This window comes from Quercus suber, unplaced genomic scaffold (genome assembly GCF_002906115.3).
Source record: "Quercus suber isolate HL8 unplaced genomic scaffold, Cork oak 2.0 scaffold_141, whole genome shotgun sequence".
Classification (NCBI taxonomy): domain Eukaryota; kingdom Viridiplantae; phylum Streptophyta; class Magnoliopsida; order Fagales; family Fagaceae; genus Quercus; species Quercus suber.
The window spans coordinates 362298-433878 of NW_027069602.1; the positions used below are offsets into that span (position 1 = coordinate 362298).

The 71581-nt window shown below is 37.0% G+C and overlaps 5 protein-coding genes across 6 annotated transcripts; 3 read left to right on the forward strand and 2 right to left on the reverse strand.

Annotated features, from left to right (window-relative positions):
• Nucleotides 1–4898: 4898 nt before the first annotated feature.
• Nucleotides 4899–11052, forward strand: LOC112027346 (probable mitochondrial-processing peptidase subunit beta, mitochondrial). The gene is made up of 9 exons (XM_024060027.2): nt 4899–5686; nt 6503–6667; nt 6837–6974; nt 7074–7225; nt 7352–7460; nt 8055–8153; nt 9807–9872; nt 10334–10441; nt 10568–11052. The coding sequence occupies exons 1-9, from the start codon at nt 5018–5020 to the stop codon at nt 10652–10654; spliced, it is 1593 nt and encodes a 530-aa protein (XP_023915795.1). The 5' UTR covers nt 4899–5017; the 3' UTR covers nt 10655–11052.
• Nucleotides 11053–24923: 13871 nt separating this feature from the next.
• LOC112027359 (biotin carboxyl carrier protein of acetyl-CoA carboxylase 2, chloroplastic) lies at nt 24924–27998 on the forward strand. Its single transcript, XM_024060042.2, has 7 exons — nt 24924–25279; nt 26392–26445; nt 26536–26696; nt 26807–27125; nt 27317–27388; nt 27519–27584; nt 27712–27998. Exons 1-7 carry the CDS (start codon nt 25115–25117, stop codon nt 27733–27735), a joined length of 861 nt encoding a protein of 286 aa, XP_023915810.2. The 5' UTR covers nt 24924–25114; the 3' UTR covers nt 27736–27998.
• Nucleotides 27999–30835: 2837 nt separating this feature from the next.
• On the reverse strand, nt 30836–50937 carry LOC112027342 (sister chromatid cohesion protein SCC2). Of its 2 annotated transcripts, XM_024060019.2 has the most exons (28): nt 50298–50933; nt 49424–49533; nt 46765–46901; nt 46594–46690; nt 46240–46496; nt 44958–45065; nt 44575–44686; nt 44230–44326; nt 43942–44128; nt 43404–43835; nt 42797–43329; nt 42500–42710; nt 42374–42424; nt 42085–42243; nt 41833–42000; nt 37324–37623; nt 37095–37247; nt 36196–36365; nt 35327–35435; nt 33853–34014; nt 33664–33768; nt 33363–33596; nt 32847–32980; nt 32471–32761; nt 31956–32385; nt 31606–31698; nt 31383–31508; nt 30836–31285 (listed from the first exon to the last, which is right to left on the reverse strand). In XM_024060019.2, exons 1-28 carry the CDS (start codon nt 50555–50557, stop codon nt 31070–31072), a joined length of 5442 nt encoding a protein of 1813 aa, XP_023915787.2. In that variant the 5' UTR covers nt 50558–50933; the 3' UTR covers nt 30836–31069. The 2 variants fall into 2 exon arrangements, with proteins under 2 accessions (XP_023915787.2, XP_065632831.1); XM_065776759.1 differs by lacking the exon at nt 33363–33596 and having other exon boundaries at nt 50298–50937.
• A 724-nt stretch (nt 50938–51661) lies between these two features.
• On the forward strand, nt 51662–52546 carry LOC112027336 (uncharacterized). Its single transcript, XM_065776736.1, has 2 exons — nt 51662–51806; nt 51852–52546. The coding sequence occupies exons 1-2, from the start codon at nt 51662–51664 to the stop codon at nt 52544–52546; spliced, it is 840 nt and encodes a 279-aa protein (XP_065632808.1).
• Nucleotides 52547–68466: 15920 nt separating this feature from the next.
• On the reverse strand, nt 68467–68982 carry LOC136068907 (uncharacterized). Its single transcript, XM_065776738.1, has one exon. The coding sequence runs from the start codon at nt 68980–68982 to the stop codon at nt 68467–68469; it is 516 nt and encodes a 171-aa protein (XP_065632810.1).
• Nucleotides 68983–71581: the final 2599 nt, after the last annotated feature.

A 71581-nucleotide genomic window follows, 5' to 3' on the forward strand; every position in this document is an offset into this window, starting at 1 on the left:
TAAACCAAAACTCAATCATGCCTGAAGTCCTCGGACCAGATGATGTGGGAAGGTTAACACTCAATTTCAACTTTTATAAGTGTTTAAATTAAATCACCATCATACCTGAAGTCCTCGGACCAGATGATGTGGGGAGATTAACACAATGACAACTTTTACAAGTGTTTAAACCGAAACTCAATCATGCTTGAAGTCCTCGAACCAGATGATGTGAGAAGGTTAACACTCAATTTCAACTTTTATAAGTATTTAAACCAAAACTCAATCATGCCTGAAGTCCTCGAACCAAATAATGTGGGGAGATTAACATATTATGACAACTTTTATAAGTGTTTAAACCAAAACTCAGTCATGCTTGAAGTCCTCGAACCATATGATGTGAGAAGGTTAACACTCAACCACAATTTTTCTAAGTGTTTGAACTGCAATCATGCTGCGAGGAAGTTAGCACATTTTGACATCTGTTCTAAGTGTTCGAATAGCCTATGATACCTATTTGTTTCTCACTAAGTCATAGCCAAACCCTCAAATTGATAGCTCTGGGTAGGCTACAATTTTTGAATTATTTGTCCAAGTGTAAATTCTTGAATTACTTATCCAAGTACAAGTTACTATTAGTATTTGCTATGGCTAGACCGGTCACAAGATAAATTTATTTGAGACAACGATGATCCAGAGAATATGAAAAACGAAAACACAAGAAATTAAAAGAGAATTCCATCCATTGATCAAAAGTAGTATCATTACATATGGTGGTGGAAACCACAATAAAACTCCATCCATTGGTCACTATCACAAAAAAAAAATAAATATATATATATATATATATACACAACAAAATAAAACAAAAAGCTACTTCTGTGCAGGAAGAGGTCCCTTCTTGGAATCAGCGGGAGAGGTCTAAGTCTATAGACAGTAGGGACGACACTGAGATGCGCCAATAGTAGCGTTCGTGGGCTCTTGTGATGGAGTTGGATGGGGCCCCTATCCCTTATGATTCTACAATAAAGGAATCCAGCAGGGGGCATGCCACCCATCTAGCTCAAGCCTTGGAGCAGCCTCTCCTCATTCCAAGGGACATAGAGGCCCTCAGGCTAATAAGGCAGCCTGACCTATTCATGTCTCTGAAGAGAGACCTTGTTGTGGTAAGTGAACTTCTTACAATACCTTGATTCATTTATACATATGTCTTTCATGTATATTCTTTAACCGTTTTGCCACTTTATGTAGGTTACTCAGCAGGTCTATGTAGCCGAAGAGTGGTTGAAGCGCCCATCACAAGCTTGAGGCTAAGTCCCACTCTCGACGTAAGGTCGAGAAAGCACTTGGGCCGAAAAGGAGGACAAGGCATAACTAGCCAAGAAGCTGAAGGAGTCCGAGCACAAGCGTTCTAGTGCCGTGGTGGGGCTGAAAACTGCTGAGGCTCAGGTCGAAGACCAGCTGAAGCTACTGTTTACAACAGAGATTAACTTGGCCACCTAGAAACAGCTGGTCTTGAACCTCAGGGCCGAGCTGCAGAGGGTCGGGGATGTAATAAAGGAGCAGCCCGGGTGGCCAAGGAAAATACTGAAGTCGCAGTGACTGCAGCCTATGAGCGTAGGATGGAGGAGACAGAAAAAAGGCTGGCCAAGGAGGTGGCTGAAGTGTGCAGGGACTACTGCACTATGTCTTGAACAAAGGCGCTCAATAGTGCAGGGGTCCCTACTGACTCCGACCTGAGAAAGGCTGAGAATGTATACTTCCTCGAGCACATTCAAGGAGTTCCAACCGATCTCCCTCCGACCTCTGCTCTCCATCTTTCACTTCATGAGCAAGCCCTGATGCCCAAGCCCTTACTGTGGGTACTAAGGTTCCCTTGGTGGAGGTTGGAAAGGGTAAGGAGGTTCTACCCTCGGCCAGAGGTACCCCTTCTGAAGACAACATTCCCTCAGGGACATGGTCTCCCAAGCTCGGGTAGTCGAGTCCAAGACTAATGCTAGTGATGCCAAGCCCAAGGCCGCTGATTCCAAGAAGGGACCTCTTCCTGCACAGAAGTAGCTTTTTGTTTTATTTTGTTGTGTGTATATATATATATATATATATATTTTTTTTTTGTGATAGTGACCAATGGATGGAGTTTTATTGTGGCTTCCACCACCATATGTAATGATACTANAAAATCCAACCACGAGTAAATAGACATTTTGCTAGTTTTTTTTTTTTTTTTTTTTTAAATAATAAATATTTAACTTCTATATTTTTTCATGGTTTAGAAGTATTGTCTAATATTGAACGCTATTGAGTTGCAAGCGTATAGTTAACCAAACTTACAAAGTAATTTACAATTCTTAAATTAATAAAGCAAAACTCTCAATGTAAGGGCACGGTTTGCAGCCCAAGTCCAATATGTATGGAATTGTGGGTTAATGAGTCCAGCACAATGAATTTATAGAGAGTGGGTTCAAGAACTAGGATCTTGAGAATCTAACAACAGCTAGGAAATGTTTGAAAGACGACCATGCAAGAAAAAAGCACGTAAAATGGTGTCAACATATTGCAAACAATATTTGCATAAATCAATGAAACTAGTTACAAGTGTAATTCTCCTCCCCCCACCCCTCTAAAGGGGTTTCTTTATTATATAGTCCCTCTTAGGCAATCCTTATCCTACACTTATCAATAATTTGGGTTGCTACTTGAGTACTTGTCCTATCAGACATCTCCTCTGGCCCCTCTGTGAGTTATGGTGACTAAGGAAACACTATTCATGGGTCTTCTCTACATAAATGCGGCCAGAAAAGCAGCTGTAATGCATTTAATGCAGTGGCAGCAACTTTTCCTTAGATATTTTCGAGTCCCCTTCGTTCTTGTGTGTATCTGAGGCATACTTCCATCACTAAAGCTTTTATGGAGGTCATTCTTACAGCGGGAATTCAGGCTTGAGGCGTATCAACCATAGCCGAGGAAGAGTTGCTCATCAGACCACCTTCTATTCATTTCTTACTTGTGAGACTTCAAACTAGAATTTCTCAACTCTATTTGTCTCTCCTCTGACATGTTAGCACCTTCGGATAAGGCCTAAGGCCCAATATATGAATTTTTGGGCCCTTATCCCTACAATAGCCTGCAAAACTCCAGTTTTTCCCTCTCATCCGAGGAGAAAAATGGGGTTTTGATCTTAAAGAGATAAGTCCATTAATTTCTCCGGCTTACATGTGCAAAAGCACCATTTTTCGCGCTTCATAATTGCTTGACGCTTCGGGGTCCGCAAATTGTCATTTATGGCTCTAGGCAGCGCCTTGTTCCCTTAAATCCAACAGTGGGGCGCAGATCCAACGGCTGAGTTTTTCTTTTGGAATTTTGAGCGGGATAATTCCCACTTACTTTTCTCCCTATATATAAAGCCTCAAGGGGACTTATTTCCTTCTTTACTTCATGAATTTTCAAAAACTCCAGAGAACCCCAGCATTCTAACTCACAAAACATTCTAACTTCCTAAGCTTTCACAACTTTCTCTCTCTTTAAGAAAATTCTAAAGGGTCCTGTCCAAATGATCAAGGTCAGCACACTTACTTTCATAAGTTTCCACCTCCCTAGACTCCCTTTCCCTCCTCGGCCAGTCTCTTCGACCCTTTTAGTTGTTGTTTCTTCGTTTACATATTTTAGTCGCTTTTTTTGGAGTTGTCCAAATGGATAGATTTGAGAGTTTGGTAGACTCCCCTGCCAAAATAGAGGCTTTTAAATAGAGATTCCATATTCCCTAAGATGTCGGTCTGTGGTATTGTTCTCCAGAACAAATCGCTACACATAGAGAGGTAGGGGAGGTCATCATCCCCATAATAACCTTCTTAAAAGGAGGGATAACCCGGAACTACCTCATTAATCATAGGCTATGTCCCCATTAGTGTGCGCCCAATATGTTTAGGGTCTTAGGCTGCGTCAATGCTCTCAACGAGTATTTCAGATTGGGTCTTACTTGGCACGACGTGGTCTATATGTACGAGTGCCACTCCCAAGCTGACGGTAGGTTTTACCTTAAGTCTAGGTTCTCATTGTTAGGCTCATTTCGTGCCTCCCCAAATCTAACAAAGGGACGAAAGATGACTTTCTCATCGCTTGGGGGCATGGCATGACGGTCTCCACTACTTGACCCGAGAGAGAGAGCTAGGTGGGGTACCTTAGAGTTAGGTCCCTTAGTAAAAGACTTAGATTGTTAACCCTGCCCATGTCATTTATTTTACTTCTTTCTGATAACGTCCTTCAACTATCTGATCGTGTTTGATTTTCCAGTTATTTTTGCAAATAGGAGGCAAGTCACTCCTCGACTCAATCTTACTAGTGTTGCGGCCCTCAATTATTTGCTCCAGTCAGAGATCTTTGTCAATGAGGACTGACAGTTGTGGGTTGTCCATCTGATCCTCGATTTTGACCCAATTTTGAAGATCTTCCAAGAGGTTGGCCACGCCATCCGAGCTGGTGATCCTCGGATAAATCGCATCTATATGTCAAAGCCAAATTTCTTGGCTCCACATGACCTCCCCCCCGTCATATTACCAACCCATTAAGTCCTTCCTTCGCTCATAGTTCCACTTCAACAAGTTCCTCTCAAAGCAGCAGCTACTTTGGAAGAAGGAGTAGCCTCCTCATGGTTGTCATTGGATGAGGAGATAGACTAGTTTTGCTTTGAGGGGAAGGAGTACTAGAAAGACCTGTGGAGCTCTCAGATTCCAAAACTGAGTTTGACAAGCTCTCTTCTGCTCATCCTTCAAAACTAGCCGTTACCTGAATTGACTCGAGCCCCGAGGGAGAGGAAGGGATGGAACAGCATTTTTTTTTTTTTTCAAAGTCAATAGTTAGCAACTAGTTCACAAGCCATCGACTAAGGGAAAAAAGCCTCATAAACCCAAAACGACGTCGTACTTTTCATAATCTGGCACCCCATCCCTCTTGAAAATCTCAAATCTTTCTTCCCAATTCTTCACAAGACTCTTCTCCACTCAAACCCTAGAGAGAGAGAGAGAGTCTCAGTGAGTCAGTCATGGCGATGAAGCACCTCTTGTCTCTATCTCGCCGGTCCCACCGGGCGGTAACATCAGCTCTATCCCAGACCGTCCGATCATCCTCAACCTCACCCACGATCGCCACACCTTCATCAGCTCCAGCCGCCTCCCCTCCTCCGCCAACTGCCATGATCTACGACCGCCTAGCCGAAGCCGTCAAAGCCAAGATCAAGCAGCTCGACAACCCGGATCCCCGGTTCCTCAAATACGGGTCGCCCCACCCGGAGCTAGCGGACCACACTCGGATCCTCTCGGCTCCGGAGACCCGCGTAACCACCTTGCCTAACGGTCTCCGCGTCGCCACCGAATCGAACCTGGCTGCGAAGACCGCCACCGTCGGGGTATGGATCGACGCCGGGTCGAGATTCGAGACCGATGAGACCAACGGCACGGCGCATTTCTTGGAGCATATGATATTTAAAGGGACGGAGAAGCGGACCGCGAGGCAGTTGGAAGAGGAGATCGAGAATATGGGAGGTCATCTCAATGCCTACACTTCCAGAGAGCAGACTACATACTATGCGAGAGTCATGGACAAGGACGTGCCTCGGGCGCTGGATATCTTGGCCGATATCTTGCAGAATTCTAAGTTTGATGATAACCGCATCAACCGCGAGCGCGACGTGATTCTCAGGGAAATGGAGGAGGTAAAAGTTCTAATGCCAATGTCTTGGATATGGGTTTTATAGCAAAAATATCATAACCTAAGTTTTGTTCAATTAAAGGTAAGTGGGTTTTTGCTTATAAATTGTACATGCACACATTCATATGATTTTGAGTCAAAGTATGGTACATTCAATGCTAAAACTTAGATACAGTTATTTAGGTGTAGTATATTAGGTTTCCTAATTATATTCAAACATATAAAGATGGATAAAAACTTTTATTTGCAAATAACTTGTACATACAAGCACACATGATTTTGAGTTATATAGGTTCCTCAATTAAATTCAAAAATCGAAAAAGATAATACCGTTTAATTATCCTTGGTAATGATAATACTGCTTGTGTTTCATTGGTCAGTGCAGTCACGTGTTTACATTTAACTGGGGAATCTAATGTACAGCACGTAACAAATTGTTTGTTTGTTCTTTTTTTTTTTTTCTTTTTTTTTCGCAATTACATTGCACTTTTTGATATTATTCATGAGTTCCACTTTACTATTCAGCTAACTTTTAGTTTTTTTTTTTTTTTTTTTACCGTACTTTCAGCAAAAAAGTTTCAGTTTTAGCTAAATAAGTTGTTCCCAACTGGACATCGAATTTTTCATATACTATTTAACTGATATTTGGAAGATTAATATCCAATACCTTACTGCAATTTAATTAGTTTGCTAAATGCTAACACAAATTCTGTACATTTATGGTGTTTGATTACTTGTTAAGATCATAGTGAATTGGCTGGTGCTTTTTTTCTATATTGCTTCTTATGATTAAAGGTTTTATGTCATGTAACTGTTGCAGGTTGAGGGGCAAACTGAGGAAGTTATTTTCGATCATTTGCATGCAACTGCGTTTCAGTACACTCCTTTGGGTAGAACTATTCTTGGACCTGCTCAAAATATTAAGACAATCACTAAAGATCATCTCCAGAGCTATATACAAACACACTATACAGCTCCCAGAATGGTATGCAAAAAACTATTGACTTTCTTCATCAGTTTTCTGCTCGTATATAGTGGATCCTTAGGATTGGTGAAGATGTTGTCTTCGGTTTAGTTCTATTGGATTTTGCATTGATTTGCAAGGCATGCTTTGGGAACTTATGCTAATGGGTGTTTTATTTGGGATCTATCAGGTCATTGCTGCTTCTGGAGCTGTGAAGCATGAGGAAATTGTTGAGCAAGTAAAAAAATTGTTCACAAAGTTGTCATCAGATCCCACCACAGCTACTCAGTTAGTTGCAAAAGAACCAACGGATTTTACTGGTTCCGAGGTGGGCGAGATATATCTTAAGTACACTGTAATCTCTTCTTATTCCCAATAACAATTATTTCTTTAATATATTAAACTTTATTAATGTTCTATAAACCAGGTTAGGATAATTGATGATGATATTCCTTTGGCACAATTCGCGGTTGCTTTTAGTGGAGCATCTTGGACGGATCCAGATTCCATTGCTCTGATGGTCATGCAGGCTATGTTGGGCTCATGGAACAAAAGTGCCAGTGGAGGAAAGCACATGGGGTGAGCTCTTTTTGAGAACTAAACACCTTTATGGCACATGGATTTCTAACTTGGGCTACTTGAATTCATCAACAAAATTTTCCTTTTTAAGCACATGCATTGATAATTTTGATAATCTTTAAACAGTTCTGAGCTTGCACAAAGGGTTGGCATTAATGAAATTGCAGAGAGCATGATGTCTTTTAACACCAATTATAAAGACACTGGTCTATTTGGTGTTTATGCTGTTGCTAAGGTGATGTTTGCTACCCTAGCTTTTAACAGAATATAATATGCATTCAGCTGCCTTTTGAATACTTATTATTCTCTTTGATGACAAGATGTGGACAAGAAAGTTTAGTGCCTATTGAGTTATTGTAACTTTTTAAACCTTGTAAAGTTTACTAGCCAGCCAGGACTTCTTCAGGCTTTGTCATTAGATTGTTTTTATATTCAGCTTTTTTTTAATTGATTCCTCTTTTGTCATATTTCTTTTTTGGGTCTTCTGTTATCAGTGGTTTTTCAATTTGTCCCTTGAAATTTTGCTTTTGTTTGTAACAAATATAGTGATTACTGATGTAAGATTCAGTTTGAGGTTGTGATGACTGCTCATCTGGTTGTTTTGTCCCTGGACGTGCCTTTGTGTATGTGTATATGTTAATATTTTAAGTGGTATTTAGAAGAGATTCTGCTATTGTCTGTATTCTGTACCTTTCAATCATCAACTGCAAGTTTGTTGGATAGTCATGTATATATGAGCCTTTCAATTTAAAAAAAAAAAAATGCATTGTCACAGATATCTGATTTTTATTATTATTATTTTTTTTGGTTTGCTATCTTTTTATTTCAGCCTGATTGCGTGGATGATTTAGCATATGCAATAATGTATGAGACAACCAAGTTATGTTATCGAGTTTCTGAAGCTGATGTAACTCGTGCACGTAATCAGGTAGCCACCAATGCTTTCATTTTATGTTGGTATAAGATATATATATATATATATAATCAAAATTGTTTTAGTGAATTTAAATAGTGATTGCTAGCTTTTTTCCATTCTCTGTAGAATGTTTATTCAAACTAATCATTGGTTGCAAGAGGCGCCATTTATTTATGATTGACCATTAAGCGGGACACATTCCTAAGACATGTCAGATTGTTATTCCTAATGACGATTGACCATAATGGCACTCAACCAATTTTCCATTCTTTTTTCAGATGTTAACAAATAGACTATAGTCTCCCATTGATGTCCTGTTACATGTCAGATTGTTACTCTTTTTTATGCATTTTCAGTTGTATCCTTTTGTTTATCATCCTGTTCCATAAAACTGTATGCTTCCCTTTTCAAAAAACATGAGAGAAAGGTCAGTTTAATGTGGTATACCTTTGGTCACTCAGTAATAGCTGTCTATATTATTTTGCCCTAGGGTAATCGTATAATCCAAACCTCTGTATTTTACTATTTGATGTTCGCACTAAAAGCTAGTGGAATACTGCTCAAAAGGGGAGGAAAAAAATAGTAAAAAATTATCTAATGACAAGTATGATAACTTTGATCAAGTGTTGTTTAATCCAGTGGTCAACTAAGAGAGAGACTTTTTCCAGGTTGATAGTGTACATGAAGTAACTAGCAAAGCAAGGCTGGATTTTTGTTGCCTTTTCTTAATCTTTCTACTTTAGACTTTAATATTACACTTGGCCATCTCATGACATGGAACATATGTGCTTTTCATGATCATTATGAAATATTTTAAGTCTATTTGATCATATATATTTTTTATAAATAATGAATTTTATTAAGACCAAAAAAGAGTCATCCAAGATTGGGACAAAACAATCAAGCAAATTACATACTTGGTAATATTAATTTGACCCTATTTGACTTTCAACTTTAGCAGCTTTGATTCCTTTTGGAGTGGAATTATTTACTTGAAGTTTACATGATTTAATGGGTTTTATGTTTGAATTGTAAAGTTGTAAGGAAGACTAAGAATTGCTGGACATATGGGATGGAAGTTCTAGATCTTGCATAATGAAGATATAGTCATATTCATGATTAATTTATGATAAGAATGTACATCACATTAATAGTAAAATGTGAGAGAACTGTATCTGAATTTGTAGTGTTTCTGGTCTTTCTGTTACTGCTGTGTTCTCCATGGCAATGACCTGAAAATTTTATTTGCCTTATGTTTAATAATTACTTTCATTGGGTTGTTAGATGATAATGTTAACAGATACTACCAAGCAAAACAAATAATAATAATAATAATAACAGATATTTCCTAAGAGTTAATTTATATTCCTCCACAATATAGTATTATTGATGCTAACAGTGGTAGGGAGAGTCAAATTCTAGACGTGTGCACATGAATTTTCTCAATCTCATTGTTGTTTTGGACCTTTTTACATCGGATCTAATATGTTCAGGTAGTATTCTTAGATATGGTTTTGCAGATCTCACTTAAATGGGGTTAAGAAAGGTCTTGATTATCATCTGTTAATTTGTTTCTGTATAAAAATTTGTTGAGGTTCATGTTCGTCCTCTATATAAGTTAGTATTCCTATAGCCACTGCTACTTACTGGTATCTTTTGTTGCAGTTAAAATCTTCTCTTCTGCTGCACATAGATGGGACAAGTCCTGTAGCTGAAGATATTGGGCGCCAGGTGTGACTCTTTTCTTATTAAAACAATAAATGAGAGAAGACAGTTATTCGTTTATGTTTTCGTTGTTGTATTCTAAGCCCAAGGACAATAGGTAATATGGAAACACTGCCAAGCAGAAAGAACTTAACTTTTTCATGCAGTCTTTGTGTTGTTTAATTTGATCTGAATCATATCATTTGAGGAACTGATTTGACCTCTTAGTTGGTCAGTTTGATTTCTTCACTGGGTGCTTCCTTAGTTCAACATGCATCTTGTATCTTGCTTGATGTATGTTCTCTTAAACCCCATTTTGGAACATCAATCCCCTATGATTTAGTGGCTATTTAGATAATTTGGAAAGGTGATGCGTGTGACTTTTATATGTTAGTGACCACTGTATATGTCATATATTACTGGAAATCTCTTCTGTGCTATACATATAATTGCTAATTATATCTTTGTTGATATGCCAATGTATGCAGCTACTTACATACGGCCGAAGAATACCATTCGCAGAGTTGTTTGCCAGAATTGATGCTGTTGATGCAAGCACCATCAAACGTGTTGCAAACCGATTTATTTGGGACAAGGTAAGGACTATAACCTACTAACTTACTGGCTAAATCAAACGCAGAATAATTAATGGAACTTTTTGGCCAGTCCAATGTTCAAATTTTGATTTCGAAGTTGTCTTCGTCCATTGTTTGGTTTGGCAGGAAATTGCAATTGCTGCCATGGGGCCCATCCAGAGTTTGCCTGACTACAACTGGTTCAGACGCAGGACCTACTGGAACCGCTACTAGTTTGCTTTTCATTTCTTGTTTATTTACTCATCATTATCCTTTCTGGGGTCTGGTCTTGGATAATTTGTTCCATTTTACAAATCGATGCCCATGGAGAGCAGTCAGGGCCCGGCATTTTGATTGATTTGTTTAGGTCTTGTTTTTGTAACATTTTATATTCTACAGAAATAAGTATGCCGCCATCAATGTTGCGATAGTGAATTAGAAGACACCGTCCCCCCACATGGCTCTAAGCTAAATTCAAAGTGGTTTAACCTGGCATTAATGTGTCAGCTGATATTATTTGATTTTCTTGTGAGTTCCGACAGTTTCTCAAAGCTTTTAGTGGTCTCTTAGAGCATAAAAGCAAATGTATTCTTCTGCCAAATGAATGCGTTATTCTCTTTCTTCCCTTTTTATTATAATATGTTTCAAATGATACAGTTTTATATTTGACTTTAAGTATTAATTTCAAATCTGCCTTTTGGGTTGTATGCATGATGGGTATAGGAGTTGTATTCTTTTTAGGAAACTATTATGATGATTTCAACTTTTCTTTCTAAGGTGAATGTGCTCTTAACATTTGAGTTTGATCGCAAGCAAATAATAGTTAAGACAAATAATTATCAAAAAACAAAAATTAAGACACTACATAAATCTGTATGACGATATCTATATCTGCACCTGTTAGTTCCCAGTAATAACTAATAAACAAAGATAAATCTTGGCCACTGCACAGTGATCTGATGAGAGAGAGAGAGAGAGAGAGAGGTGATCTGAGAGAATTGAAGAGAAGTGAGGATGAGAGAGATGAACTGCAGTTCGAATGGCTTTAAGCCATTTTGGCCCTCAATTCAGTAGCTTGTAAAAATTGAATTGGTAGTTTGTTCATGATTAACCGGGTTGATCAATCAGTTCGGCCTGATTTTAAAACCGCGGTTATATTTCTAGGAAGGCATGTGTGGTTGGCACAACGATTTTTAACCTGCAGGCCTAATTTTATGTACTAGAAGAAGAAGAAGAAAAAAAAGAAGAAAAAAAAGAGAGTTAAATTATATAATTTGGTCCTTCAAATGGGTCTGTTTGATTTTGTTCTTTCATAAATTTTTTAAAAAAAGTTATTTTTGCTCTCTCAATTTTTTTAAAATGTAACAATTTATTCTCTCCCTCTATTTTCCCTTCATATACACTAACGAAATGCTCCTCATATTAAAGGGATCAAAATTGAATTAACCCCATAATTTAAGAAATTAAAAATGAAAGTAAGAAATGGATGGAAAGTAGTTTGAGAGACGGAATTCTTTTCTTTTTAAAGTTTCAATGACAAATTAGAACTCTTTGATTAAGGAACCAACATTGCACAAACCCCATAGGTAAGAGAAAATATATATATATAATTTTCCCAAAATAAATAAAATTCTAGTGGCTAGTAGTTGAATATGTTTCATAAAAATTTAGTCGATAACAGAATAATTAAAATAAAATTTTAAATTTCTAACCGCCGTTACAAGGACAATATTATTTTAGTTGTACATACTAGTCGCATGTCTTTGACTTTGTGCGATGCACGGATACACGGTTTAATCAAAATTTTATCTAAAAAAAACATTTACAAATATTATCAAAATTATCAAAATAATTATTGAGTGGCTTAAAATCCTAAATTAACTTCCCATAAAAATTATTAAAAAAAAGCCCTAAATTAACTATGAAGATATACATTTATTGAGCCACTTAATGCAGGGACAATATATAGCTTGCAAGTTTTATTATATTAAAATATACAATATTGTAAACTGAGTTTCAAAATTAGAATAATATTTTTAAACTTCTCAGGACCTTTTATAGCAGAGTTTCACTTTAAGCACACGACATATCTCACTCAAGTGCATATGCAAATCATGGTACGCCCTTATCGAAAGCCATAGTTTCATCACTGATCACCATGTAAATAACAAAACAAATTTTGGAACTCATCTCCTTATTAGTGAATATGACAAAACTGTTCAATATAGCATCTTCTCTTCGCTCTCTGCTGAAACACTAGTTGACAGTGCTGCTGATGCCTCTGCTATTAAACACATAGAATTCACCGAAAAGATGGAAGCTGTAATGCGAGTTGTTGATTGTTGTAATGGTATCTTTTGTTTATATGAGTCATATGTCAAAACTTTTCTATGGATTCCTGCGACTAGAGAAGTGAAGGCTTTCCCAGAATTCAATATCACCAAGGGGAAAGGACTTCAAAGTCGTACTTCTATGCATGTAGAGAAAAAAAATATATATATATATATATATAATTTTCCCAAAATAAATAAAATTCTAGTGGCTAGTAGTTGAATATGTTTCATAAAAATTTAGTCGATAACAGAATAATTAAAATAAAATTTTAAATTTCTAACCGCCGTTACAAGGACAATATTATTTTAGTTGTACATACTAGTCGCATGTCTTTGACTTTGTGCGATGCACGGATACACGGTTTAATCAAAATTTTATCTAAAAAAAACATTTACAAATATTATCAAAATTATCAAAATAATTATTGAGTGGCTTAAAATCCTAAATTAACTTCCCATAAAAATTATTAAAAAAAAGCCCTAAATTAACTATGAAGATATACATTTATTGAGCCACTTAATGCAGGGACAATATATAGCTTGCAAGTTTTATTATATTAAAATATACAATATTGTAAACTGAGTTTCAAAATTAGAATAATATTTTTAAACTTCTCAGGACCTTTTATAGCAGAGTTTCACTTTAAGCACACGACATATCTCACTCAAGTGCATATGCAAATCATGGTACGCCCTTATCGAAAGCCATAGTTTCATCACTGATCACCATGTAAATAACAAAACAAATTTTGGAACTCATCTCCTTATTAGTGAATATGACAAAACTGTTCAATATAGCATCTTCTCTTCGCTCTCTGCTGAAACACTAGTTGACAGTGCTGCTGATGCCTCTGCTATTAAACACATAGAATTCACCGAAAAGATGGAAGCTGTAATGCGAGTTGTTGATTGTTGTAATGGTATCTTTTGTTTATATGAGTCATATGTCAAAACTTTTCTATGGATTCCTGCGACTAGAGAAGTGAAGGCTTTCCCAGAATTCAATATCACCAAGGGGAAAGGACTTCAAAGTCGTACTTCTATGCATGTAAGCATGTTGGAATTTGGTTTGATCCCAACACTAATGATATCAAGGTGATAAGAAATGTGGGAAGCAAATTTGGTGACAAATTTGAAATATACACCCTAAGTACTGATTCTTGGAGACAACTTCATGATGTTCCTGAAACTTTGAGCATGTGGCATTGCAAATATCCATTGATGGGCCAAAATGGGCATTTGCTCATTTCGCCCAAAACAATTAACAAAATGTCCATGTTCTGAAACTATTTAACTATAAGCCCCTAGTTTAAACTCGATTTTCTAAAAAAAAACTCAATTTTTAGAAAATTGAGTCATAGCTAAAAAACTTTTTAAAAAAAAAAATTACAAGGAACTCGAGTTCTATATAACATATTGCAAGTAACTCGATTTTCATTAAATCGAGTTTTTCATTGAAACTCGATTTTTAGAAAAATCGAGTTTCAAAACAGGAGCATTTTGTTAGATAATTTCAGAATAAGGGCATTTTGCTACTTATTTTGGGCGAAAGGGGCAAATGCCCATTTTGGCCTCCATTGATGAGCACATGCATAAATGGTCCGTGTCATTAGTTGGCAGGTGGGATGCCAAGGATGATGAAAACCGATTTGATTGTTTCATCCAAACAATTGTGATGACTATTTATTATTGGCATGGAACCCATGGTGTCTTGAATGAATGAATTAATTGTTTCCATATTTAATACATGGAAACAATCGAGTTTTGGAGTTTTGACTTATGGGTGATGCATGAATATGGTGTTAAGGAGTCTTGGAGTAAAACTCATAAGGTTGTACCCATTAGCGGTGTTGAGAAGCTTTGGGGGTTTTGGAAGAATTTTAGATTATTGCTGATGACCATGAAAGGGCGGTTGGTATTGTATCATCCTACTTCCCAAAAAGTTAAGGATGTTCAAATTGATAATGGACCTAATTGGTGGATACAGCTAAAAGGCTTTTACCTATACGTGAAGAGTCTTTTTACTTAAAGGGAAGACGGGGTTGCAGATAATTTGGAATGAACAACGCTTAATTTTCCTTTGCTTTTTTGTTTATGGTAGATCAATAGCTCTAGAGAACAGGTTTATATTTTTTCTAATTTCCTTTGGAGCTACATATATGTACTATATGTTTGTGTTGGAATTTGATTATTTTTTTGGATCATGCTAATGAGTGCCCTTAGGACATTAATTAACAATCCATTTTAGAAAAGTTTTGACACCATTTTATGGAAAATGAAAAAAGTTGTCAAAACATTAATTGCTTTTTTTTTTCTTTTTCCATAAAATTTTTCTTTAAATGGATTATTAACCAATACCCTAAGGACATTCGTTAGCATTTCCTTTTTTTTTTTTTTTTTTGTTATTTATTATGTGTTTCAAGATATTTAAGTTCACATGTTTTAGTGATACTAGCCTCACTAAAACAAAATCCACATTAACCAAAGCAAAATCCAGAATAACCATTGATTGCAAAAAAATAGTAGGCTTTCACGATTCCACCCAAATAGTAAAGGTGTATAGACGGAGTTCTTGAAAATGAAAGAAATTAATTCACCAAAACCAAATTAATATCTACCTAAATATAAATACAATAACATTGGTGGTAATGATTCATCTTCTACATTTGACTTTAGAACTATCAATGTAGAAGAGAAATGTACACTTTCAAACCAAAATCAACTAATAAAATGAAAATATAATATAAAAATGACAAAAAAGAACAAGAAGATAACAAGACATATCCCAAACCCTCACAGTCTCATCTTTACTCTTTATATGGGAAACATGCCTCTTTGAAAAGAAAGATTGTGATGAAGTGAGAAAAAAAATTGTGGAGATCAAAGGAACTATAGAGATAGACTTGAGAAAGAGATAAAAAAGAAAGATTAAAAAAAAGCGTAAGACTAGTAAAAACATTACCAAAAAAAAAAAACACAAATTAACCAATTAATAATTTCAGCAATATCAATGGAAACAAATCTTTCTAAAATTGGAGATGGTGATGAAGTGAGCAAAAAGTTGAGGCAATCCAAAAGCTTGTGCAAAAAAACTAAAAGGTACGTGTGGTTTTATTTAAATAGATATGGTGTGTGCTAATTTTTGGGAAAAAGGATGTGTCAAACTTTTAAAATTTATTATAACCGTTTAGGGGAAAAAAAAAAAAAAAAAAAAAAAAAATTTTTGGGAAAAAGGATGTGTCAAACTTTTAAAATTTATTATAACCGTTTAGGGGAAAAAAAAAAAAAAAAAAAAACAAGAGAAAAGTGAAAACATGGAAGGAATTCAAATATCTTAATACTGTATTTTATATATAAAAAAATATTTTAATACCTAGTTTGAAAACCAATAGAAGAGTAGTCTTATTTTGTTGGTAATGTTTTAGAAATGTATTTTTATCGGATTGTCCTTTAGTTTTATCTCTACTTAAATTTAGGATTTAAAAGTATTTTTAAACCATCATAATGTCCATCCCAAACTAAAAAAGTTCCTTAAATAGTAGTATAGATTAGCTAGAGATACTTCAAATCTTATTTTACATAAACTTCTATAAATTGATGTGTCAACATTTAAACACAATAAAAAAATAATTAAAGAATTTATTTTTCATGTTGTTGATGTAGCACCAATATATTTACTAGTCACAGACCCACGTGATGCGAGAAAAAAAATTGATGATTTGTTTTTTTGTTAAGTGAAAAATTAAAATATTATATAGGACTTATATGTGTAAATACCATACCCTTCTTAAAAATGGTGTGATTATTTTCTAACGAATTATAGTTTATACAATGTTTCTAAATTAAGCTATCTATATTTATTATTTGAAATTGTTTTAAATTTTGTAATTTTTTTTTAACGAAATATAATGCATTTTACTTTCAATTATTGTATAAGGTGAGATATATATATATATATATATTATACAAGATAAAATTTCTACTCTAACCTAATCTAAGTGTATATGTGTATGAAGCTCTCTCCTGAAAACTTGAACCTTAGCTCTTGCCTCTTACACCCCACAAACATTTATACTTGTGGAGTGACCACTGCACCAAGGGTGCGCGGTGATAGGATAAGATATTTTGAAATTATGTGATGTATGGTTAGAATTTGTGTGGTTAGAATTTTTTCTAATACTCACATACAATTCATTCTCTATACGTTCTAAATGGTCTAAAGATGAAGTAGATAATACAAGAATTTAATAATATAAGAAAAATGCAATTTTATCAAGAACCTACCAATATTACGCTGAGAATGTGACAAAATTGTCAATGAAGTAGCTCATCTTTCTAAACAAACTTCTAAAGCATCACCAAATTGGACAAAATGGATCAAAATGGAACAAAATGGACTGAAGTAGACCGAAGTGGACCAAATGGACTAAAGTGAACCAAACTAGACTGAAATGATACACTAATGTAGCTCAATAGAAGCATAAAATAATAGATGTCATGCTTAAGCTTTTGTTTCTTACAAATGGTTCATTCTCTATACCTTTTGAATGACCTAAAGATAAAGCAGATATAAGTAAAATCATCACTTATATTAGAAAAAAAAATACAAGACTTTAATAACATAAGAAAAATGTAATTTCATCAAGAACCTACCAAAATTATGTTAAGAAGGTGACACAAATGAAGCAGCTCCTACTTCCAAAGCATCACCATATTGGACCGAATTCACCAAACTGAAAGAAGTAGACTGAAATAGATTGAATGGACAATGGACTGCATTGGACCAAATTGGAACAATTTAATTAGTTGATTTTTTTGTACTTTCCTATTTTTTATTTTATTGAACTATATTTAAAATTTAAAAATCTATTGATTTTTTTTTTTTCAATTGGAAATTTTCAATTGGGAGAGAGAAAAAAAAAACATATTATTATAAGTGTAGGGTCTGATTTGGCAGCCCAGGCCCAAGAGGGATGGGTTATGAGCCCAATGAACCCAAGACAATGAATTTGTAGAGAGTGGGCGAAAGAGCTAGGCTAGGTGTGAGTCAAACAGAGGTTAATTATAGCGTTTGAGGATTCATTGACATAAGATTATATTCATCTTCCTTTACAAATGTCTGTCCGAAGAGGCTTATTATTGAAATATGAGGTGGTTACAATTCTTGGAACTACAATGAAATTTTCTAATTCCTCTCTCCTCCATCTTTTCTCGATCCCCATTATCAGAGATCTCTCTTGCTTATATAGCACCCATTTCTATCATCTCCATCGTCCATTTGTTCTTCATCTAAGCATCCACTTGAGTGCATGTCCCATCAAGTACTCTCTTTGCCCCTCCGTGAGTGGTAGTAGCTGAGATTACACTGTTCAGGGGTCTTCTCCACATTAATGCGGCCAGAAAAGCAGCTGCAGTGCATTTAATGCGGTGATGGCAGCTTTTCCTTAAGATATTTTCTCGTCATAATCATCCCCAGATACGCTCAGAGCTTATCTTTGTTGTTGGGATTGCCCGAGAGTCCATTCGGACCTTCTATTCGCTGGTTGGGTCAAGACTATTTATGTCCGAGGAGTGTAATCTCTTCGGAAAAAATGTGATCTCTTCGGACGTTACTCTTCCTCTACTTCTGGGTTGGCAGCGTTCAGATGAATTCTACCCCGACCCGCTATTACTCTTCGAACGTACAATATTCCTCAGGACAGGGCCCACAGCCCAATACGTATGTCTGGGCTTTCACCCCCCACAATAAGAATTAGGTGCCAGGTCTTATGTCATGTGGTTAGCCTTAATGTTTCTACCTCCTCTTTCTTTTCCTCGAGGGAAAGAAAATTACAAAATTGTATACTATATGAATCTCACATGATTATAATTGAAACCTCTCTCTCTCTCTCTCAGAACAAAACCTCAGTGTCACTTGCAAAGAAACGTGGCTTGGGGAGGGACATGAAAGTTTGTGTATAAATGAATACATTGCATTGCTCTCTACCGATCATTGTCAACTTTTTTCTTCACCAATTATTACACTGTAGTATTGTTTATACAAGTCAAAATTGTAGGAGTGAAAATCATCAAAAGAATAATAAAAAGAATTTTGACATCAAATTAGTAAGAGATTAGTCAATGTAGAGGTTGACAATGTCATGCCCATCTTTAAAGAAAGTATTCAACATCTTGAACTATTTGCAATCCCATCACAACTTCAACCAAAAAGTTATTAATTAAGAGCACTCACAGCAGTGGTGCCATATTGCTATATTGCTATATTTTAGCTCCTCAAACATTAAAATCGTGCTCCAGCGGTGGAGCTAAATCTATTTTTTTTTTAGCTCCATTGCTACAGTGCACATCTATAGATAGATGCGCACTGTTCATGAGAGCTAAAAAAAAATATATTTTATTCTGCCCTAGCGATTAAAATAATACCATGCTCCTTTTCTTTTTCATTCTTTTATCACCGTTGCCTCTCTCTCTCTCTCTCTCATTCACTCTCATCTCATCTTTAAAGCTCATCTCTCTCAAGCTCACTCTCTCAACTCCAGTCTCTCAAGCTCATCGTCAACGTCTCCGACTCATCGTCAACTCCGGTCTCTCAAGCTCATCTCCAACTCATCGTCAATGTCCCCGCCACTGAAGCTTAACATCATCGACCTACCAGTCGTCCCAAGCCGCCGATTAGCCTCAGACCCACGCTGCTGATCAAAGTGCTTGCTCATGGTTGGCTTGCTCATGGATATTGGGTACTTGATTAGGAAACCCATGGAGCTCGCCGACCTACCACTTCTGCCGACCTAGCTCGCCAACGTTGGGCTTGTTTGTGATTGGTGATTTTTTATTTTGTTTGTTATTGGTGATTTTGTTTGGTTTGGGTTGAGGAAAAAGATTGGAGATTTGAGTTTTCTTTTTTCATTTTTTCCCTGCTGTGGACTGTTGGTGGTGGTGGTGGTGGTGGTGGTGGTGGTTGTGGCTATGGCTGATGGTAGAGGTGGTTGTGGTTGGTACTGTGGATGTTTTTTGGTAGTGGGATATATTATTTTATTGTAGTGGTTATATTATTTTATTGTGATGTTTATATTATTTTATTGTGTTGAAAGCTAAAATAGATCTACTGCTGCAGCATGTGTGTAGGTAAAATAGATAAAGTAACTTTTGGTGAAGCTAAATAACTAAATTTTTAGCTCCACTGCTGTGGATGCTCCAAGAATAGCTATTTCTATTATGGAATATATATGGCCTCATTCGCTATAGATAACGATTCATGTATTTGTCATAGATAACGATTCATGTATTTGTCATATGTAACAATTTTCTCACTCTCTCACATACCAAAAATTATTTTGTGTGTACACCCTTTATAGGGTTAGGCCTCTCACAAGCTTGTGTGTCCCATATACATAATTTACATGCTTGCAAGTGACCCAATCCATGAAGGAGGGTGCACGAAGCATGCAACAAGAATCACACCATGTAAAATAGTAATTACATATACACATTAAGTAACACTAGTCTCATCACACACACACACACTTCACACATGTGATGTGACTCTTTTTTAAGTTTTGGTTTTAGTGTCATAATTTTCTATTTAAAATCCTATATACACTTCATCTATTTAATAGTTGACACCATACTTCTTCTGTTGTTTTGGTTTGTCAAATATTCATAGCCTGTACTCTTGACCTAAAAAAAGAATTAAGATTGTTACCTTAAAAGGTATAAAAAGAAAAGAAATAGAAAGAAATCAAAATATCGACCATAAACCTAACCCAAAGTAAATTTAACCGAGCAAATGAAGAAAGAAACAATATAAGCTTTGCGGCAGAATATTGGCTCGGTTCAGTCTGTTGAAATGGCTGAAGCTTTGGCGGCTCGGAGGGCAGTGATGTTTGTTGCAGAGTTGTGTGTGTTTCGAGTGATTATTGAAGGTGATTGTAGTCGAGTTATTGCTGCCTTGAAGGGCTTTGGTCGATGCTGTACTTTGTTTGGTCACATTATTGATGAATCTAAGCGAATTGGAGGAACGTTGAGGAGCTGTTTGTTTCAGCATGTTGGGCGTGAAGGGAATAGGTTAGCTCACTGTTTAGCTAAAAAAGCAGTTTTATCTGCAGATACTGATGTATGGGTAGAATCTCTGCCTGAGGATGTGGAAGATGTTTTCCATTCGGATTTGCCTTGAACTTGTGAATCTATTGATTTTTTTTTTTTCAATTGGAAATTTTCAATTGGGAGAGAGAAAAAAAAAACATATTATTATAAGTGTAGGGTCTGATTTGGCAGCCCAGGCCCAAGAGGGATGGGTTATGAGCCCAATGAACCCAAGACAATGAATTTGTAGAGAGTGGGCGAAAGAGCTAGGCTAGGTGTGAGTCAAACAGAGGTTAATTATAGCGTTTGAGGATTCATTGACATAAGATTATATTCATCTTCCTTTACAAATGTCTGTCCGAAGAGGCTTATTATTGAAATATGAGGTGGTTACAATTCTTGGAACTACAATGAAATTTTCTAATTCCTCTCTCCTCCATCTTTTCTCGATCCCCATTATCAGAGATCTCTCTTGCTTATATAGCACCCATTTCTATCATCTCCATCGTCCATTTGTTCTTCATCTAAGCATCCACTTGAGTGCATGTCCCATCAAGTACTCTCTTTGCCCCTCCGTGAGTGGTAGTAGCTGAGATTACACTGTTCAGGGGTCTTCTCCACATTAATGCGGCCAGAAAAGCAGCTGCAGTGCATTTAATGCGGTGATGGCAGCTTTTCCTTAAGATATTTTCTCGTCATAATCATCCCCAGATACGCTCAGAGCTTATCTTTGTTGTTGGGATTGCCCGAGAGTCCATTCGGACCTTCTATTCGCTGGTTGGGTCAAGACTATTTATGTCCGAGGAGTGTAATCTCTTCGGAAAAAATGTGATCTCTTCGGACGTTACTCTTCCTCTACTTCTGGGTTGGCAGCGTTCAGATGAATTCTACCCCGACCCGCTATTACTCTTCGAACGTACAATATTCCTCAGGACAGGGCCCACAGCCCAATACGTATGTCTGGGCTTTCACCCCCCACAATAAGAATTAGGTGCCAGGTCTTATGTCATGTGGTTAGCCTTAATGTTTCTACCTCCTCTTTCTTTTCCTCGAGGGAAAGAAAATTACAAAATTGTATACTATATGAATCTCACATGATTATAATTGAAACCTCTCTCTCTCTCTCTCAGAACAAAACCTCAGTGTCACTTGCAAAGAAACGTGGCTTGGGGAGGGACATGAAAGTTTGTGTATAAATGAATACATTGCATTGCTCTCTACCGATCATTGTCAACTTTTTTCTTCACCAATTATTACACTGTAGTATTGTTTATACAAGTCAAAATTGTAGGAGTGAAAATCATCAAAAGAATAATAAAAAGAATTTTGACATCAAATTAGTAAGAGATTAGTCAATGTAGAGGTTGACAATGTCATGCCCATCTTTAAAGAAAGTATTCAACATCTTGAACTATTTGCAATCCCATCACAACTTCAACCAAAAAGTTATTAATTAAGAGCACTCACAGCAGTGGTGCCATATTGCTATATTGCTATATTTTAGCTCCTCAAACATTAAAATCGTGCTCCAGCGGTGGAGCTAAATCTATTTTTTTTTTAGCTCCATTGCTACAGTGCACATCTATAGATAGATGCGCACTGTTCATGAGAGCTAAAAAAAAATATATTTTATTCTGCCCTAGCGATTAAAATAATACCATGCTCCTTTTCTTTTTCATTCTTTTATCACCGTTGCCTCTCTCTCTCTCTCTCTCATTCACTCTCATCTCATCTTTAAAGCTCATCTCTCTCAAGCTCACTCTCTCAACTCCAGTCTCTCAAGCTCATCGTCAACGTCTCCGACTCATCGTCAACTCCGGTCTCTCAAGCTCATCTCCAACTCATCGTCAATGTCCCCGCCACTGAAGCTTAACATCATCGACCTACCAGTCGTCCCAAGCCGCCGATTAGCCTCAGACCCACGCTGCTGATCAAAGTGCTTGCTCATGGTTGGCTTGCTCATGGATATTGGGTACTTGATTAGGAAACCCATGGAGCTCGCCGACCTACCACTTCTGCCGACCTAGCTCGCCAACGTTGGGCTTGTTTGTGATTGGTGATTTTTTATTTTGTTTGTTATTGGTGATTTTGTTTGGTTTGGGTTGAGGAAAAAGATTGGAGATTTGAGTTTTCTTTTTTCATTTTTTCCCTGCTGTGGACTGTTGGTGGTGGTGGTGGTGGTGGTGGTGGTGGTTGTGGCTATGGCTGATGGTAGAGGTGGTTGTGGTTGGTACTGTGGATGTTTTTTGGTAGTGGGATATATTATTTTATTGTAGTGGTTATATTATTTTATTGTGATGTTTATATTATTTTATTGTGTTGAAAGCTAAAATAGATCTACTGCTGCAGCATGTGTGTAGGTAAAATAGATAAAGTAACTTTTGGTGAAGCTAAATAACTAAATTTTTAGCTCCACTGCTGTGGATGCTCCAAGAATAGCTATTTCTATTATGGAATATATATGGCCTCATTCGCTATAGATAACGATTCATGTATTTGTCATAGATAACGATTCATGTATTTGTCATATGTAACAATTTTCTCACTCTCTCACATACCAAAAATTATTTTGTGTGTACACCCTTTATAGGGTTAGGCCTCTCACAAGCTTGTGTGTCCCATATACATAATTTACATGCTTGCAAGTGACCCAATCCATGAAGGAGGGTGCACGAAGCATGCAACAAGAATCACACCATGTAAAATAGTAATTACATATACACATTAAGTAACACTAGTCTCATCACACACACACACACTTCACGCATGTGATGTGACTCTTTTTTAATTTTTGGTTTTAGTGTCATAATTTTCTATTTAAAATCCTATATACACTTCATCCATTTAATAGTTGACACCATACTTCTTCTGTTGTTTTGGTTTGTCAAAAATTCATAGCCTGGACTCTTGACCTAAAAAAAGAATTAAGATTGTTACCTTAAAAGGTATAAAAAGAAAAGAAATAGAAAGAAATCAAAATATCGACCATAAACCTAACCCAAAGTAAATTTAACCGAGCAAATGAAGAAAGAAACAATATAATAAAAAAACATTTACATTGAGTAACATTTATGTATTTTCATTTTATTCCATAAAATAAAAAATCTAATTTCATTTTGAAATGACCATACCTAATCAATATATAGGGTTGATGGATGAGAAAAATTACCTGTGACATTTGCTTTGAACATAATACCTCAACACAAAAATGTTGCAAATTGCATCGCCAGGTATATAAGGAAAAATACAAGAATTATAAAATGTCAAAGACTAAGATTTATAGACAAATTGATTTTTTTTATATTTACTAATAAGAGTTGAGTCGAGATGCAATTCTCTAACGGAAAAGAAATGGCATTGTTGTACAACTAATAAGGAAAAAACTACTTGAACATTTTCAGATGCAACTTCTCGTGCTACGTTTTGAATTTGGATAACTTTAGTGGTGGGTTTGGAGGTGGAGTTTTGAGTTTTGAGTTTTGAATTTGGATAGCTGTTTCATAATGGGTCTGGGTGGAGTTTGGGATTTGGAGATAAATATCCTCTCATTTAGATTCTCAAAAAAAAAAAAAAAAAAAAAAAAAAAAAACTACAACTATAAGTTTTGTCAAACAAAATTCCTCAATTACTCGTATGGTAAGTTATGAGCAGTGGAGTAAAAGTAGTGAGTCCCAATTCCACCTCTCACAATCGATCACATCAATAAGTTGCGACAAAAGTTGTAGTCTTAGCAATACTTATATATATATATATATATATAATGATGGAAAAGGCACATAACTTGTTGGGAGGTGATATTGATATTGGTACCCAACTCGAAACCTACTCCAAACGGCCGAAATAATTAAGCTTAAAACAGCAGCCGTTGATGCAATACTCCTCACATCAGCACCGACCATTTTTTCAGAAAATCAAAATAACAGGGACCCACCATAGTAGTCCACGTCAAACTAGCACACATGACACAACACACTTGGAGTTGGGAGGGAAACACAAACCCCAGAGACAGATAGACATGATTGATTGTTATTTGTTATGCACTTTGCTGGCATCGTAAACATCGAAACCCCCCAAAACCCCAAATTATAAAATAAAATAAATACAACACAAAAGTAGCACACGCATTAGAGTTTAGTTCCCGTTTTGGGTTTGGATCCATAGATTTCTCATACGCTTCTCTCATCGATCTCGCCGCCCACATTTCCCATTTAAACTACACACCTATCACCAACTCACCAAAACCAAAACCAAAACCAAAGAACACTGATTCAAAGTAAAAATGGCGTCGTTTACGGTGCCCAGTCCAAAGACCCTTTTGCTGCGACATTCCAATTCCACGAACCAGAACCAGCCTAGACCCAAGCAGTCCCTGAAGCTTGTTTCTTTTCACCGTGGGTCGAGTTCCAGACCCTCTTTGCTTTTCAGATCTTCGTTTCCTGACCCGGTTTGTTCTTATTCCCAATCTTCAATCTTGTCTCCATTTTCAATTTCATTTCGCACATTCTGGTCTTCTTATCCATTATTTATATGATTTTTTTTTCCCATATATTTCTTCTCGTTTTCATTCATATGTAGATTAGTTTTCATTTGTTTACTGATACTTAATTATGCGAATTGTATTGGTCAAGATATTGATTTTGAATTATTTTACTCTTATGTACCTCAATTATTAGTTCTTTGTTTTTTTAGGTGGATTTAAACTTGCAGAAGTGTCAATTATGCTACATGACTCCCGGCAAAATTATTGCTTCTTATTAAAAAATAATAATTAAGCTAGACTTTATAATTTGGACAAAGTTTTCATCCAAATTTGGAGGAATTTCCTTCTTCAACCTACTATGTAGCGATTCACAAGACCATCAATTTATATTATTTAAACAAGTCGTATTACTTTTTTGAATTAAAAAAATCATGTGATGGTCATTTTGTAGTGGGATTGAGGAATTTTTCCTTCAAACCGATTTGGAGATAAAATTTTTCCTTTTATTTTTATGTTTAACATGTATATATGAACCACGTTTGTTATGTGTCATGCTTGAAGACATTTTTGAATATTAGTTAATCGACTAAAAACTAAAATTACCCTTTTCATGAGCTCTGACTTTTGGGACAGGTGATAATTTATCATTATATCAAAGTATGTAATCCTGAGTTCAAAATCTAGATTATAAAAAAAGAGTTCCAAATCTATCTCTCCACTATTACCCTTTCCAATCTCTGGTAGTTTATCAGAACTGAAAATTAAATGTGGTTTGTGGCACATACACCAAAAGAGTTTCACATGGTCATGATGTTAATGAATGTAAAACAGAAGTTATGGAAGAATGGGCAGCAAGGTCATTGGTATATATATTTTGTTTTAATTTCTCAATGAGTGGTGAAATTCTCAATTGCTCGCTTTTAACCTGTCAAATATCTTTGGTCTTATGGAAGGTTTTTGACTAACATCAATGCACGCTACTTGAATATTTTCTCGTACATGCAGTTTTGTTAATGATAGGCTAATTTTGCTGCCAAAAAAATCTTATCGTTTTGTTGTATTATTGTGTTCTGCAGATCCCTAATTCGAAGCAATCCACTGTCTGGAAGGTGTGCGCACAGCTTAATGAGGTTAGATTGTTCTCAATAATCCAAAACCCAAAAGTTGTCTTTAAAATGAGATATAATCACAAGCATCTACTAAAGCTACTTTTATTCTAGGTAACTGCCAAGAGATCTTCAAATTCTGCACCCGTACCTTCCACACAGCCTGGAGTTGCATCATCAGAAGGGAGAGATGAGTCATCACATCCTGTACCGGACCCTAGTTCAGATGTATCATCAATCTCAGCATTCATGTCTCAAGTATCAGACCTTGTCAAGTAAGTCAAAGTGACTCTTGCATACGCATGCTTGAATGCGTTATTTGCTGTTTGATACATATTAGCCACATTGTGCTTTCTATTGAAGTTTATTTCATTTTCATGAGCAGACTTGTGGATTCAAGAGATATTTCAGAGCTGCAACTGAAGCAAATGGACTGTGAGCTCCTAATAAGAAAGAAGGAAGCTTTGCAGCAGGCAGCACCATCTGCCCCTGTTGCTAGTATGCCACCACATCTAACCTATGCGACGCTTCCATCTCCTCCACCACCAGCCACGGCAGCTGCTCCTGCAAGCCCTCCTTCTGCACCAGCGCCTGCCTTACCCGCACCTGCAAAGGCAAACGCTTCATCTCATCCACCACTGAAATGCCCCATGGCTGGAACCTTCTATCGCAGTCCTGCACCTGGTGAACCACCATTTGTCAAGGTGAGTGTCCGCCTTAATGAGCTTACGACTTAAGGGTTTGTCCCTCAAAAGACATGGCAGATGAGAAATTGTGTGTTGAATAAGTTACTTGTGTGTTTATGCATGCTGATGTGCAATGTTTGTATATTCTGCATTATTCAATATAAGGGATAAACAATATACCCTCATATCATAATCTTACCCTTTTTCAGGTTGGAGATAAAGTCCAAAAAGGTCAGGCCATCTGCATAGTTGAGGCCATGAAACTAATGAATGAAATTGAGGTACTTTCCCTCCTTTACTGTGTTCAAACCTAATTAGGCTGATTCCTACATCATTTTCTTGATCTTTATTTATTCCGCTCTGAGACTTCCAATGCGTGACATCTGCAATACTGATATTTTTGCCCCGCAGGCTGATCAGTCTGGAACAATAGCCGAGATACTTATGGAGGATGGGAAACCAGTTAGCATAGACACGGTATTCTCTCTTTCTACACCCACCCATCCATACCCACATCCACATCCACACACAAACACCCGTACATGCACATATACCATATTGTATGCTGCATCTATTTATCTGAATTCTGTCTTTATCCTTGCAGCCTCTTTTTGTCATTGTACCTTGAGTTACTAGGCGCAAGGCCCTTTCTCAAACTTGGTGGCAAGTCACTCTTTTCAGTGTAATATTCATTGAATTTTCCCATTTAGTAATGCTTCTATTACACTGTGATTTTAATTTAATAATGGTCTTATACTCGTTGTGTGATTTATAAAACAACGAAAATGCTCTAGATTGTAAGAGGATTAATACTGGGCCATCGCTTCTGCCTAATTTTAGACAGCTTTGGCAAGTATTTTAGAAAGTTTGTTGTTTCTTGCATTTTTGAAATCTGCGTTATTTATTTATTTATTTGTTATTAATTTTTTTAAATATTCTGGTGGGACCATTTATTGGATACCACCGAGCTACAGTCAACATCTAATATTAGAATCAGTGCGTCCCATTTTATGAACGACATCAATAGAGGGGGAGTTCAATTGCCATGCTTCAACATTAGAATTTAGACATATCAAGGGTAATCCATATCGCTGCACAACACAAGAAATCTTGATTGAAAAAAAAATGACATTTTATCATAGAAACGTGAACCTTGTCTAGTTTGTTAAATCAGGATCTAGTTAAGATTATGGGTTTTTGATTGTCGGATCGAACCAAGCATTGTAAGAATTTTCAAATTATTAAAATATCTAATAATAATTTTTCTTGAAAAAGTGAACGTGTTGAATTGTCTTGCAAAAGAGAAGACTATCATCTGCAAAAAGAAGATGAGCCAAACGAGAGCCATTTTTACAATTACACCGAGAGAAACCTCATTACTCAAGAGTAACAACTTGTGATATAAGTCCGTGTAGAAGTGAGTGTGTTGAATTGCCCTGAAAAAGAGAAAACTGTCATCTGCAAAAAGAAGATGAGTCAAACGAGAGCCATTTTTACTTGTATATTACTCAAGAGTAACAACTTGTGATATGAGTTAATGTAAATTTCAAAAAAAAAAAAAAAAAAAAAAAAAAAGAAAGAAAGGAAGGAGAGAGTAGATCTCTTTTCCGTATACTTTGAGATGGATTTATCATACCTTTAGGTTCACTATTGACTAGAATGGAATAATAGTTGGTTGTTCCACAAACCATATAAGTTTACTCCATATCGCATGCCAATATGGCAGAAGGGGGGATATGGAAAACTACCTGGTAAGGGTAACTGAGTAATGTCGGTTTTAAGTTGTAACCTTTTAATTAACATACAATGTTTAATATCTCTGAGGTCTCAGATTGGATTGTCTGAGACGTAGAAAGATCTGCTTTATATTCTTAGTGAAGTTCTCTCTATTCAATGAAGATGCAACGTTGATTAATCTTCCACTCGGATAGGATTAGATTGTTGAACCTTGGTTCTAAACACACAAGCAAGTTCCCTCTCTTCAGGTTCGGAAACTATCTCGCTTAGATTGTTGAACCTTTAGTTCTGAACACACAAGCAAGTTCCCTCTCAGGTTTGGAAACTGTCTCGCTTCCGATCATTCTGTGCTAAGGGAATGAAATAATGGGGGCTGAGACAATAGGGGCTGAGCTGCTTCCAGCGGTACCATGGCCATCACTTACCTGGTTCATTACAATATCATTGACAACATACTGTATGAAGAGATACTAAACCATCTTGACTTCAATTTGGAGTCATATCAATGTGGCGTGACCATTACAGCATGGATGTGCCAGAAGATCAATATGAGGTCAGTAAGTTCAAAATAAATAGAACCAGGCCAATCAACAGTTCTCCAGACTCCTAGAGTAACATGATGATCAGCTTGAGTTTATACGCTTAGCTCTATGGAGAAAAGGAAAATTAAATGATCATTTATCCAAGGGGAGAAACATTAAGGATACTCTTAACCAAGTTTCTAGTTTCAAAAGCTATATAGAATGACACAAACAGATTTTAATATTTTATAGGCGAACAAGGAACAAATCAAATCCAATTTTAAGCTGGACTAAGGCTGCGTTTGTTTTGGTGGTAAACACTTTCAGGAAATCATTTTCCACCTAACCCGCGTGTTTGGCAGTTACGGAAAATAGAATTTTCTGAAAAATCATTTCCTATTTTCCCTTTGACCACGGAAATGGTTTTCAGTTCCTATTTTCACTTCAAAGCATTTTCGAAAAGAGAGAGAGAGAGAGAGAGAGAGAGTGAGAGTGAGCCCAGATTGCAAAGAGAGAGGAAGAAGAGACTTTGCCAGCGAACCCCGATCGTCAATCGCAGCACCGCGCCGCGCCGATCGTCGATTGCACTTCTAGACCCATCGCCTTCGACCTTCGACCCAGACCCCTTGCCTTCGACCTTCGACCTAGACCCAATGAGTCGCACCACGAACCGCGAGTCGCACCGCGCCGATCAAATCCAATTGCCTCACTGCAACGATCTGACCGGATTTGATGATTTTTTTTTCTTTGGTTTTGTTTCTTTTGTGGCTTTTGATTGCCGGAGTTTGCTGCCGTGAGTTGAATTGGAGTTTCGATAGTGTGTGGTGTTGAAATTTGGCTGTGATTTTGAAATTTTTTGTAATAAAATTTATTTGGATGCTGAAAAAATAGCTGAGAAAATGTGAAAAATGTGTAGAAAAATAGCATTTTTAGAATAGAACCAAACACATAAAAATATTTTTTACAACAATTTTCATAATGGAACTAAACACTTGAAAATATTTTCCTTTCCCGAAAATAGCATTTCCTCTGAAAATAGGCTATTTTCCGAAAAATATTTTACGTGAACCAAACACAGCCTAAGAGTTGAGCTGGGGAAACCAAATTTAATTGGCCCAATCCACCATGCAATTTGATCAAGAAACACTTATGAGAACGGAATATGCGTACCAGGCTATCAGCCAATCTCTATCGCTACCCAACTCATTTCTTCCACAAATATACTCTCAAACCAAATCAAATCAATGAAAGGAGAAGGGAAAATTATGACTAATAGCTTCTGTCTATTTTGATGAATAGCATTACCCTAGAATTTATTCATCTTTAAGGCAATGTAAGAGGAGATGAAATGATCACTTTCAGAAAATGTCAAGTGCAATCTGAAGTTCTAGGGAAACCCTCAATGAGTGCCACCAAAATTTCATACATTTTAGAGGAACATGATTTCTACATTACATTGGAGACAATCAATTTTACAGAAATTAAATTTCATTAATAAAAAGAATGCTGTGACTATCATGTCAAGCAAGTTACAAGATGGAAACAGCTAGAGAAAGTGCTCATCTAGAGCCAGTACTATCCCAGGCCCTTATGTGCCTTCCTTTCCACTGTTCCAGATTTCTATTCTCTTCTCTCTCCTATCCAATTTCTATTCCTTTCCTACTTAATGTACAAGTTAGCCTACCTGTCATATACTTACAACTATCATCGTTGCCTACTTCCCCTATTGCTGTTACCTCTCCTGCCACTATTACTTAGCCTTCGAACCCCACCTGTCCAGTCTTCATCATCAATATCATCTTCGTCACCTCCCCCGTATACAGATTTCCGTCCTTTTCTGGGGGTAGGGCGCTTCCTCTTTATATTTGCTGTATAAATCGAGTAATCAATAGCATCTTCCTTCAAAGCATTCTTGAATTCCTGTGCAGTAAGAAAACCAGTAAGAGAAAATTGATCAGGCCACTGAAAACTACATGTGAGAGAGTAAAATGGGTCCTAAAATCATTGCACACTCTACCTGATATCTTTGTATCAGATCTTGATAAGTGGCAGGCAAACTGATGCGCGTTTCACTGATGTTAAGGGGAATGTTTTGTCTGGAGAGAACATCTCCTGGTTTTACGGGTTCATTAGGAGAAAAAGCCTGGTTTGAACGTAAAAAGCATTGCATAAACACCTCGTACATAACTTATACACAAATAGAACATACATGTTGCTGTTAAGTCAAATCATAGTATTACCTGGCACCGAGCGTCATTCAGGCTATAGACAATTTTAAGGTGCCTCTTTAGCTTCAAAAGAAGCTGCAATGCAATTGCAGCAAGACAGTCAGCCTGCATAAGAACCAGGCAGGGTTTAAAAGGAATTAAAATCAACATACATCCTGATCCAGCCACAACAACATATTATGAAGGAAATGGTTTATAAACATGGATAATGCATATTTATATTGGCACTAACACAAGAAGATTCTTCATTTTCTTTATTAGGTAAAACATAAACAACTCATCAAAATTTTTCGTGCTTGTCAGAAATCAATAAACACTTCTTAGTGCAAAAAAAATATGATTTAAGAAAGCTTTAAAGCTACCTGGACTTTCTGCAGATCATCTTCTGAAAGAATAAAAGAAACACCTGAGCTCATACTACGCGTTTTTGCCCCCACTAAGGTACTATGATTAATGACTGACTGATCAGCAATATCTTGTTGAATACTCTCATTCAAATCCATTGACATCCTATGATCAAAGATAGGCTGACCAGCTGGCTCATGCTGAATTGTCCCATTCAAATCCATGGAAGTCATCTCGTTGAAATCAGGCTGAACAGCTGGCTTCAGTTGTCCATTGTCATAAGGTATCTTCTCTGCATCTTTTTGTGACAAATAATTATTCAGGGCTTTCATACTTGCCTCAAGTGCCCCAGCCCTAACTTGTATTACTCGATTTATAGCATAGATCAAATAGAGTGGCTCATCAGGGGATGTGAATGGAAGCAGAGCAAGTATTTCAGTACAGTACCTGTAAAAGGGAACCAGCTTATTATTCCACTCTAAACAACTAATAAAGCTGAACTATAGGCACAACACCAATAACAGAAACTTACATCAGGAAAGGGACTACTGAATCATTCCAGCTAGGGTTATCAAACTTTCTCACGATTGAGGACATAAATTTGTTTCTTGAAACCCGGTTACCACGGATGAGCTTGTAAATTCTAGAAACTCCAAGCCTTGCTTGCGAGACAGAGCCACCATCAGATTTCCCCTTCACATTTCCTAGAACCTTGGACTGGACCTTCTGGTTTGCATTTTCATTAATGCCACTAATGGCTTGTATAAAAATGAATGTCATTTGAAGGCCATCCCCCAAACGGCTTTCAAAAAATGCAGGGTACCTGAAAAGATGCTTCACTTAGATCGCATAAGCAAATTTACAGGGAAGAAAACTTCTAAAAAAAAAAAACCATTTATTGGACTTACTTCTCATTCATGTTCATCAGCAAATGATGAGCCAACTTTGAATTCACCTCCTGCGGATCTGTTTCCAGAGCTATAAGGTATGGGACACAAGTGATGGGATGAACAAGACCTTGGCGCAGCACAATTTCAACAATCTATTTTGGTAGCATAGAATGAAAAATTGGGTGGGAAAAAAAAAACAAGAAACAAAAATTAGTGGCCAGAGATAGCAGAAATACCAGGGAATCATGACCTTCAAATTCAACCGTTTAAATAACAGAGTAATTAACACCAGAACATTTCCTGATACTTCATCTGAATATTTGTCTCAGTTCTAAATAGCACGATTAGTAACGAAAGTAAAAAGTCAAACTTCCTAAAATGTTCTTTATCTTAGAGGCAGGCACAACTCTTTCTGATAAGTAAAATTTCATTGAAAAAGCAAAAAGTGTCACCCATATATACCCATGTACAAGGGTATACAATAGGTACAATAAATTTAAGCATGAAAAGTACAACTCTTAATGAGACTCTCACCTTAAGGGCCGCTTGGCGAACTTGTTCATTTAAGTCCAAACATCTACCTAAAATACTATCCCAATATAACTGAACTATACCCCCACATATATTAGTATCTCCTGCACCCGCAGCTACAGGTACACTGTGGCCACCTTCTACAGAATAATGAACTGCATTTTCATTTGCTTTATCTGTTCCCATTTGACTTTCCGCATCAAGAAGATACTCATACATGTTTTGCAATGATTGCATCTGGTTGACAGATTGAATCAGAAACATATTGAATATGGTAGCGGAAATTGAGAAGTGTCATTATTACCTTAAGGCGAACATCACAGCCAGAAGACAAAGTTGCCTCTACTATTTTCCCAATATCATTATCCAACATGTACTCAGGCCGAGCAATTAGAAGAAATCCTAATGCCTACAGTAATTATAAGGGAACATAAGAAGACCTCAAAGTTAAACCAGGGGCTACAAATACCAATAAGAGATGAGAAGGCATTACCTGCAATGATCTAACCTTTACAATGAAATCCTCTACGCGGAGATATTTTTTGAACAAGCTGAGACTACTGACAGCATCAATAGTTTTGTTACTGGAGCTGCCCAGCAAAGAATTGCCATAGCGGATAAGCAATCCAAGGCAAAAAAGGGACCGCCCAACTAGCTGAAATTAGCAAAAGAAACAATTTTATCTTATAGCACTTCTTCATTCACTTTGTCTTGGTATTAAATACACACACACACACACACACACATGAAGAATATAGCAAATAGAACATAATTAAATCTAAAGCATATTAATAATTTGATAATTTGGGGGTGGGGCGATTTGAACCCTGGATGTCTATTAGAAACACCAAAATGTGTCAGTTGAGCTACAAGACTATTGGCGCAAACAGTTTGTCAGTTGAAAGAAAATTTATTAACATAGGACTTCCAAAAAGTTCATTTATCTCAATACCAACAGTTTCCATAAGCAGGAAATGACAACAAATTCACGACTTATTCATCTTCAGATATGTATACCCAAGAAATAAATTACTCCCCAACTTAACGTTAACTAAAACCAATTACATGTTAAGCAGATTTTGCATACTAGGGCACAGTTAAACAAAATTTTCAGAAAATGACACTTTACATATATCTAATGTTAATATCAAAACTCAAAGCATGTGTGGGCACCACTTCAAAATAATTAAGATAATTCCATGCATACACATATTGGAGATGGCTTTATTCCAAGCTGATGGGAGCCTCTCTTGCAAAAGCAAAACTCACCACTCTATAGGTTAAGCATTTCAGGAAACAAACTCTCGAGATATTCTAGCATTTACCCAGCTGTATATAATTTGAAGATGAACTTTAGGTTGCTCTTTGCTTTCACCCAAAGGGAGACAGTTTTATCACATTATATATTTACTTTGGAGATAGTCTCCTACAACTACATTAAAAGTCTGAACAAGAAATTGCTATAAAACCTTTCTCATAATTTATATTATTCAACTAAATAACGATGCATTGATATTGATGATCAAACTTATATTTGGTAATGCAAATACCTAAGCTATTCTCGCATTTGTGCTAAGCCAATCACTTAACTGACCAAATTTAGGGGTGAATCTCCTAATAAGTACTAAGCATAACACTGCTTAGAATCCAAATGCAAACACTCGAGAACAGCCAGGCATTCTTCTGCGAAAATTCTAAATGCATTGAAAGCTTGAATTAGAAAATTATGACTCCACTTTCTGAAAGTTTTAAGGTCCAAGTCATTACTCCCACACTGCATCCACATTGTTCCAGAATTCTTAGTAGCTTAAAGATTCTTCACCAAATCTAAACCACTTTAACTTGCGCATGAGTATAGAAAACGCGCACACACACACACAAACAAATAAAACATGGTTAAAGCTAAACATTAAAGGTTGACATGCAATTGACTCGATTAAACATGTACGTGATTATTAGCCACCAACCTGCTTGTTGTCAATTGCCTGGGCATCCAAACGTTTGAAGAACACCTGAATAAGATACTCAATCACAGTAGCACCTTTTCCGGCAACTTTGCCCACAGAGCAAAGGCACCTGTGATGGGAACAAATATTAGCTGGATGTCCAAAACAGCAAAATTAACTTTCTGCTAAGGAAGAAATGGCACAAACAAGAAGCATAATTATTCCTAACTCAAAACACTATATCCCAGCTGCTTGGGGTCTGCAAAAAAAAAAAAATCTGTAGCCAACTTTAAAAGGGACAAATCCACCATGCCAATATATTCTCTAATTTATATAGAAACTTTTAATTTAAATCTTATACAAATAAATATTACACAGGAAGAGAAATTTATGCACTATAATATAAAGCTACAAAATCTTCAAATGCATTACAAATGAATCATGTATAAGCCAATTACACTATTTGATGTAAGAGAATCAACATGCATCGAAGTAATAAAGGGGGTAAAGATAGTAACAAGAATGCAGGGGTAACAAGGTTATAGAAATATATGCATGCAATAGATTATAACATTACACACACACACACACACACACAGACACAGAGGCCAGCATTGTTGATGATGCACAGGAAAACAATATTTACAACCAAGTGATTACTAAGAGTTGCTCCACAATAGACTCAAATTGACTGTCTTAGATTTTAACAACCCATTTTACAGCCTTTTGGGCATTTAGGTTTCCCATCAAATTAGCTGCCCAGTTGCAGAACAGATGAAAAAACCTAGATCACATAATAATTCCTGCCTTTGATGATGTATGACACAGGAAACTCAATAAGGGAATTGCAATCATAAGAAGAGTAAGAAAAACTGAGAACTTGACACTACTTGATGCAAGCATGAACAACTGTCAAGAAGGAATGCCGAACAATCATGTGCTTCAAGTCTTGCTCGAGTTCTTCAACAACGCTTTGAGGTAACTTTCGAAGCAATGGCATAACAGAATCAATTATAAAAATAACACTCTCCAGTAACTGAGCAACCCTTCGATTATCAACCTGAGTACAAGCAAAATCAAGTTAAAATACCGGCAGATTCTTTTATATCTTAACTTTCTATGTATAAAGGTTCTTGCATTAAAAAGGTGTGTGTATGTTTGTGTTTTGGGGGGGGGGGGAGAGAGATGCGGGGGCGGTGGCAAACCTAAATTCACAAAGGCTCATTCTAAATTGTTCTGGCAAATTGAAATGTCCAAAATAGGACAAGTTCAAACAATCTTGTTATATTGCATGATCATTTAAGACAAAGTTATAGCCAGAGTGGCTTCAATGGTTGTTTATTGCACTTATAAGTTCTTGTACAGCATCAGCAATGAGCAATAAATATACAGAACTCTGACACAATATCAAAAATAAGGAACTGAAATTTCAAACTTCTGAGCTTCTTTCTCCTCTTTGCTCTCTCAAATGTGTAACTCAGAATCATATTGAAAACAATTCTTCGAACAGACTCCAGAGAGAGACCACAAAATTTTCACACAACCAAACAAAAATGAGTCATTCACAGGAAAGGAAAATAGACTAACCCTTATATTATTAGGTAATATTGGTAGTTCACGTTCTTTTTTATATACAAATACAAGAGAGGGGGGGAGGATAAAAGCCAGCTCCTTAGGCTGCCTATATACTACAACTAGTACATGCATGAAATGCAATCAACATTAATTTTATGAACATTTTTCGGAAAAAATACTAGCATAAATTGAATATTTGCAATAGATAGATAACCTGAGTCTTAAGATATGGCTGTAGAGTAACCACAAATTGGGAAGGATCAGAGGACGGGGCACAGAGGGTCGGGTCCACAACGCAAAATGCATGCAAGACAAGCACGTAAGGAAGTGCACGCACCTCCACCTCCTCACCATTCATTTCCTCTACCTGATAGAATGAAAGGCTCAACATATTTGTAACAAAGTATCAAAAACTTTAACATGTTAATAGGCAAAAAGGGTACCTGTAGTATCTTTTCCAATAAGCACTTGCACATCAACTCACAACGCTTACGCACTGATGCGAGAGATACAGGGTTGATCCCAGCAGCTTTAGCTGATTGTGGAAAAAAATCAAGAGCTAAGTTGCGCTTAATGACAGTGACGAGAAGTTGGTGATTTGGCATCCTCCTCAACATCTCAACAATTTGCTCAGTTTTTTTAGCAACCTCAAGTGGAACAGAACTACCATCTCCAAAAAACTGAGTCTCTGAACCAGAAGGTTCCTCAAACCAGAACTCATAGAATGTCTTGCAAACAAGATCCTGTAGAAGAGAGAAATATAAAGCTTGGAGCTAGATTAAAATATACAAACGAAATTTCAGGAGTATATATTCAATTAAAATTCCCTATGCAGAAATGTAATAAATGGAAGGCCATAACATGTTATATTTTGCACACGTCTAGGAAATACAACAGGGTTGTCAGAGGTGAACTTATAACCTTTCTCAACCATATTTCACTTACCTTTTTTTCAGGTTGATAAGGGAAAAAAACCAATTCATTAAGAAAAAACTTTCATTTTTCACAAGCCATGGTTCATAAGCATCTTCCTAATATAATATATTAATATTCAAGCCCATTTAGGATTTCCTCAGAAAGATTTAGCACCAAAATCAAAAGAAAATCATATGCAAATTCATCAAGTGCTACTGCAAAATACAGGTCTAAGCATGGGATCCTGCTACATCTAATTTCATAGGTCTATGACTTACATTCACAGCAGGGCTAAGGAATACACTGTCTGGGTGGCTTCTAAAACACGTCAGAACCCCCTAAACTTGGGAGGCTTCTGCTTTTATGAATGGCTAGCCACTTGAGGCAAAGGTTATTTCAGGGGAAGCAGTTTTAAAGTTATGGCAGCTAAAGATAGCAAGGGCTTTTAGATATATCATTTATGGAAGGGAAGATACACTTTGAACATAAAATGCTGTTTTAGGGTTGAAATAATGTACCGAAGCAGATAGTCGCAAATGTTAAGAGTAAAAGTGACCATCAGAAACATTATTCTTTTGGTTAAGATTTAATACAGAAGTTTGACTTGCATTTGTGTTTGCCTTGATATGTGCCTGTAAGTTCACTTTTGGCAGAGTCTATGCAAAGCAGCGTGGCATCCCTGTGGGAGGCCTCTAACTTTCATATTGTCTTCTTATAAAGTAGCTCATTCCTCCCTATTCCTAAGTGCAGAAGACAAGTTTGAATGGATGTTATTAGGGGTGTATGGCCCAAATGATCATAGGGATAAAGAGATTTATGGGCTAAGATTAAAGTAGCAGCTGATAAATGGGGTGTCTCATGGTGCCTAGCTGGGGACTTAAATACAAACTGGTTCCCACACAAGAAGACAGGAACAGATGGGATTGCAGTGGCTATGACAGAATTTTCAGACCATTTTTAAAAAAATAATTTTTATGGAATAACAAATGTTTAGACAGTAGACTACATGGTGGGGCTCCAGGGGTTATTTGTGAGGTGGACATAGAAAAGGCATACAATTATGTGCGTTTGGATTAGCTTTTTTTGAGAACTCATTTGATTTATTTGCTTATGTTCAACTTTAGCAAACCTTACTTTTTCTAGGTACAATTGTTCTTTTGTCACTTTATTGGATTGGATGTCTGTTTTGCATAGTTTGTCGTTATGTTTTGTTATCGATTTGTTAGATTCTTGTTGGCTGGTGCATTATGTGTCGTTGCTGTGGTGAGATAGCAGATCATTTGTTGTTACATTGTGGAAAGGCTTATCGATTGTGGTGCTTTGTCTTTAAGATTTTTGGAATTTCATGGGTTCCCTCATGTACGGTGTCAGATTTTCTCTTTAGTTGGTGAAATTGGTTGGGGAAGCATTCATCTTACATTTGGAACTTAGTCCCATTGTGTTTAATGTGGTGTATTTGGAAGGAACGCAATCGGCGGACATTTGAGGATTTGGATAGATCTGAGGACCAAATGCTTGCTATCTTTTTTGGTTCTCTGTTTGATTGGGCTAGGGTTTGGGGACTCACATCTAGTGACTCTCTTCCTCTATTCCTTATCTCTCTTTCTTTGTAATTTAAGTTTTTTTTTTTTTTTGCTTTTCCATCTTTTTTGTACTTTGTTTTGCTGGTGCTAGTTTGCATCTAGCAGTTTTCGAATATATTTTTTCTTACCTATCAAAAAAAATAAAAAGATTCTTGTAAGTTGAGTGATTGATCGTATCGTCACCATACATCCTGTACATTTGGGTGACTTGTTTTTTATATTAATAAGAACTGCATTACTTATCAACAACAACAACAACAAAAAACCCAAATAAGTAAAAAGCTAATCCAAACACACACATATTTCAATTGAGAGTGCTTATTGTTTCCAATATAGAAGTTTGGCTATGGTTCTCTGTACTGATGAATGACAACCCCAATGGTCTTTTCAAATAGCTCTAGAACACAAAGACAAGGTGACCTTTTATCCCCTCTTCCATTTACGTTGCTTGAGGATATATTGGGCAGAATGTTGCACAAAGTGACAGAAGGTCATCAAGCTAGGTTTAAATGGTTGACGAAATGGCGACATTATAGAGATTTCTTTTTTATTTTTTTCTTTTTTTTGATAAGGGTGACATTATAGAGATTTCACATCTTCTCTTTGTTAACAATACATTTTGCTCTGTGAGGAGAATCCTACTCAACTTTTGTACCTCCTATGTGTTCTTCATTTTGAAGTAGTATCAGGTTTGAGGGTTAATCTAAGCGAGAGTGATTGATACCTATTGGAGATGTAAGAAGATCAACAGAGCTAGCATTGATCATGGGAGTAGGGTGTCTCAATTGCCTATGACTTATTTGGGTTTGCCATCAGGGTTCCACATTCAAAGCTCTAGTGCTAAGGAATACTACTATAGAAAGGATGGAAGAGAGGCTTGTAGGATGGAAGTAGTCAAATGAAGAGAGGATAACCTTTTTTTCCTATAATCTAGGGAATGTTTCCAAAGAAGAACCCTTTGGACTCATTCTAGGCAGTAAAACCTACACGCAACTAACACCAACCGCCAAAACAAGTTGCTAGGTAATCCAGGGATATTCACACCCCTGACAAGCTAAGCAGTTTACTCAACATACTTTATGTCACTGTTTAATACCCATTCATTTTGCCAATAGATTCAAAAGCTCCAATAATTATTTTTAGTGGGGGCCACATGGGGATGTTAGGAAATTCCATTTAATAGATCGAGGGATGATTTTTTCTCTTTTGAAGGAGGGAGGTTTGGGGATTTATAAACTAAGTTCCTTGAATCAAGCCTATTAGGGAAATGGCCAATGAGCTCTAACTCAACTAGCAACTCCTCCTCAAAAATTCTAGGTAGATGAAGAGGTCATGGGTTCAAGACCTATCTGTAACTCACCAATAGAAAAATATAAGGTCCAATTAGGGAAATGGTTGTGGAGTTTTAGAGTTGAGAGAGATCACTTTTGGAGACATATCATACGTACAAAATCTGGATATTCTTTTTTTTTTTTTTTTTTTTTTTTTTAAAGGGGGATGGACAAAAGATAATTTCAATTCTTTGTCAAGGATGGTATGCGGGTTTGGTTTTGACATGATTTGTGGTGTGGAGGTTCTTGTCTTTGAGATGCATTTCCAAATATATTTATGACTGTAGTATACAAGAATGATTAAATAGCAGTTTATTTGAGTGATGGACAAAGTGTGAACTCTCAGTTTAACCAGTCAATCCAAGATTTGGAATTTGACTCTGTTGATTCTTTGCTTTATTGTATGCTAATATCTCATGTAGACAAGAGGAAGATAAATTATCAAGGAGACCTTCAAAAGCAGGAAAATTTAAAGTTCATTCATACTATGAAATATTGAGGGTCTCTACGATGATTATTTTTCCCTTGGGAGGACCATATGAAGTGTAAAGGCGCCTCAAAAGGTTGCCTTCTTTGCATGGATAGCATCATTGGAAAAAAATTTACAGCGGATACTTTCTGGTAAAGTACTATTTTAATTGCTAATTGGTGCTGCTGCATGTCCAAGAATAGTGGGGATTCAATTGAGCATCACCTGCTTAATTTTTCAGTCACAGGAGATATTTTGTAATGCCATGAATAGTGATTTAGTTGTTATGTTCTTGGAAAGGGAGCTTTCATTGCTGTAGATGTTCTAAAATTTGGACAATTTTTCCCTTCCAAGTGTTGTGGACAATTTGATGAGGGTAATAGCATGACTAGTCATTAGGCAATTGATGCTAGGAAGTTTGTATGACTGGTCAACTAATCTGGGCAACCTTCCCCCTTATACTATTTTAGATTTTTAGACAATTTAAACTTGAGAATTAATTAATTAGGAGTGATTTGATACATACATCACGTACACTTCTATCCTCCAAATAATATTTCTTTTACCTATAATTAAAAAATAGCTCATTCCTCCCAAACCCCACATCCCAAAAAATGAATAGAAGTAACAATCAAACTATTGCTTCAAAATTACCTGAATACTAGATTCGTCATCACTAACACGAGAAAGGATCTCAATACACGCATTCGTAAATTCGGAGAAGTTGGCATTAGAAGTGCACATATCTCGAATGATTTTAATAGCTCGTTTTCGAACACTAACTCCGGTGTCTTTTATTCTCTCAGCAACCTTCTCAAAGTACTACAAAACCCCACCAATTATGAGAACAAAGCAAATGTATCAGATACAGTAACTGCATGAACAGGGAAGTTAAATTAAACATACCTTCAAACCAACATCAGGATGCGAAGAAATATGCCTGCCCACAAGTTCCAACGCCGCTTCCCTTGCGGATATTGCAGAGTCACAAAACCTTCCTTCTACAGCCAATTGCACACGTTTATCACATAATACCTCAGGATCAGCTTCTACAATAATACTAACCTGCTCGTCATATTCAAATTAAGAAGAATCAGAAGAAAAAACATTTTCTAACATTCACAAAATTCTTAATTTCCATAAAGACTCAAAAAGTTTTTTTTTTTTTTTTTTAAATAAAAAATTATTTACTTACCGCTCTTAGGGCCTTAGCTCTAATTACAGGAGAGTTCTCCCTCAAACTTGCCTGAAACCAATCATGTTGTAAGAGCAAAGCTTGCATAACTTGATAAATAAGCAAGGAAAGATATATCTGACTAACCAAAAGCATATGAAGAATCTTATCAAACCCTCTAGAAAAAGAGTTATTTTGTCCCAATGCTAAAGTAATCTTCTTGACTGAATCCTTTGTTAACAAAGAAGAAGCAGTTCCAGGATCACGTATTATTGCTTTTGATTTCAATCTAGCAAGGTAGTAAATGAACTTCTGCTGAGATTTAGGATCATCCTTGCACCACAGGCAGAGATAAAACCTGCACTTTAACAAATATGCATCATCCCTTTGGCATCAATCATACCATAAAACCAGTAAGGAGAGAGAGATCTAATGAGTACAAACCAGCGAACAAAGAGATGCACATCATCAGAACCAACATCTTCAAGGTAATTCAATAGCAGCTGTTGAATGATTTCAGCATTTGTAATTGGATCAGAAGCTTCAGGATTTTTATCTGACCGACTCTGATTCTTTTTACCATCATCCTTGAACTGCGACTTGCAGTATGATTGTAATACAAGAAGTTGCTTCCTGCAGAGGCAAAACTGACACTGCCAGCTTCTGTTAGGAACTTCATGTTCTCTTACTCCAATGCAATCAGCATGAAATGATCTCTGACAACTTTGACATACAAAGAACAATTTTTCAACCCTTCCATCCAAACATATAGAACATGCATCTTTCGGATATCTGCAATCAGCAGCACCATCAGCATTAACCAGTTCCTGCAATACCCAAAATTTGTCCCTTCTGCAAAGTACAGCATCACGCTTCAATCTCGCAGCTATTGTGCCAAGAAGGTCAATGGCCATCGTACGTGCAGAGATGTCTTTAGATTTCAGCCCAGCATTCTGGAGCAACAAGACACACAGAACCTGCAAATCCCTGCCTTAGCATGGAAACAATCTAATGCATTTATGAAAATAATAAAACTCAATATAAGTGATACCTCCAGAATAGGAGCAGAAGCAGGATATTCAGGTAAATTCAACGTTGTCAGCAAATCCATAACAAGATTCTCCATCATTGGTTTCATCTCAGAAACATCTTGAGTCTTCAAACTTGCAAAGCGCTGAAGCACACGGGTCCAAAAATAACAACATGCCTCTGTGGCCGCCTCATGGCATTTTACAGGGTAACTAGAATCAATCGAGACTTCTAAGATGGGATTACCACTTGATGATTGCCTTAAAGCTTCAGGAAGGTTTGCACTACAATGCACCAACTGAATCAGCAAAGCAGTAATCATCTGAATCTGCCTTTGTTCTTCATCAGGTAGGTGGTAAGATCTTAGTGCTCGCTTTGAGGATGGTAACTTCCAAAGTAGCTGAAGTATTTCATCTATTACATAAGTACGATGTTGTGTGTATGAATAGAATATCTGTAAACACAATTAAAGAATCCAGAAGATTAATTTGTATGCAGACATGCATGGACATTAGAAAATCACAAACTGACATGGAGAAACAAGAAGTACAGATATGTACCCCGCTTATTAAACCAATTGCCTTCAGTTGCAAGAGCTGGATATTGTCCACCAAGAATGTTGAAAAGCTTGTCTTCACAAGTTGTAAAATGCAACTATCTGACAACCTCTCTATTAACAACAAATCCTTGAGTAAACCCAGAATAGTGCACATTTTCTGAAGAATAGTATTCACAGAGGCAGAGACCCTATCAAAGTAAACACATAAACTATAAGAACAAACCCCACTTCGCGTACACTAAACATTTTGCCTAATAATTAATGAAGAAAGCAGCATAGTGATAAGCACTTGTTTATTGACGATTTCTTCACTTTAACAGTCTTATTACTACGTCGTTTCTTGCTTGCCAAACCAAGTTCAGCATCAAGCTCTTCATCTTCGTCGCCTAAAAAATAACATGACAAAAAATTTGGATCAGTTAAAATAATACAAGTTCAGAAAGCCAAATGCAGAACACTTGAGTGAGGCATGAATCAGTTGATTCAGTTCAATACCAATTACTAACAAATTGGTGAAGAAAGGATGAGATATTCATGGCCCAAAATTATCACAATTGCAGAATACAAGAATGTCAGGAAAAAAAAAAGTAGGTTAATGACATTCCAGCTTTCTTGAACAAATCTAAAAGCTAACCTTCAAATCCCCCATTTTCACTTGGTTTATGCAAGGCACGATATGATGGATCATAAACACACATGACATCCATTATCTGACGCCTGGAAAACTCTAGAATTCTTTCAATAATCTGTAATTACATAAACAATAGTCAACAACCCAGGTGATAACCATATGAAAACACAAGAATACTCTAAGCACTAAAAATATACAAGAAAAACCATGAATATCAACACTGCAAACAGTTAAAAGAACACTAAATTAGAGCATTTTCCTCTTCTTTAGCCAATGAACTCTAGCTCAAACAGTACCTCCTCTCCTTGTAAGAGCAAGGTGGAGGGTGAGGTCGTGAATTCAAGACCCACCGGTGCAAAACTTAACCCAAAAAAAAAGGCATTTACCTCTTCTTTATAGAGCTGCTTTTGCATTTGGTTATAAGCCATTACTGCTAGAGCGGCATGAATGGACTCCAGAGCACAAAAGATTGATGAAACTATATCTGAATCTGACTGGAAAATTGCAAAAAATAAATAATAAAAATAAATAAATAAAAAAATCATTAAGAAAAGCAGAGTAAAGACCAGAACTATTTGGCATCAAATCTCAGTATCATAACATATAACAATAAACCATGTATTGGCAAACAATACTCCATTTTATCTACAACCAAGTACTAGTTATTTCAAAGAAAAATCCAAAAATAACAAGTTAGTAAGCTATAGTTAACAGCTTTGTACAAAAATTTCAAAATCATAAGAGAAATGGAAATCAATAATAAAGTAAGTTGGAGAGAAAAACAATTCAAGTAGCATAGCTTAAGTCCTTTTTTTATATACATTGATAATTGGGGTTGGGGGGATTTGAAACCTGGATGTCTTCATTGGAAATACCAAGAGATGCCAATTGAGCTACAAGGCTCTTGGCGAAGCATAACTTAAGTCCTACAGGGCCCACAATAGGAAAGTAGAGATAATAGTAGCTCAAACGGTTGGGATATCAAAAAGAATGCTGCATATCTGATAGCATAGCTAGGCTAAGGGCACAAATGGATTGAAATACCATTATGTGGGGGAAGAAGTAGAAACAATAATCAACCTTCCAAAAAGACAAAGGAATTGGTAATGCAATCACATCTAGGAGCAGTCAAGTCATAAAAATAAAAGATAGGTCAATCAAAGAAAGTTTTATATATATATTATCTAAATTTATTAATAATTTAGTTGGTTTTTATGTGAATGACTGATGTCCAAACAAAATTTGCATAACCCAGCAAATAAACAGAAATGAACTAGAACTCTAGAATACATAGGAAAAAGAGGATTTGAAAAGGTTAGTTCCAAATTTACAGCCAATGATATGTTAAAAGTAACCTGTTCCCATGATCAACTAGAAGCAACACAATGCACCAGCATGGACTAAGTTGTTAGGCAACCAAGACTATCACCTTCCCAACTAAGGTGGAAAAATTAGAAAACATCAATATATTGGAGGAACTTGTGCTTATAATTTTATTAGCTGCAAAGCATTAGTTCCAACACAAAACGATAAAGAAAGTGAGGCAAAACTAAACATGGGAAATTAGCAGTAACAACTAAACATCATGACTTGCAAAAAGTATGATCTAAGGATGCATGGTAAATACATACACAACGCAGAACAGAAACAAAATGGTAACAAGCTTACATGCTCGTATTCATCAATGGTCAAGCCTTCTGCTCGATGTATTTGATGATCAAGAACCCTTAAAAGCCTAACAAGAATATCTACAGGAACCAAATGTAGAAGTTTCTTTGCACGGAGAGACATTATTTCGTTTATTAGCATCCTAAGATCAGAAAGAGGCACTGCTAACCACTCTGCTTCATCCCGATCATCACTAAGAATTTCAGCTCTACCACAGAAGTCCTCCAACAACTCACAAAAGTTTCCAATAGTGGCAACTGAACAAAGATATAGAGCAAAATATTCACATGTATACCAAAGAAATGAGAGAACAATTGAAGACAATACTAAAAGCAGAAAGCCAGAAAAATCAACCTTGAAGCTCAGCAGGATCTGGTCCAACAGATGATGAGAAATCATCGCTACTTTTCTTCTTTACTTTTGGTTTTCTAGAAGATGATGTCGATACGTTCTGCAATTCCATCATCAAGATCAGCAAAAAAATACAACTCAATCATCAATTTCTAAAACCAAACTCAGACGTACGTTAGGTACAACATAGTCAGGTTGATAATTGTGAGTTGCCCCATAGTCTCTTTGAGCTTTACTTGTAATATGTATGCTTTGCTCAAAGGACTTCTTTTCAGGTACTGTACTGGTAGAGATTGGCTCCTTAATAGGACCTGAGAAACTTGAACAATGCAATAAACAATAAGCACAGCAACAGTAAATTTAGACACGAAATAACCATAACAGCACAAAGAAAAGGATTTATTTTTTGATACTTACACTCCAAGAAAAATGATCTCTTGAAAAATGAAAGTATAATTTATTAGTAAAAAGCAAAAGATTCAGCAACTCCCTCTCATTATTTTATTCTCTCGCACTCTATTGCCTCTCTAGCAACTCTCTCTCTCTCTCTCTCTCTCTCTCTCTCTCTCTCTCTCTCTCTTTCTTGTTTTCCCCCTTCCACTCAAACCTCTCAGGCAGGCTGTTTTTCATCTTTCCTTATTTTCCTCTCACTCCTTTCTCTGTATCAACTCTTTATCTCCTCATCAATTTTTAGATAAATTAATAATAATCATAACTTTCAATCATGTAATCTTTTAGGCTTTAGCTTTGATAGTTTTTTTTTTTTAAGCTTGTTTTAAATCCTAAGATTATATTAATTAATAGACTTAATTTTTTCATGCAACAAATGTTAAAAACACTTGACTATAATATTTGAACATTAGATTGATATGATTTAAATTATATGTATAATACCTGTATTTAGAATTTGGCAACTAGCGTAAAACGGGCTAATGCCTCACACCACGAGCGATACAAGGCCATGGCACCATAAGGCTGCCTTTTGCCTTTGACTACCTTGCCTCATACTTTGGTAGATGTAATTATTTATCAAGGACAATCATGGATGCAGCGGGATAATAGAGTAAATTTTTTTATTTCTCTGCACCTCTATCACTCACATTTTCTCTATGAAATTAATGTTTTCTTAATTGTACTGTTTTTATGCCTTTTAGCATTTGTTTTTCTTTTATAATAAAATATAGCATAATATGTTTTAAACATATTGCCAATCAGCTCTAACTTGAATGCATTTCCTCCTTCTATAAAGAATGGGATTGAGGGTGACATCATGAGTTCCAATCTAATTGCATGCACGTAGCTCACCAATCAAAAATATATATTTATTTATATATTAAGTAATGAAAATATCTCTACCATATTATCATAAATTTTCAAGCATTGACTTATCATCATGTCCATATTGTATTGTAAACATATCCTATATCCATATCGTTGCTTTCTAGTAAATGGCTTTTTAGACCTATGTTTCTTTTTTTAAAACAAAGATGGTTCAGACATTTTCTACAAGACCTAAAAATGAATTAATGTAAATTCAACATAAGTTCCAAGAGGATAAGAAGAACTCTAAAGAGGAAGAAAAAATGATTGCTAAGAAATAAATCAAGAGTTTTTTTTTTTTGGAGGGGAGGGGGGGGGAGGAAGTAATAATTTTTACGGAAAAAAAAAATGATCATTTTCTTTATAAGAGAATAACTTTTTTGAAAGAATGATCGCTCAAATGCAAGTGCCTAAAAATATTGAAGCGCTTCTCTTACTAACTGCCAAGAAGTTTGATGCAACCATGGAAAAAAGAGATCCAGTAGATAAATGTACAAGTCTCAATTTAGGTAACAGAGACTTGTGCGGTATTATAGGTTATGTCAAAAGTAGCATAGGATTACATTAGTTTATTACTTAAGCTATTATTTCATAGGTTAAGGTTAATTTCATCATGAGTCAAGATATATAATTATCTACAACTCATGTGAATCAAGAATATTTTCATAACTTAGTCTAGCCCAAAAGTTTCTAAGAGTTTCTAAAGTGCCTTGAGTTTATTTTCATTGAATCTAAGTTAGTCTTTTATAAGAGTCTTAGTCTTTAGTTTACCAGCCAACTAAGGGGTCCCGTCTCTAGATTAGGGAAGAGATCAATAGTGTCATATAAACATGCTTAGTGTAAAAAAAAATCAAGGATCTTGATTAATAGAATATTCAGTGATTTGAGGTTTGAGGCATGATTGCCATAAATGTTCGCTCTTCTTCTTCTTTGGCATGCTAAGTACTGTTCATGGACATTGTTCACAACCCTGGACATTGACAAAATTTTCTATTCCTTCTCTCTTTCAAGCCAAAATTAAGCCCTTCTTCCAGATCCTAAAACCCTACATATTTGGCCCTACCAAATAGCCACTAAATAAGCCATCAAACCAGCCATAGATTTCCACATACACCCACTGTACAAAAAATTTCAGCAATCTAATTACTCCAAGTAAAACTGCTCGTCCTTATTCCCCATTATTTAAAAACTCTACTCAATATTTGACCCCTAACCCTTTCTTCTAAATTTCTAAATCTTAAATCCACAAATTATCTTAACCCTAAGCCTACCAAAAGCCTGTGTCATTAAATATTTCCTCTTATGTCAAAGTCATTGCTTAATTTAAACTAAGAGACAGTCCCAAAAACCCTAAAGCATAGATAGGAAACAAGAGCTGCATGGTTACTTGCACATCAGAATTCCACGATAAAACATCACCAAAAGTAAATGCACCATCAATGAAAGTTGTTTCAATTCACTGTCGGTAGCAACACGTTCAAAGGAAGAAACGGTAGACGAGTACTTTGATTACCTGCAGTACTGCACTCAAATGCTTCCGAACTACATTGTAGAACTCGTTCATGTAGTTCTAAAGGCTCCACATATCCATATGGAACTGCCCTTGTATCGTCTCTGAGAATCCTGCAGATGACACCACACATAAGAAAATTACAATAACAGTTATTGCAATAATTATTATAACGTCATTACTCCAATCAACAGGTTCTCCATCAACATTAATGGGGAATTGAAATACAGAGAACCACACAAATCACTGTGGCCGAGGCACTTTTTGAGAAAAACGACACTGACAGCCATTTTTTTCCCAGTAACTGGATAAATAGCACGCAGATTCAATTTGGGAAAAAAATTATCATAAATAATTACCACATTTACATTTACCAAGCATCTCAAACAGTTTTGAATTTCCAAATTCTACTGAATTAAGGGAAAAAAAATAAAAATACTAAGAATTACTTTCCAAAAAAAAAAAATGAAACAGTTCCAACTAAAATCAGCTGTACTGTTGCATTTTCAAAAGATTTCAGCGAATATGTAATATCAAAATTTTGAATCACAACTGTGTTAACGGCTAAAGTCCACTTGAATCACATATAATCACCAAGTTCATAAACGTAACATATTTTTTAGCAATTCAAATTCGTTGAAGTTCGAACTTCTTCGAGCTTATAAGCTAAACCATTTCAAAAATTCAAAATTCAAAATTGCAAATTACAAAAAAAAAAAAAAAAAAAAATGAACTAAGTACATTATTCGAGCATAACTGTAAGAGTCAAACTAAAAAAAAAAAAAAAAAAAAAAATGAACTAAGTACATTATTCGAGCATAACTGTAAGAGTCAAACTGAAATTACATTTCTCAACTACTTAGTGAAAAACACATACAAGTAAGACACGTCAGTTTGGCGCAGCAGATCAGAGATTCGGCTAGCTTGAGAGAGAACCTCGGGGCGATTGAGCGACCTGAAGGTACCGCCGCCGCGAGGCTCGTCGAAGAGGCGGAGGTCCTGGTCCGAAGCGCCGCAGAAGACAGGGAGCGAAGGCAGAGGCAAGCACGGCGCGACCTCCGAGTGTATGGTGTTGGAGAGTCCGATTCCGCGTTGGCCCGAGCCCGAGCCCGAGCCCGAATTGATTGGATAGCTCATCGATTGGTGAACCACCGGTGAGTCCGAGATGACGACGATGATGATTCGGAGTGCGAAGAGAGCATGTAGGGAGTGGTACGAAGCGTAATAATGCGGAAATCTGAGGGCGGTTGTTGGAAAGGGAATTAGGGTTTTTTTTGGTTCGAGCTGAGAGTTTCGAAGCCCTAGAGCTTAGAGAAGAGAGGAATATGAATTATCAGATTGAAAAAGAAAGACTTGTAAGAAGCAAATGGCGGGGAAAGTCTGGGATTTTTTTTTTGGGGGTAAAAAAATTTGGGATTTTGTTTTCTATTTTTTGGGTGAAAATGGGATTTCGTGGATTTTTATAGGTATGGAAAATTGAGAGTTAATTAAAGGAATTACGATAATGCCCTTAGATGACTGACTGAGTCGTTCTTTACTGGGTGGCTAGTTAGTTAAAGCTTCGAAGCTTGCTCAGGAAGAGTCACTGAAGATGAGCGAAGAGTTTTCATTTTTATACGGAAGAAGTTAACGGAGCGTTAAATGTGAAGTTACGAAGGTACCCCTAAGAGCTCTCTGCTTGCTTCGTTTACGAGTGCTTTTTTAAATGTGCCCATTTTGGGAATTTTCGTGGAATAACTTTCTGGCGAAGGCATTTTCTGCTCCCTGATGGAAAATAATATATCCACGTCATTTTTACAGCAAATTTTAAGTGGCAGGTTGTTATTGGTTATTATTATTGGGGTAAAAATATAATCTTAGTGTATTGTTCAAATTTGAACTAATAACAATTAACCAATTATGATTTATTATGAAAATATTATAAAAATATTGTGAATATAGCACCTCTCGCTCCTTCATTTCGGGTCGACTTAACTTCTTCTGACAAAATAAAGAATAAGTACAAGTACACAATTTAATTTGAAGTATACTAAAAAATGTGGTGGTTTACAAGATTATTGACATTCAAATGTATAGATACATTTAAAATTAAATATGTTTTTTTAATAAAATATAAATAATTGCTCAAATTATTAAAAAAATAACATGTGACACATTCATACTTATAAATATATTTAAAATTAAACACAATTACCAATTTTAAGAAAAGAGTAACCAGAAGACTCTAGAAGCTCTGAAAGAATGGAAATTGAATATTCTGAACCTCCTCGCTCAAGTGAAGAAGAAGACAAGTTAGGGCGTAGTGTGAAAAAGTTTAAAGAGAACGTTGGGGTAAGGCATTTTGATCAGTATCGTGCACCTATCAGCTACAAGGATACTCTAGTGGGTGAGATTCCAGGTGCATACGAATAAGCTTTCAAGTTTAATACAGCAAAAATTGACGACAAAGAAGATGAGACGGAAATGGAACCTCTTATTGAAGGTATGGTTGATATCACTCTGTCTAGAGAGACTATGGTGCGTATTAGGGAGCCTTGGTCCAAGGTGTTGATTGTAAAAGTCTTTGGTAGAACTATTGGGTACAACTACCTTACTTATAAACTCAACGCATTGTGGAAACCAGTAGCAAAAATGGTCTGTGTGGATTTGGGAAGAGATTTCTTTTTGATAAGGTTTAGCTGTGATGATGACTTTGATAAGGTGCTGAAAGGGGGTCCTTGGTTTATTGGGGGTCATTTTCTTGCCATTAGACCATGGGAGCCTTATTTCAAGGCTGCTGAAGCAAAACTTACTTCTGTGGCTGTGTGGGTGAAGTTCCCAGAACTCCCTATTGAATTTTATGACAGATCGATTCTTAAGGAAATTGGTAGTGCCATTGGACTTGTCCTTCGTATTGATGCTTATACGACCTCTGGTTTAAGGGGTAATTATGCAAGACTGTATGTGCAGGTGGATCTAGAAAAACCTCTCATTAACATGTTAAGAATTGGGAAATGTAAGCAATCTGTATTATATGAGGGTATTTCAGCTCTCTGCTTCAACTGTGGACGTCTTGGTCATACCCAAGATAAATGTTGCTATAATAAAGGGTCCGTTTGGATAGCACTTATTGTTGCTGAAAGTTGATAAAAACTGATTATTGCTGAAAACACTGTAGCAAAATAATTTTTAAATGTGTGAATAATATTGTGGGACTCACTTTTAATATTAAATATGACGTGAACAGTGCATGAACAGTGCGTGAACAGTACATACACAGTATACACACAGTACTTTTGTCCCTAAAGTCAACAAGTGCGAAAAAAAAAAAAAAAAAAAAAAAAAAAACACGAGAGATGAAACGCGCCGCAGCTTAACTCTGTATCCAAACCCAGGCTAAACAAAAGGAGATGAATGGGGAGGTTGGTAAAGTCTCCACAGCCCAGGAAGCTAGTCAAGAATCCCAACAAAACCCAAACTATGGACCGTGGATGTTGGTTAGAAGGAAGTGTAGTTTGGTTCGCAATGGACGAGGGTCCACGCAAGCTAAGGACATTGCGGGGTTGGAAGGACAAAAAAGTAAAATCAAAGTCCAAGTAGTGGACAATGACGTGACAACCAAATCCTCCTTTGGGATTTTAGAAGCAAACTCATCTGACCAGGCACGTGAGGATGAGACTCGTCTGGTGTTAGGTAAGGAAGGCTTTAATATGGAACATGACAAAATGACATTCCAAGCATGCCAAGAGGATGTTGTGATGAATACTCAAAATAAACAATCAAAGGCGCCTCTCAAGAAAATGGTTCAGAGCTCCAAAACACGGCTCGCCAAAAATCTTGGGGTTAAAAATGCCAAATCTCTGAAGCGTCAGGTTGCATCACCAGGAAATAAAAGTACGTATAATCAAGATTTATCTCCTTCAGTTAGCGCTTAAGCAGAGTCCAATGGAAACAAGTTTCCTAGGTTTGATGCCTCTTCCTCGTTCAGGATGGGCAATTTGGCACAGGAACAGGGTGGTGATAATCTCAGACGAAATGATTGCTCAAATAAAAGCTGCTCCGACAGAGACACCGGGTTGGTTCGACCCAACGCTTTGCAATGCATGGAAGCAGCTTTTTCCTTTAACCCCCATCAGTATCAGAACTGGGGATGTAGCTCTAGATCACCCGGTGTGGACTTAAACACCCAATCCGTGGTGGAGGTTCATCACCGATACCTTACTGTTGTCTTGGGAGGAGGCAGAGAACTTAAGCAGGCAGAGGAGGCCATCAGTCACGCCCCACTTCGACGAATCAGGGTGGATCATTCAGGAGAGGAAGATTGTGGACTTTCACGGATCGGCTTCGATGCACATGAGGAATCATCCTATGTTGAAGTTGATTCATATTCTAGTCCTAGTCAAGGAATGCGATCTGTTGATTTGCTGCAGGGAGGATACAATGGGAATTCTCAAGTACATGATGATATGGAAGTCGGAGTGGGTCTCTTCTAAGGATCTGCTGAAGAGGCTAGGGTGGTACATGATGGATGCTGCAGTGATGAATCCTAACCCAGTGGAGGTGTCGTTAGGTCAGTTTGTTGCAATGAATATTTTAATGTGGAATTGTAGGGGTGCCTTCAACCTTGATTTCAAAAGACGCATTTTTGAAATGGCTGTCAATCACAATCCAGCTATTATGGTGATCACAGAAACTAGAGTAGGTGGAGATAGTCCTGAAAGGATTATTGCTGATCTCCCTTTTGATGGTTTCATTACTATAGAAACCATTGGTTATGCGAGGGGTCTTTAGGTGTTATGGAAGAAGGAGGAAGCTGATGTTGAACTTCTTGCAGCTATGGAGCAGGAGATTCATGCCACTGTAAAGGTATGTCGTTCTAATTTGACTTGGTTTATTTCGGCTATTTATGTTAGTCCTCGTCTGGTTGAAAGAAGGCTTGTTTAGTCTAATCTCTCAAAAATTGCTAAACTCCACAATCATCCCTGGCTGATGCTTGGTGACTTTAATGAAGTTTTGAGTAGTAAGGAGAAATATTGAGGGAACTAGATAAATTTAAATAGGGCTTTGGAATTTAAAGAATGTTTAGATAATTGCGACTTTTTCAATTTGGGATTTGCAAGCCCAAAATTTACCTGGACCAATAAAAGGCCTATGACTAGTCTCATTCTTGAAAGGCTGGATAGATGTTTTGCAAATCCTACTTTGAGGATGTTATACCCTGAAGCTACTGTAACTCATCTTCCTAGGTCCTTTTCAGATCACTGCCCAATGTTAATAAAGCTTTTGGGGAGTAGAGCTAATTCTACTAATAAACCTTTCCGTTTTCACACTATGTGGTTACTACACCCTGAATTCTCGAAGGTGGTTGAGGAAGCTTGGGCTACAGACAGATCTCTTCCTTCAGCCATTTCTGATTTTACCATTAGAGCAAAAATATGGAATTTTGAAGTATTTGGGAATCTTTTTGCGAGAAAAAAAAAGGTGTTAGCTAGATTGGGTGGAGTCCAAAAAGCTATTGCTTGTAATCTGAGTGAAAGCCTCCTTAGGTTGGAGAAAACATTGATCAAGGAGCATGCCATGATCATGCTTCAAGAGGACGAGTTTTGGGCCTTAAAGGCTAGGCTGAATGCTAATAATTTTGGGGATCGAAACACCTCATATTTTCACATCACAATTGTGGTTAGGAGGTAGAGAAACAAAATAAGATGCATAATGGGTGGGACTGGAGATTGGATATATGATGAGGCAAAGATTAAGGAGCATATTCAATGAGAATTTGCTAAACTGTATACATCAAAATTATGCATGTCTTATGTTCACTCCCCTGTGTCCAATTTTTCTTGCTATATGCTATCTGATCTAGAGAGGTGCAGGGTGGGAAGAGAGGTGAATGATAAGGAGATTAGGGCTACTTTATGGTCTCTTAAGCCTTTTAAGGCCCCTGGTCCTAATGGGTTGCATGCTGGATTTTTTCAATACTTTTGGCATGATGTGCAAGCCTCTATTTGCCATGAAGTTAAGCAGGCTTTTGCTCTCAGAAGCATTCTGAACTATTTGAACACCACATTGATTACTTTTATTCCTAAATGTACTAATCCTGAGTCTTTGGCCAACTATAGGCCATCAGCTTATGCAATTCTGTGTATAAAGTCATCTTTAAGGTGCTTGTTGCCAGGATCAGACCATTGCTCAATAGGCTCATCTCTCCAATTCAAACTGCTTTTGTGTCGGGGAGAAGAGGAGTTGATAAAGTAGTAATTGCTCAAGAGCTACTATACACGATGGATAGAATGAAGGGAAAAGAGGGTTATATGGCGGTGAAGGTGGATCTAGAAAAAGCTTATGATAGGTTGGAGTGGAGCTTTATACATAAAGTGCTTCATGCTTTTTGGTTTCCACATAATATCATTAAGTTGATCATGAGTTGTGTTTCAACCTCTTCATTGTCTGTGTTAGTGAATGGGTGTGCTCTTGATTCCTTTTACCCTTCGAGGGGCATTAGGCAAGGAGACCCTTCGTCACCATATCTATTTATCATGTGCATGGAGTACTTAAGATATCTTATTGAAGAGAAGTGCTCCAATGGAGTGTGGTGTCCACTTAAGGCATCACGAGGTAATATTAAAATTTCACATTTGTTTTACACTGATGATCTCATCCTTTTTGCTAAAGTCAATGAAAAGGCTGGTGAAGTTATACCAGAGGTTTTACGGGCTTTTTGCATGGAGTCCGGCCAAAAAATTAGCTGTGCCAAATCTAGAATATATTTCTCCCCAAATGTTGATGTGGATTTGAAGGAGAGAATATGTGAGAAATTGGGAATGTTTGAAACACAAAATTTTGGAAAATATTTGGGGTTTCCTCTTAAACATAAGGGAGCTCCAAAGAGACAGTTTAATTTTATGGCTGATTGAGTAATGAAGAAATTGGCGGGATGGAAGACTAAATTCTTATCCTTTGCTGGAATAGCAGTTTTGGTGAAGTCTGTGATGTCTACCATTCCAAACTATGTCATGCAAGGAGCCACCTTGCCAGTTCATCTGTGTGACAAACTGGATAAAATAAATAGACGTTTTGTGGGGATCAACAAATGAGAAGCGAAGATTGCATCTTGTTAGGTGGGAGAAAGTAATAAGGCCCAAGGAAGAAGGTGGCTGGGGGATTCAATCAGCTAGAGCAAAGAATATAGCCCTTTTAGCCAAGTTGAATTGGCGTATTTTTCATGAAAAAGAGGTGTTATGGGCTAAGATGCTCTTGACTAAATATTGTTCCAATGCTAGAATTAGATCAAATAACCCTGATGGTCTTCCTTCCTCTTCAAATTGGAATGCCATTAAGGTTGGGTTCCCTATTTTATCTAAAGGAATCTGGTGGAGGGTTGGGAGTAACTCTAGGAAGTATGTATGGATGGAGAGTTGGATCTGTGGACAATCCCTAAAGGAGCTAATTCAAGGGCCTTTAACAAGGGAGGATATGCAACTTACCATAGCTGACTTTTGGGATACTAATGATTGGAAATGGGAGTGTATGTCTTTTGTTTTGCCTCCTTGCATCAAGGAAAAAATCCAAGCAATTCCAGTCCAAGAGTTTGGAGTTGGTAAGGATGTTTTAATGTGGAAGTATACGAAAGATGGAGAATTTTCTACCAATTCGGCTTACCATAGTATCAAGGCTGACTCTATAATGGAGAACAATTTTAAGGGTGCTTGGATATGGAAGCTTGACACTCTTCCAAAGATCATTAGTTATTTCTGGTTATGTGTGCACAACAGTGCCCCTGTTAGGGAGATACTTGCGGGTAGAGGCATTAATTGCTCCCCTATATGTCTAATTTGCAAAAATCAAAGTGAATCTTTAGATCACTTGTTCAGGGATTGTGTTTTTGCTAGACAGTTTTGGGAAAAGATTCGGACTCCCCACGTTATACCTCCCCTACACACTCAGAGTTTGGGTGACTGGCTTCATGTAAATTGCCACAGTAAACGATTGCATCACAGTAAAGTTCCTTGGAGTATAATTTTTCCTTTTGCTATATGGATCTTATGGACACATCGGAATAGAGTTGTGTTTGATAATGCTCCATTAAACATTAATCTTCATGGGCTTTGTCTAAGCCAAGCTGTAGAGTTCTTTTACAGTGCTAGAAAGATGAGGAAGATAAACCAGAGAGTGTTAATGCAGGTGAAGTGGTCTAAACCTCCTGAAGGGTGGTATAAACTTAATTCGAATGGAGCTTCTAGTGGAAATCCAGGAAGGGCAGGAGGTGGGGTTTAATCAGGGACTGTAATGGAAACTAGATTAAAGGATTTGCTAGATCCATTGGATTTGCCACCAGTGTTATTGCTAAGTTTTAGGCCTTAAGGGATGGTTTAAAGCTGGCTTTGAGTGAAGGAGTCCAAAGTTTGATTGTGGAGTTGGATGCAAGAGTTATGGTTGATCTGCTTAACTCTGATGTGGACACTAACAAGCCATATTCTCCTCTCTTATGCGACTGCAGGTGTTTGTTGAGAAGGTTCCATCGGGTTCAAGTAATGCATGTGTACAGGGATGGTAATCGCTGTGCAGAAGTGTTGGCAAGATGGGGAAACAGCATGGACAACTATTTTGTTGTTTTTAATTCTCCACCAAGCCTTGATATTTTGTCCTTAGTTTACATGGATATGGATGGCTTGTATTTTAACAGACTTATTAGAACTAGACTCACATCCAGTGTGAGTTAGTCTCTGTATTTCCTTTCCCGTTGACCCAAAAAAAAAAACACAATTTTTTATCATAAATATATAAATAATTAGTCAAATTATTTATTAAAAAAAAAGTAAACAAAATTAAACACATATTAAAATTCTTACCTAAATTTAATACTACTTATGATCATTTTTTTTCTAATTTTAATAAGATAGAATGTGTGGCAATTTTTTATTGAGTATATGTGATTTTTTTTTTAATTTATAATTCATTAATATTAGATTCTTAGTATTTTGCACTTGTAAAGGGCAAAGATCCATGGCCCAACTCAAGTGAAGTGGGTAACTACTGTGTAGAGGTCCAATACAATTAATTTGTAGAGGTAAGTTGTCAAGGTCAACCTTTTCGGGCCTTAATGGATTCATTAATGAGTTTAGAGAAAAGTCCAATTCTTAGGTTGTTAAAAATACGAAAGATTACTTGAAAGAAAGGCAAAGATTTGCATTAACTCTTCCTCAGATTTCTTTGAGGATCACTAGTTTATATATTACTTAATTCTCGGTTACAAAACTTCTCTTTGCCCTTTATCTTTTTCTGTCCCATTTTTTCTTCTCCCTCTCTTAAGGGAGCCTCCTTCATTTTTATAGTGCTAGGGCCTCATCCCAGCCCTCTACCTAGGCTACCAAGGATCCTTGCTTGGATATTTGTCCCATCAATGCCTGACTGGTGGTGGTAGAGTAGGTTGCAAGTTATAAAAACACTATTCAATATTCAATCTGCCATTAAATGCGGCAAGCTGAGTTAGTACAGTGCATTTAATGCGGAAATGATGGGTACTTTATCTGGAAACTTCCCCTCTTCTTTATCTGTATGTCTCTACTTCTTTCCTCGGTCTTTAGTCTTCTGGCCCAGGTGGCTTATCTACAATCTTCCGAGGAGTGTTCACTCCTTAGGTGTGCCACTTCTTCGGTTTCAATATCTAGGCTATTGTCAACGTGTTGAGCCGAAGCTTATGGGCCCACCTTCTCCTAGGGTCGGATCTATCTGGCAATAATCCATGTTCAAGCCTTAGCCTTCCACTGCATTTATTAACTCACTTGGTACAAAAATTTAAAAAAAAAAAAAAAAAAAAACTTAAGTGAACATATAACACAAATTTAAGTGGATAATTATGATGTGGTCCCTACATAAATTTATACATATGGCACAAAATTAGATTCTAATTTCACATTTTAATTGAATTTTTTCTAAACTTTACCTATTAATATATATATATATATAGAGAGAGAGAGAGAGAGAGAGAGAGAGAGAGAGAGAGAGAGAGAGAGAGAGAGAGAGATGGATTTATGTATATTATTTAAACAAAAATGATTATATCAACCAAAAAAAAAAATCTAGCATGACCAAAAAAAAAAAAAAACTAAGCAGTCTTTTCCATAAAAAAGAAAAAAATTCTCTCACATGGCTAAGTATAATTGGTTGAGAAAAAATAATTGGTTTACATGAAAGTAAATGCAGTCAATTACGGATTGTCACATAAATAAAATTGTAGGGTATAGATTTGTAGCATAAGCCCAAAAGATATGGAATATGAGCCCAATAAGCCCAAATACAATGAATTTGTAGAGAGTGGGTGAAAGAGTTGGGCTGATTGTGAATTAAACAACGTTTAACAAAGATTTAAAAGATAAACAAGTGCAAAAACAAACTTGAAACTTGAATAAATTGATGTCCGAGGAGATAAACATTTGTTTTAAAAGCTAATACAATTCTTAAAGCTACAATAAATCTTCATTCTTTCTCCCTCTCTCTTTTTTTTTATCCCTCTCTCATAAGAGGTCTCTTACATTTATATAGTTTTCTTCCAGACTATCTTGATCGTCCACTTATTCTTCATCTAAGCATTTCACATGAGTATATGTCCCATCAGGTACCTTCTTTGATTCTCCATGAGTGGTGGCAATTGAGACTGCACTGTTTAGGGGTCTTCTTCACATAAATGTGGTCAGAAAAGTTGTTGCAGTGCATTTAATGCGGTGGTAGCAGCTTTTTCTTTAAATATTTCTCTATTCTTATTATCTTTATATATGTCTGAAGTTCATCCTTATCATTGGAACTACCAGGAAGGTCACCTAAACCGCCCAGGTATTTGCTTGACTGATATTCCTCATATTCGAGGAGGACACACTCCTCGAACTATATTCCTCTATCATTTACTTGCGTGGTTCTCCAGCCCAGAGCCTTTTCTAGTTATTTACTCCTCCTCGGACACACCCTCATCTTCAAATAGGGTCGAAGGTTTAATATATAAATTTGGGCTTTTATCCCCACAATAGTTCCTCAAAATTTTAATTTTTCCCTCACATCTAAGGAGAAAAAATGGAATTTTGATATGCCACAGAAATAAAGGCTAAAAATGTAAAAATTACCTGAGTTTACACGTGTGAGAGAATAGATTTAGGCGCTTCATCATTGTTGCTGACATTTTGGTATTTACGAAGCGTTATTAATTGCTCCAGGCGGCGCTATGTCTTTGGCATCCAACGGTGAACCATTGATCCAACGAACGACATTTTTCCTCAAGATTTGGGCGGGATAACTCCCACCTATTTTCTGGCCCCTATATAAAGCCTCAAAGGAGATCACTTCTTCTTTACTTCACAATTTCTCAAACTCTCCAGCGAACTCAAGTATTCAAACTTACAAAACTCACCTTCCAACTCAAGCAATTTCTTAGTCTTATTTCTTCACGAATCCTTGAGAATCCTTCTGAGGATTTCTAGGATTACAATTTAACTTAGTTCGTGTAAGTTTTAACATCTTCGGACCCTTCTTTCTCTCCTCGGCCAGCTTCCTCAGCCTTCAAGCTTTCATTTCCCAGTTGTCATTTTTAGTGTTTCTTCTTTTTTGCTTATCCGAAATGGGTAGATTTAAGTATCTAGTTGATAGTCCTGCCTTGATAGAAACATTTAAGGAAACGTATGACATACCGCAGGAAGTAAACCTGAGGTATTGTCCCCCGAAAGGAATAAACATCGACCGAGCAGTGGGAGAGGTCATAATCCCTATGATAGCCTTTATAGAGGGGGGAATGACTCTCCCCATGGGTAGCATTACTAGAGACTACCTACGTAACCATAGACTTTGCCCCCACTAGTGCGCACATAACCTCTTTAGGATCTTAGGAGCAGTTGACGCTTTGAACCAACATTTGGGCTTGGGGCTCACCTAGCTAGACATAGTTTATATGTACGAATGCCATAAACAAAAAGGGGTGAGATTTTACCTTAAGTCCCGATCCAACAGTGTTAGGTTCATCTCCTGTCTTCTCAAGTCTAATAAAGGGATGAAAGACGACTACCTGATTGTCTTGGGAGCGTGGCATGACAGTCTTCATTGCCCAACCCAACCAGGAGAGCCAAGTGGGATATCTCAGATTTAGGTTCCCTAATAATAGATTTAGGGTTTTCATTAGCAGTGTTGTTTTTTCTTTTCTTCTTATTAATGGTTTACTTTAAGTTTCTGAATATGCTTCTGCTGTGGTGTTTACAGATAGAAGGCATGTTGCTCATCTACTCAGCCTAACTAAGGTCGCCACTCTTAATTATCTACTAAGATTGGAGATCTTTGTAAGTGTAGACAGGCAACTTCGGGCTGTCCACCTTATTTTGGATTTCAAACCTTTCTCGGACGTGTTTCAACCGGTTGGTAACGCCATAACGCAGGGAGACTATCGGATAAACCGAATAGATGTATCTTGGCCTAATTTTTTGTCTCCATTCGATCTTCCTCCTGTACCACATTCGGTTTCGCATGGTGTACCACTGTTCATCCCTCTAGCTCAACAGATTCCCCTCGAAGCTGCCACAGAAGAGGAAAGAGTTGCTTCCTCGACCTCGTCCCTAGATAAACAGATTAATCAGTTTCGTTTCGAAGGAGAGACATCCAGGGAGGTTTAGGTAATTCCTATTTCAGATGCCGAGGAAGAGACTAATAGGCAGTTTAGTGTCCATGCCTCTGTTTTAATAACTGCCCTTCCAGACAACTCTTCGGAAGAAGGAGAAGAGATGGCTTTAAGCTTAAAAGATTTTATGAAGACAAGGAATAAAGTAGCTATGCCCAAAGAAGCCACCAAGTCCCGGCCCGCTGTTAATTTTCCCCCACCTCCTCCTCAGCTCCCTACTAACCTCGGCCTAAAGCCAATCCCTGAGCTGAAAAAGAAAAGGCCTAATACAATTCTTGAGGAAGGTGAGGTGGAGCCTTCAAAAGGAAATAAATAACAGAGAGTGGCTAAGGATCAACTGGGAAAAAGGGTTTCGTCTGTTGAGAGCCGAGAAGACACTCTCATTACTGATGTATACCGAGGACAGCGCATCTGGTCCCCTAAGCTAAAGTTGGGTGGTGTTCCCTTCCCTTGGAACACCATAGTCAGAAATTATCAAGGGGGAAAGGCATGTCTCATTGCTGAGGCTCTGGAGCAACCTCTTCTCCTGCCAAAGGATATGGATGCTTACAGGCACTTCAGTCAGCATGAACTCTTCCTATCCCTTAAGAGGGACTTGGCCGTGGTAAGTGAATTGATCCACTTCTCTAATTAAGATATTGGTCATTTTTATTTGCCCATTTTCTTTATTTTATACTAAAATTTTCCATTATGTTATGTAGATTACCCAGCAAATTTATGTGGCCGAGGAATTGAATAAAGACGCCCGCAATGAAGCCCAGACGAAGGCCCATTCTCGGTCTGAGGTTGAAAAATCTCTAGTTAATCTGAAGGAAGATTATTCTAAGTTGTCCAAGCAGCTAAAAGAGATGACCAAAGAAAGAAATAGTCTTGATGCAGGCCTTAAGACTGTTGAAAAGTAGGCCGAAGATCAACGAAAGCAATTGTACATGACTGAGATTAATCTGGAGATAGAGAGACAAATGGTGAAGGATCTTCGAGCTGAGCTTCAGAAAGCTAGGGATGCTGCCCAATTGGTCAAGGAGGCAGCCGAGGCTGAAAAGCAGGCAGCATACAAGCTTGAGGTGGAAGAGACTTAAGTCAGACTCATAGAGAAGTTTTCTACAGTATTCAGGAATTACTGTGATATAACCTGGGGTAAAGCCCTCTATGCTGCTGGGGTCCCTACAGAATCTGACTTGAGGCGACCTGGAAGCGTCTACTACGATCCTGAAATTTGCGAACTCCTAGATCCTGACTCCTCTCCCTCTAAACAACTCCTAGAGGCCTCGAAGTAGCCCTTAGTTGGCCAAGTCCCTCCTACCCTTCCTAAAACTCCTAAAGAGTCTGGTCAAGTTAGTGGTCAAGGCAAGCAAGCTGAGGATCCTCAAGATAAGGGTTAGGACTTAGGTAAGAAGAAAACTTCTCTGAACCTAAGGACCAAGCCCCAGATGCTGCTGCCATCCAGTCCAGCCAGATGAAGGCTTAGATATTTAGGACTTTTTTTTCATACCTGTATTATTATTATTATTATTTTTTGCTAGCATTGTAAGGGACTGAAAAGTATTTTCCTTTTAATCAATGAAATTGTTCTTCTTTTATTTTCTATATCTTCATTGCACATATTATAAGATTTATTGTTTTTGCAAATAACGCTAATCTATAGCTACTGTAACCTGAGCAGACTTAACAACAATATCCTGCTAATGATGTAAATAACTTATACAAATACTGAAAAAAGTGGGTCGTATAAGAATTGTTAATAAACATAGGAAGCAATGAATGGTATGAAGGTCTTATATATTTTCTGGTACTTAAGTAAATAATTAGATGCTTTATCTGAATTGGTTTTTTTATAACACTAACAAAGAATACTACTGCGCATTAATTTTGAACTAAGTACATGATCGAAGAGGCCTATTATAAGTTAGAATCTATTTAAATACTTCCGAGAACTTTAGGCATGATTGAATTTAAGTTTAAATACTTATAAGAATTGTAAAGGAGTGTTAACTAACCCATATCATCTGGTCCGAGGACTTCAGGCATGATTGGATTTAAGTTGAAACACTTATAAGAATTGTATCGAAGTGTTAATTAACCCATATCATCTGGTCTGAGGACTTCAGACATGATTGGATTTAAGTTTAAACATTTATAAGAATTGTAACGGAGTGTTAACTAAACCATATCATCTGATCCGAGGACTTCAAGCATGATTGGATTTAAGTTTAAACACCTATAAGAATTGTAACAGAGTGTTAACTAACCCATATCATTTAGTTTGAGAACTTCAAACATGATTGGATTTAAGTTTAAACACCTATAAGAATTGTAACGGAGTGTTAACTAACCCATATCATCTAGTCCGAGGACTTCAGGCATGATTAGATTTAAATTTAAACACTTTCCCTGAAATCTTTATGTGATAAATAAACATATTGATCAAAGAAAAAACTCGATTAATAATAATATCTTTTAAGGTTGTTTACATTTCAAGGACGTGATATTACATGACCATCTAAGTCTTCCAAAAAATATGCCCCAATGCCAACCATTGAGGTAATACGATATGACCCTTCATAATTGGGTCCTAATTTTCCCCAAGCTGGGTTCTTTGCAGTGTTCACAACTTTCTTGAGTACTAGATCACCAGGTGTTAAAGGCCTTAGCTTTACGTTGGCGTCATAACTCTATCTAAGCTTTTGTTGGTAATATGCCAATTGAACCATTGCATTTTTCCTTCTTTCCTCAATCAGATCCAAATTCTTCTCTAGCTGCTCATTATCTCCCTAGTAAACCTACGAGGCGTAGTTCTGTATGTTCAGAGTACATGTGGTAGTTCCTCCACCCACTTGCCCTTCGCATCATCTAGCCTCTTCTTTAGTCTATTTACTATGACCTTGTTAACAGCTTCTGCTTGCCCATTTCCTTGGGGATAAGCATGGGTAAAGTATCTGTTCGTGATTCCCAATTCACAACAATAATTTTTGAACGCTTTGCTGTCAAACTAAAGGCCATTGTCCGAGATGAGGGTATGAGGAATCCCAAACCGAGTAACAATATTTTTCCAGACAAACTTCTTTGTGTCAACGTCTCTGATGTTAGCTAAAAGTTCAGCTTCAACCCATTTGGTGAAATAATCTGTGTCGACCAGAAGATACTTCTTGTTTCCTACTGCTTTGGGGAATAGACCCACGATATCTAAACCCTATTGAGCAAATGGCCATGGGCTGGATAATGGATTAAGGATTCCACCTGGTTGATGTATGTTTGGTGTAAATTGTTGACATTGATTTCACTTTTTAACATATTCATGGGCCTCCTTTTGCATATTTGGCCACCAATAGCCTTGGGTAATAGCTCTATGTGCCAAGGATCTACCTCCAATATGACTTTCACAGATTTCTTCATGTAACTCCTCGAAAAGTGATTCAGCTGCTTCAGGATGTATGCACAACAAATACGGCCTTGAATAGGAACGCTTGTACAATTTCTAGTTCTCGGATAGCCAGAATCTAGTAGCCTTCCTTGGAACTTTGTCAGCTTCTAACCTTATTTCAGGCAAAGTATCCTTTTTCAGGAATTGAATTATAGGGTCCATCCAACTTGGCTTAGCTCTGATTTGATGAACTTGGACTGCCTCTTTTCTTATCTCCGTGAGTTTATGCAAGTCTTCAACGAGGATAACCCGAGGCAGATTCTGTGCCAAGGAGGTTACGAGCGTGGCCAAAGAATTAGCATGTGCATTACCATTTCTAGGGATATGTAACAAATTAAAAGATTCGAACTCTAACTCGAGACATTTAACTTGGCTCAAGTACTCTTGCATTCTTTCATCTTTCGCCTCAAATTCCCCTTGTAATTGGCTGATGACTAGCCTTGAGTCTAAGAACATTTCCACTAATTTTCCTCCCATTTTTTGAACCATTGCCATTCCCATTAGTAGAGTTTCATATTTAGCCTCATTATTTGTGGTCGCGAAGTCTAGTCTTAGCAACTTTTCAATAATGATCTTCTCTGGAGATATTAACACTAGTCTCACTCCAGAACCTTTCTGATTTGCTACACCGTCTACATACACCTACCAGAATGAAGGGCATTTCTGAAAAATTACGCAACTAATTTTTCATCCATGTTTTGTACTGGCTTCAATTCTTCTAACGAAGGCTCAGTGAACTCGGTTACTAGATCCGCGAGGACCTGTCCATTTGTGGAGGTATGGGGCATATACTTGATGTCAAAAGCCCCTAAAACAGTGCCCCATTTAGCTATTCTCCATGTGTAGTCAGCACTTCTGAGTATGGTTTTAAGCGGGAGTTGGGTAAGAACAACAACCGTATGTGCTTGGAAATAATGAGGCAACTTCCGTGTACCAAACACTACTGCCAGGATGACTTTCTCCAGTGGCAGATAACGAATCTTGGCCTCATGCAACGACTTACTCACATAGTAAACTGGCTTTTGCACACCTCGATCCACTCTTATCAACACCAAACTTACAACATAAGGAGTCATAGCAATGTAGGCAAACAAGACTTCGTCCGGCTCAGGGCTGGACATGATCGGTGGCCAAGCTAGATAATCTTTGAGCTGCTGGAAAGCTAAAGCACATTCTTCAGTCTACTCAAATCCTTTCCACTTATTGATCAGCAAGAAGAAAGGTCTACACCTATCTACTGATCGAGAGATAAATCAGTTCAGAGAGGCAGCCATTCCAGTCAATTTCTGGACTTCTTTGGGATTTCGAGGAGGTTGTAAATTGTTGATGGCCTTTATCTGACCGGAGTTGACTTCAATTCCCCTGTAAGTTACCATGTAACCTAAGAATTTGCCTGATCCCATACCAAACAAGCATTTGGAAGCGTTTAGAAGCAACTTGTATCTTCTAAGAACTTCAAAAATGTTTTCAGAATCCTTCACATGCTCAGAAACAATCTTGCTCTTCACCACCATGTCATCTGTGTAAATCTCAATACTTTTACCCAACTGTGGCTCAAACATCCTCGTCATCATTCTTTGGTATGTGGATCCCGCGTTTTTCAAACCAAAAGGCATCACTTTGTAGTGGTAGTTCTCAATAGGGGTAACAAAAGCAATCTCTTTTTATCATCCAAGGCTAAAGGTATTTGGTGATAACCTTGAAGAGCATCCAAGAAACTTATCTGAGGATGGCCAACAGTGGCATCCACTAGTTGGTCTATTTTAGGCATAGGGAATGGATCCTTAGGGCAAGCCTTATTTAAGTCAGTGAAATCTACGCACACTCGCTATTTCCCATTCTTCTTATTCATCACCATAGTATTTGCTAGCCATTTAGGATAAAAAACTTATTTAATAGCTCCAGCTTGTTTGAGCTTTGTTACTTCCTCTCGCATTGCATCAGCGTGCTCCTTGGATGGGCGCCGAGGGGGCTGTTTCCTAGGGGTGATCAATGAGTTGGCCTTCAGATGGTGACATATGAATTTTGGATCCACCCCCGAGGCTTTGTATACATTCCAGGCAAATACATCAATGTTCTTTTAAGGAATTCTATCAGCTCTTCCTTCTCCTGAAGAGGTAACTAAGATCCAACTTGAAAGAACTTCTCTGGATCGTCTTCGATAGCAACTTTTATCAAATCTTCACACTTTGCACCCTCTGCTGAATCATCGATGGGCAATGCCAGAGGTTTTAACTGCTATAAATCCTTTCCAGCATAAGCCGAGGACTCAGCTTTGGGCTTATGCTGAATGGCAGCCACTAAGCACTGTCTTGCCATAGATTGATCTCCCAAAATTTCGTTAACTTGGCCTTCAGATGGATACTTAACCTTCTGATGCAGAGTAGAGGAAACAACCCCTAGCGTATGAAGCTAGGGTCTAGCCACAATTGCAGTATAGGGTAAATACGCGTCTACAACAATGAAATCTACCTCTAATTCCTCTGGATTAGTTTGCACAGGTAATCGTATTTGGCCCTTTGGGATAACAACTCTTCCTTCGAAACTCACTAGGGGGAACTATAGGGTGTTAAGTCCTCAGGTTTTAAGTTCAGCCCCTTATAAAGATCATGATACATTATCTCAGCTCCACTGCCCTGGTCCACCATTACTCTCTTCACATCATACTCCCCAATTCTGAGGGCGATTACCAAAGCGTCGTCATGAGGTTGGATGGTTCCAATCTTATCTTCATCCGAGAAACCTAGAACTGGTGGAATATCCGTTTTAGCCCTATTCAGATCTTGATTAATGTCTCATGTAGGTAGATGGGCTACGGACATTATCCTGGATGGGTAGGATCTTGTTCTCTCAGGTGCAACGAAGATGACATTGATAGTTCCCAAGGAGGGTCTTGAAACATCTCTGAGATTCTGAGCATGCTTAACTCCTTTGACCATTGGAATAATGCAGGAGTTGTTTTAACTTACCCTCATGGACAAGCTATTCCAAGTGATTTCAGAGACTCCTATAATCTTCTGTGGTATGCCCATGATCTTGGTGATACTGGCAGTAGAGGTTATGATTACGTCTTTCAGGATTTCCCACCATCTTGTTCGGTCGTTTGAAGAATGGTTCATTTTTAATCTTCTCCAAAACTTGATGCACTGGCTCTTGGAATACTGCGTTGACTGCTTGAGGATTCGTCGATCTTGATTGTCTAATGAAATCTCTCCGTGGTTTATTGTTACTGTAACGATTTGACCTGAAATCCCTCATCTCCTGAAGGATAGCCTTATCCTTCCCTTTTCCTTTCTGTTGATCCTCTTCAACTCTTTTATACTTATCAATCATGTCCATCAGTTGACACACACTGGTGACAAGCTTTCCAGTCAGAGATTTTCTTAAACCATGGTCAGTGGAGAGGCTGAGTTTAAATGTATTAAGGGCCACTTCATCAAAATCGTCTTCCATCTCATTAAACATCTCCCAGTACCTATTTGAGTACGTTTTCAGGGTCTTACCTTCTTGCATGTTCAAGGATAGCAAGGAAGTTAAGGGCTGAGTGACACTTTGGCAGGTTACAAAACGGGAACCAAATGCTTAAGTGAGTTCTTTAAAGAAACTAATGGAATCTGCTTTTAGACTGTTAAATCATCTCATTGCAACTGGTCCCAGACTGGTGGGAAAAACTTTGCACATCAAAGCTTCATCCTTGGAATGGATAGCCATCCTTTGGTTGAAATGGCTCACGTGTTCCACAGGGTTTGTTCTACCATTATAGATAATGAACATTGGCTGATGAAAGTGACAAGGGAGTCTTACCTCTTCAATCCTACGTGTGAAAGGCAATCTGAAAATTTGGTTCAAGGCTTTGCTTATAGCATCGTTCCCTACGCCTCCACGTGATGGGCTTCAAGGTTGCCATTTACGATAATGTTTTTCTTCATAGGAAAATGATTCACTAACTGGTGTTCGAGACCTCCGTCTATAAGTAACGTCTTGTTCGTCATCAGAATTATCATCAGAGTTTGAAGAAGTCTGCTTCCTCTTTGCATGGCGCAACTCCCTTTTTAAATGATTAATCTCCAGTTGCATGTTCTTGTTATTCTCTACATGAGACATATGACTTCCATCTCGTGGTTGGTTTCGATTAGTATGTGTGGTATGTACACTACCTTCACGATCACCTCTCTGCTCCAGGTTGAGGAAAGGATCAACGTGTTGGGATACCTTAGATTCTGCTGGTTGTTGACCTGATTCAGCCATCATCAACCTTTGTTTTCACTCTTACTCAAGCTCTTCCCATAGACGGTGCCAATTGTAGGGTATAGATTTGTAGCCCAAGCCCAAAAGATATGGAATATGAGCCTAACAAGCCCAATACAATAAATTTGTAGAGAATGGGTGAAAGTGCTGGACTGATTGTAAATTAAACAACGTTTAAAAAAGATTTAAAAGATGAGCAAGTGCAAAAACAAACTAACTTGAATAAATTGATGTCTGAGGAGATAAACTTTTGTTTTAAAAGCTAATACAATTCTTAGAGCTACAGTAAATCTTCCTTATTTCTTCCTCTCCTTTTTTTTTTTCGATCCCCCTCTCATGAGAGATCTTTTACATTTATATAGTTTTCTTTCAGACTATCTTGATCGTCCACTTGTTCTTCATCTAAGCATTTCACTTGAGTATATGTCCTATCAAGTACCTTCTTTGGTTCTCCATGAATGATGGCAGCTGAGACTGCACTGTTTAGGAGTTTTCTCTATATAAATGCGGTCAGAAAAATTGCTGCAGTGTATTTAATGCGGTGACATTTAATGCGGTGGTAGTAGCTTTTTCTTTAGATATTTCTCTATTCTTATCATCTTTATACGTGCCTGAAATTCATCCTTATCATTGGAACTGCCAGGAAGGTCACCTAAACCGCCTAGGTATTTGCTTGACCGATATTCCTCATATCCGAGGAGGACACACTCCTCGGACTATATTCCTCTATCATTTACTTGCGTGGTTCTCTAGTTCGGGGCCTTTCCCAATCATTTACTCCTCCTCGGATGCACCCACATCTTCAAATAGGGCCCAAGGCCCAATATATAAATTTGGGTTTTTATCCCCACAAAAATAATACTACCTCAAAGAGTTAATTGGATACACTCAAAATTTCTAGAATTTTTTTTGTATTTTTTGTATTTTTCCCTTTTTATTAATATTTTATTAATTAATTGAAAATGAAAAGTGCGTGAAATGTCTTATAAACATGGATGGAAATTAGGCGTGGCAGTGCAAGATTCAATCATTGGTACCCCTTGGGTTGGATAATGGAGTGAGATAAAGTGAAGGTCTTTTGCAATTGCAAATACTAATAGGATGACTTCAACACTAATAAGATAAAAATAACAAGGAAAATGAAGAGATGGCAAAGAGAATTGAAAAGATAAGTGATTTAAAATTTAAATTGAATATGTATATAAAAAAAATACAAAACTGTAATTTATATCCTTAAAATTTGGGTTAATTTTGATTTGTCTCTTAAAGTTATCCATATCTCTAACATTATATATATAGTATTTAAATTTAAGTCCTTCCATCCATGCATCATAATAAGATCTCCATTAAGTGCTATTTAAACTCAAAATGATGTAGTTTTATGGATCCAAATTTTAAAACTTTATGTGGAAAAATAAAAATTATCTCAACCCTAAGGGTGAAATTTGAAAACTAGTGATTTATTAAAATAACCTACTTTTTTTTTTCTTAAGGAAAAAAAAAAAAAAGATATCATTTTGAACTTAGTTGGCACTTAACAAACACCTTATTAGATAGCATTGATGAAATGACTTAAATCCAAATTATAAATAATGTTAAGGATACGAATCTAAATTTTGAAACTTTAGAGAGTAAATTCAAAATCATCTCAAATGATAGAACGAGCTAAATCAGTCCTAGCTAATCCACTCTTTGAGACAGGAAAAACTCATGTAAGACATAATGAGAATACATATATAAAGTGTGACATAAATTTAAGGGTTAAAAATTGAGCTTATTTGTCAAGCCCAAATCAAGTTTATTACCAGGCCTATAAACAAGCTCAAGTTCACCTTATGTGCAAGTGGGTTTAGTTAATGCATGA

Excerpts from the sequence above, each read along its gene's own strand:
- LOC112027346 (XM_024060027.2), top strand. The coding sequence starts at position 5,018 with ATGGCGATGAAGCACCTCTTGTCTCTATCTCGCCGGTCCCACCGGGCG. Across the intron at positions 7,226-7,351 it reads AGTGGAGGAAAGCACATGGG|TTCTGAGCTTGCACAAAGGG; the intron begins GTGAGCTCTTTT and ends ATCTTTAAACAG. Across the intron at positions 7,461-8,054 it reads GTGTTTATGCTGTTGCTAAG|CCTGATTGCGTGGATGATTT; the intron begins GTGATGTTTGCT and ends TTTTTATTTCAG.
- LOC112027359 (XM_024060042.2), top strand. The coding sequence starts at position 25,115 with ATGGCGTCGTTTACGGTGCCCAGTCCAAAGACCCTTTTGCTGCGACAT. Across the intron at positions 26,697-26,806 it reads CAAGTATCAGACCTTGTCAA|ACTTGTGGATTCAAGAGATA; the intron begins GTAAGTCAAAGT and ends TTTCATGAGCAG. Across the intron at positions 27,585-27,711 it reads AACCAGTTAGCATAGACACG|CCTCTTTTTGTCATTGTACC; the intron begins GTATTCTCTCTT and ends TTATCCTTGCAG.
- LOC112027342 (XM_024060019.2), bottom strand. The coding sequence starts at position 50,557 with ATGAGCTATCCAATCAATTCGGGCTCGGGCTCGGGCTCGGGCCAACGC. Across the intron at positions 44,327-44,574 it reads TGAAAATGGGGGATTTGAAG|GCGACGAAGATGAAGAGCTT; the intron begins GTTAGCTTTTAG and ends GTTATTTTTTAG. Across the intron at positions 31,286-31,382 it reads ATCTGATACAAAGATATCAG|GAATTCAAGAATGCTTTGAA; the intron begins GTAGAGTGTGCA and ends CTTACTGCACAG.
- LOC112027336 (XM_065776736.1), top strand. The coding sequence starts at position 51,662 with ATGGAAATTGAATATTCTGAACCTCCTCGCTCAAGTGAAGAAGAAGAC. Across the intron at positions 51,807-51,851 it reads CTACAAGGATACTCTAGTGG|CAAAAATTGACGACAAAGAA; the intron begins GTGAGATTCCAG and ends AGTTTAATACAG.
- LOC136068907 (XM_065776738.1), bottom strand. The coding sequence starts at position 68,982 with ATGCAAGAAGGTAAGACCCTGAAAACGTACTCAAATAGGTACTGGGAG.